This window comes from Castanea sativa, chromosome 1, assembly GCF_040712315.1.
Source record: "Castanea sativa cultivar Marrone di Chiusa Pesio chromosome 1, ASM4071231v1".
NCBI lineage: Eukaryota > Viridiplantae > Streptophyta > Magnoliopsida > Fagales > Fagaceae > Castanea > Castanea sativa.
In genome coordinates, this window is record NC_134013.1 from 8,274,944 (window position 1) to 8,327,760 (window position 52,817).

General features: G+C 34.8%; 4 protein-coding genes and 1 pseudogene across 5 annotated transcripts in view; 1 reads left to right on the top strand and 4 right to left on the bottom strand.

Moving 5' to 3' along the window:
* The window catches only part of LOC142622245 (cytochrome P450 734A1-like), a 3,331-nt gene extending 1,355 nt beyond the window's left edge, over positions 1-1,976 (bottom strand). Inside the window, exons 1-3 of the mRNA XM_075795691.1 lie at positions 1,425-1,976; positions 673-917; positions 1-279 (exon numbers count right to left, since the gene is read on the bottom strand). The exon at positions 1-279 is cut by the window's left edge and continues 85 nt beyond it. Coding sequence (XP_075651806.1) covers positions 1-279; positions 673-917; positions 1,425-1,913 — 1,013 coding nt within the window. The 5' untranslated portion in view covers positions 1,914-1,976. The remainder of the gene's footprint in view (positions 280-672; positions 918-1,424) is intronic.
* Positions 1,977-10,106: 8,130 nt separating this feature from the next.
* Positions 10,107-13,611, bottom strand: LOC142619565 (zinc finger protein GAI-ASSOCIATED FACTOR 1-like). Its single transcript, XM_075792710.1, has 4 exons — positions 12,948-13,611; positions 12,456-12,852; positions 12,053-12,285; positions 10,107-11,331 (listed from the first exon to the last, which is right to left on the bottom strand). The coding sequence occupies exons 1-4, from the start codon at positions 13,084-13,086 to the stop codon at positions 10,538-10,540; spliced, it is 1,563 nt and encodes a 520-aa protein (XP_075648825.1). The 5' UTR covers positions 13,087-13,611; the 3' UTR covers positions 10,107-10,537.
* A 7,025-nt stretch (positions 13,612-20,636) lies between these two features.
* On the bottom strand, positions 20,637-36,084 carry LOC142621676 (uncharacterized). Of its 2 annotated transcripts, none has more exons than XM_075795009.1 (16): positions 35,888-36,084; positions 34,918-35,132; positions 33,391-33,527; positions 33,205-33,315; positions 32,982-33,083; positions 32,282-32,390; positions 31,990-32,190; positions 31,571-31,739; positions 31,340-31,421; positions 31,158-31,248; positions 30,682-30,778; positions 27,429-27,522; positions 26,421-26,493; positions 23,413-23,586; positions 23,207-23,329; positions 20,637-21,408 (listed from the first exon to the last, which is right to left on the bottom strand). In XM_075795009.1, exons 1-16 carry the CDS (start codon positions 35,898-35,900, stop codon positions 21,247-21,249), a joined length of 1,953 nt encoding a protein of 650 aa, XP_075651124.1. In that variant the 5' UTR covers positions 35,901-36,084; the 3' UTR covers positions 20,637-21,246. The 2 variants fall into 2 exon arrangements, with proteins under 2 accessions (XP_075651124.1, XP_075651123.1); XM_075795008.1 differs by having other exon boundaries at positions 31,158-31,251.
* On the bottom strand, positions 28,922-29,979 carry LOC142616077 (ethylene-responsive transcription factor ERF036-like; annotated as a pseudogene).
* Positions 36,085-41,612: 5,528 nt separating the features above from the next.
* LOC142621904 (COP9 signalosome complex subunit 4) lies at positions 41,613-50,226 on the top strand. Its single transcript, XM_075795276.1, has 14 exons — positions 41,613-41,926; positions 42,016-42,167; positions 46,318-46,421; positions 46,575-46,635; positions 47,386-47,478; positions 47,578-47,678; positions 47,996-48,104; positions 48,189-48,233; positions 48,346-48,414; positions 48,516-48,607; positions 48,695-48,737; positions 48,836-48,895; positions 49,641-49,700; positions 50,016-50,226. The coding sequence occupies exons 1-14, from the start codon at positions 41,797-41,799 to the stop codon at positions 50,088-50,090; spliced, it is 1,194 nt and encodes a 397-aa protein (XP_075651391.1). The 5' UTR covers positions 41,613-41,796; the 3' UTR covers positions 50,091-50,226.
* Positions 50,227-52,817: the final 2,591 nt, after the last annotated feature.

Here is a 52,817-nt window from a genome sequence, read left to right on the forward strand (position 1 = left end):
CACTCTTGATGCTGTGCTAGAAGGACGAGTGCCCAAGTCAAAAAATTAGCACTTGTTTCCTTTCCTGCAAAGTAGATGGTCTTACATTCATCTATGATTCCCTCCTCCTCCAATTTTTCTTCTTCACCGTTATGATTCTTATGTGAAGACATTAACAAACCGAGTAAATTTCTTGAATTTTCTCTCACTTTGCTATTGTTTTCAATCACTATCTGAATGGATTTTCGTGTTTCCTTTTCAAGTCTCCACCTCTCTCTATTATTCTTTGTAGGCAAAAACCTGAGAAAGTACAAGGCAAAAAAAAAAATCATTTATTAATGTACATTTTAGGTGGCTGAGAGGGATTTAAATTCAAAATGTCTCTTTTGAAAACACCTAAAGAACATTGGCATGCAAATATTATTCCTATATAGATAGAAAAAGTAATTAACAAGGCAATGAAACACATCTGAAGAAATAGTCAAGTACTTAAAGAACTCTGGATACAAATATGTTTGCCATCAGATTTTTCTTTTAACTTTTAGTTTCTTTGTTTATGTATAGCTTTTAAAGCCTCACTTTGTTTAACTTTCAACAAATAAGCAATTTATAAAAAATTATGTCCAAACACACGTCCGCAATATGAAAGTTAGAATAGCAAGGTAAGAGTATGAGAATCTTGAATATGTTCACCTGAAACCAGGAATATAGACACTTCTTATAGCTTGAGAGACAAGGTGCAATTGCTGCTCTTGTAACATAAAAATTCTCTTCCCCTCCTCAAAACTGCTTCCAAACACAGTTCTAGATATAACGTCTGCCGAAAGGCAATGAAAATCTTTGTGCACATCAACCTCGAATTCATCTCTTCCTCCTCTTTCTTTCTCCCACTCTTGGAGCATCTTCCTGGTACTAGCCACGATTTTTGGAACCCAAGCCTGTGACACCATTTTGACACTTGGGGTGATTGGTCACAGAGCTAATAAATTTTTATTTGAACTTGGCCAAGTGATTCTCAATATTATATGTTTACACCTTTGCCTTTAAATGTGATGAACTAATGCAGAATCAATACATCTTAATTAGTCAATTTACAAATAAAATAATAATAAAAATATAAAATCAATTATAGTCTCATAGTTATGTAAATTTTTTAAGTAAAGCTAGCTTAATGGACATCCTTAGTCAAACTCAAGTAGAACAGACCAATAATTTTTTTATATACATACAAGGGAGTGATGTCTAAATTTTATGGTCAGATTATTTCACTTCCTATCCATTAAAGATATTTTTGAAACTATTACATAGGAGATTAATCTAATTAGAATCCCCGGGTTTATGACACATTCTTCAAGTCTATTGAGTTCTAAGTTCACTGCCCTGGTGTATCCGAAGGGACAAGTAATAATTTCCTACGAGAAGCTTAAAAGGAAGAGATACATTACCTTAACAGTCTCTAACTTAAAAACTTGGTTTAAGATCCTTCGATTGTGTGCCCATCTCTCCCCCTTCAGTGCAAGTGATCCTTGTCCAAAGAAAATCTCAGCCAAAGGGTCGAGCTTCATTCTTTCAAACGACACACCTGTCTTCAAAAGTGCTTCCTTGATCATATCTGGATCGGCTATAGCCAACCTGGGCTTTGTTCCGAACCAACACAGAAACGACTTCCCGTACAGAGCTGACCACTCGTAGTAGAAAGGAACTACACGGTGAAGTATGTCGTGGTCCAAAGACATTGGCTTTGACTGAGCTTCGGCGTACATACGACGAATCTCAGCCGTGTTTCCAAAGATCAAATGGTAACCAGGGCCTCGTATGCCTTGTTTGCGGAAATCGGCTTGGATTTTCCATGGAACCCATAAGATTGAATGTAAGAATTTTAAGAAAAACAAGACGAGGAGGAGAATGAAAGTCACTAGTAGAAGAAACTGCATAGTTTTTTTTTTTTTTGATAAACAAGAAACTGCATAGTTGGAGCATATAACAAAGAACGAGTGTATTTGATAAGAATGGTGGTACTTAAATTATCAGATTTAACACTAAGCAATTATTTAAGTCAGATTCAACACTAAGCAATTATTTAAGAGAGGAAAAGTGTGCTACTTTAGCTTCTAGTGATGTAAAGTACAGAGGAAAATATTTTATATATGATATTGTTCATTGAAATCATTAAAATGTAAAGCATCTCACATGCAGTGATGCAGACCATGCAATCGGTTTTTAATTTTGTGTTTCAGGTTATGACGCACTCAGTGACGTGGATGAAGAAAATACAAAGAAAAATACTATATTGGTTGTCCTAAAAACTAGGGCGGCTTGGCATGGTATTTTAAGAAATATTTTTCAGTTTTTAAACAACATTATATATATTTTTATACATTGTTTCACTCACATGTATTTTTAAAAAATACAAACAACGTTAACAAACGAACTCTTAAGCTATTAGAATATATAGTAAATTTAATAATTTAAGTACATAATATAATATAGATTTTAATACAAAAACTTATAACTAATTCATAAATTAATGTTTGAATTATTCTTTTTGTTTGATGACCGTGAATTTATAAGATTTTTGTTATAATATCTATAGTATTTTTAGTATCACTCAAAAATAAAATAAGATATAAATTTCTTAACTAAATTCAAGAATATAATTTTGTTAATTAATGCAATATAAATAGTGTTCATTTTTGAAGAAGAATGCAGTCAAATATTTGAATTTAGTTAAAAAAAAACTTAAACGATTATATATATTTAAGCTTTGTCTCTTTTTTTCTAATAAGATTAAAACAGTAATTAAAATAGTAATCAAAGTCTGTCCGATACGTAGACTACAAACTACTCCATGAGTCCATCACCTACCGCTTTATATTCTCACATTCCCAGACATTAAATTAATCTAACAAATAGAGATTCCAGTAAGACTATAAATGAACCAAGCTGGTCATGAACAACTCGGGCTCAGCTTAATAAAAAACTTGTTCATGTTTGTTTGTTTATAAATAAGTCAAGCTTGAGCCTTAGTTTTAAGCTCGTTTAATAAACAAGCCGAGCCCAATGAAAAAAATTTGTTCACAAACAAGCATATAAGCTATTAGGCTTGATACACAACAATTCAAGTATAAACTCATTTATAAGTTTATATGTGTTGACTAAATATACTCATTACACATATTTTAATAATGACATGCCCAACATGAGACCACTACCTATATTACCTTAATTTTTTCTTTCCCTCTAAATTAATCAAGAACCACTTTAGACTATAGTTACATTCAAAAATAAATAAATAATTAAGTAGGCCACATATGATCCTTCCCTATCAATCATCTAAAGTAAAGTTAAAAAACATGTTAGTATTTTCTCATTTATAATAGTTACAAACAAATATTTTTCTAGTCCTTCACCATCTAACGTGAATGTAAAAATTGTATTTTGAACAATTGTTGAAATAGTAGACAAGGAATGATGAATAAATGAATTTAATTATGTAAATTATTAATTTGAATAATTGCTAATCATAAGTAAGACTATATGCATGAAAAAATGAGTATACTATTTTCTTTTTCTTTTTCTTTTTTTTCTTAATTTTAGAGATTTAAGCATTTAATAATGTAATTTTCTTAGATCTCAAGCTCAAAAACTTGACCTGAGCCCGAGTTTGAGTTTGATATTAAGCTTGAGTTTGGCTTGATAAATTAATCAAGTCAAACCAAACTCAAGATTTTTGGCTTTCCTACGAGCTCAAGCTCAAACACTATTTTTAGGCTTGTCACAAGCTCAAGCCGAGCTCAAGTTTTTTATTTTTTCTGATGAACCAAGCTTGAATATGCACTACTCGATAAAGCTAGGCTAATTTACGGCCCTAGATTCCAGTTTTGTTTTATATTTTATGATAAGTCAGTTTTGTTTTATATTATCCGATGTCATTCTAGAACATATATACAAACTTCCAAAGGTAGCTAAGGGGGATTCTTCAAGGATGGACGCATGAGACTTGACCAATAGCCCAAGTTGATGCAGCCCATCTTTCAAACGGTCTCATGAAGCAGGCCTGGAAGTTCAGCCCAACAATGATCCATTATATGTGAGAGCATTAACCTTTGTAAGTAAAAACGGCTTGCGTAGAATCTTATATTTATAGGCGGATAAGATGATTATTACACAACTAAGGGCAATATGGTTAAATATATTCTCACAGCTTCTCTCAAACACAAACTCATATTACGTACAAATTACAATTAATTGATCTTGAGAAGTAACAAAGTATAACAATAAGGTACCTATAGTAGGCTGGGTGAACAAAAGGATAGTCAATCACAATGTGTTTAATAAACATCTTCGTGGGCGTTAACTATGTGATAGAGGCTTGTGGGCTTTAGGCCCACTTTACTTATTTTGTTTAGCGCACATATTTGTGCAACACACTTGCCTACCATCTAGAAGTACTTTAAATTCAATGGTTTTTTAAGAATTTAGGTGTGTTCACATGCTTTGCTATTCTGTTTTATTGTGATATTTAAAGTGTCATTTATATTGCTCACAATAATGTATTCCATAAACAAACTAAATTCATTGAGATTGATTGTCATTTTATCCGTCATCATCTTGTCTATAGTGCTCTCAAGTTACTCTCAGTCTTCTCTCAAGATCAACTTGCAAACATCTTCACAAAGTCACATCTTAAAGGACTTTTTTGTACTTTAGTTGACAACTTCAAATTGGTCTCACACCCACCTTGAGTTTGAGAGGGCTATTAACATGTAATGGGCTTGTAGGCTTTAGATCCACTTTACTTTTCTTGCTTAGCATAAATATTTGTACAGCACACTTGCCTACTATATAATGACATTCTTGTATATGTTATTACTTGATAAATACAATACAACTATTTAGTACCTCTAACAGTGGACAATTTGAATCGCACTCTACTTGTCACAGTTAACAAGTACTGCAGTAGGACATGGATGATGGAACACCTATGTCTTGCAAGTTGCAAGAGCAAACGTAGCCATAAAAATTTTGTCGTAGTGTCATCCAATGCTTGATACACAACTTCTATACTAAAGCTGGCAATTAAAATTTGCTTCTTACTACACCAAGATATATATAATCCCAAGAAGAAAACAAGATCCAGTAGTTGAGTGGTGATTAGTAGGATTTCTTGCCTCATTATCATGTATACCCAGAATCTCGAATGTGCTTATAAGGAGAAATGAAGACCATGGAGCAAGGCACCTTTAATATTCCGAATAATTAAAACACATAATGAAAGGAACGTGGTGCTACCATGACTGTGTGCAATGGTTGTTCTAGATGATTCTATCATCTAGCTAAAGCCACTCTTCACCAATCTTTGTATTTTTTTTTTTTTTTTTGGGTACGAAGGAGAAGTTTTATTTATTTAAACATACAATTTAGGAGAGTACATAGTTTGTTACATAGCACTTTCTAAGAATGGCCATTTGACAAACATCTCTGGGATACTTTTCATACACAAAACTCGGACAAGACTCATATACAAAAATTCTATCTATTTGCAAGCTTCCCGTTTTAGCTAGTCCATCAATCACTACATTAGCCGATATATGTGAACAGGAAGGACAATCCACTCGTGAGTAATAAGAAACCTGCAATCATTAATTAAAACATAAAGTTGTTGCGCATAAGCACCATCATGTGTTAGCCATTGCATAACCAAGGTAAAACCTATTTTGTAAATTAATATGTTTAAACCCTAGATTCCAAGCTTGATTTAAACCAAAATAAACAGCTTCTAATTTTGCTATGTTATTGGTAATTGCTCCTAGATGAATAGAAAAACTTTTCTAACGAAAACCCATTAAAATCATGAAAGAACCCCCCTCCCCCCTCCACGAGCTCTACTTGGATCACCAAAAGATGTTTTTTGTAGTATAATTTTTTTTTTTATGTTTTAAATGATATGCAAAGCAAAAGAATTCAATGACTAAATGAGTGGTTTTGTGAATTAGTTGTGGAACAGAGCTACAAGAAGGTTTAAAAACCATCTCAATTTCCGACAACCATAATTGCCAAACACCAATCTTTGTATTTGTTTGGATGGTATTACTCAATTTGATTCACAAATGTCAAATGGTTTAAAGCTGGCAAGATAGAGGTTGAATGACAAGACAACGATATTGCAAAATCCCATAAAATTGAAGATAATTTTCTTTTAGAGTTTAACCTCTAATACCATGGTAGGAAAAAGGAATTTTGTATTTACATATATAAAATGTATAGACATATAAGAATACTATACAAGTTATAAAAGTAGGGTTATGTTAACGGTCACTTTATCCGTTAATAATAATTTCTTTTCAACTTTATTGTAGCTTTTTGCCGACTTTGACAATTTTTTACTTTTTTTAATAATTTTTTTGATAATTTTTTCACTTTTTTTAAATAAAACCCATAAAAGGAAACATTATAAAGCAACGGACTCGTTAACATTTCCCATAAAAGTATTGCACAAATAACTCTAGCTAACCGGCTATAGCCTTTTGGTCAACAGCACTTTTATTTGACAGAATGGCAAACACTGCAGTTACTGTATTGTTCACTGTTACATGTGGTTCATACTTGATAGCATGACCAACGGACCAGGCAGCTCCTTGCACCAAATATAAAAGTATTATTAAATGGGTTGTGTTAACTTTTTTGACTTTTTTTTTTACCCTTTTTTCACAATTTCATATTATTTTTTTAACTTTATAAATATTTTTATATTCTTTTCTTTCAATTATCTCCTTTTTTTTTATTACATAGAACTCACACTAGGAAACCTTATCAAGCACAACGTGGTCTTAACATTTCCCTTATTAAATTTATATTAGATTTACATAATTTATAGTTTCTAACCTTCTATTTCACCTCTCTCTTAATTTATTTTAAATATTACTAAATTTGTTCATTTCTAAATTAACATGTGATTTAAGAATAATGCCTTTGCATGGGAATTTATATTTATAAATTTATTTTTAAAATGATTTCTATTTAATCAAAATGAATTCTGGCTACTTGAAGGATTATTTTACAGCTTTTTCATGCTTATTTATATCGTACTATTTTCTATTAATCTTATAATGTACTATTTTTTATTAATCTTATAATATCATGAAAATTTGTTTCAATTTTATAAAGATATTTTTAACCAATTTTGTTAATATTTACAAATTTAATATTTTTTATTTTAATTAATTACATCTTTTTTTTTTGCTGAATGAAAAAAAAATGAGATCTTCGATGTGGCCTCATCGACCACACGCCATGTGACGACAATAAATAATAACACATGTACCACACAGTTAAAAAACTAACCCAAAAATCCATATTTATAATTGTAACTTATTTTTATTTGTCCACTTTACTTAGAAAATAAGTTGGATAATATTATAATTGTATTTAACAAAGACAGAGGTTATTTTAAATTGACAAGTACATCAGTCTCATATTTACATCAGAAGCATCATATTCAAAGTCGAACTGTCAATTCTAGTGTACTACACAACACTTAAAATATGCTGTCGTTGAAAATATCGAGGGTGTGCATAATTTAGTGAAAAAAATAAATAAAAAAAAAACTAAGAAGAGAGTTTTGAAATTATAGTATGGTTGAAATATGAAAGCGCCAACGATCATTCTCCATGGAAAATGATCGTTTTGGGTAAATGCCGGTGTCCTTTTTGGTGGTGAGTAAGCATAAAGTTTGCAAAAATTTTAAGACCATAATGTTACAATTTGTGTTCACGCAATAAATTAGAAGTGATTATTTAAATTATAAAATTTATATAAAAATAACAGATGCAATAAATTAGAAGTGATTATTTAAATTATAAAATTTATATAAAAATAACAGACAATTAATTATAATTATACAAATTGTAATATTTTATGTAGCAAAAATGGTGGTACTAGAATTGAAGTTTGGAAGGATGGTGGCCTTTTGGTCTATGAAAAATAGGGTACTGTAGTCAAAGGGAAAGAGGATTTGGACACGAGTTTGTGGACCCTGAAAGGTCAGACTGCCCTGGATGCATTAAATGGGTGAGTTGGCAAATACCGTCTAATATTATTGTGCTCTGAGTCGTGGGCCCAACTGTTTTAATGGGGGGTGGGCCTCTTGGCCCAGTTGTTGATGCCAGCCTGCCACCCTGCTGGGCTCTGATTTCTTCTTTTGGAAACACGCAAGTCAAACTGCCACCGGCATTTATAATCATCTTTAGTTACTTATTTTTTGGAATTTTCATTTTTTTTGTAAAATATCTAAGGCTTCATGAATGAATTCATCATGTCAATCTCTATTCTCTAATCATATAAGAGTCCTTCTCAAAGTTCTCTTTCAAAAAACAAAAGCAAAAACACAAAAGCAATGCCTGAAAACATATATATATATATATATATATATATATATATGTCAATCTCTATTCTCTAATCATATAAGAGTCCTTCTCAAAGTTCTCTTTCAAAAAACAAAAGCAAAAACACAAAAGCAATGCCTGAAAACATATATACACACGCGCGCGCGCACAGCGTAGTGGTATTCAAAGATGAAGCCAAAACTTGGAGGGAGAGGAGTGGCTTTATTACTGGTTGTGTGTGATTGCTCCAGCTTCTAGCTCTATTATTTACTTTTTTTATTTTTTATGTGGGTTTACTATTGGGTAAGGTCAAAATTATTTTGTTTAAAATTTTTTAAATTGTTTTTAAGCTATTATTAATAATTTTTATTGTTGAGCTAATTTTTTTGGCTTGTATATTTTGTTTTAGATTTTAGGTTAATAAATTTTTTTAAACCCTTTAAAATAAGAAAATTGTTAGAGTTACAAATGAGCCAAGTAAACCAATAAAAATTTACTACCTCAATCATTTGTAAAAATATTGTAGAAAAATTTGTAGTTATAGTATTACTCTTAAAAGAACTAATAATATAGTTTTATTAAACAAAATTGCCAACATTTATACCTCTCTCTCTCTCTCTCTCTCTCTCTCTCTATCTCTCTCTCTCTCTCTATATATATATATACACTAATATTTTTTTACAAAAAATTAGGGAGGCCATTGCCCGCATGGTCAGTCTCCCTCCATCCATGGTGGTATTTTTGTCTAAAAAACATGTCAAATAGTAATTTATAAATTATAGTTTAAACGATTCACATAACTTGGTAAAAATGTCATAAAATTATCAACGTATATGATTTAAACGATTCACATGACATGGTAACTATGTTATAAAATCATCAATTAGTAAAACTTAAACTATTCACACGACTTAGTGAAAATGTCATGTAAATAAAAATACCCAAAAATGTTATGCAATTAAAAGTACACATAAAATCTTTCTTAGAGCCTACTATATTTTGAAGAATTTTCCTCTAAACCAAATTAAATGTAAACTTAAACTTTTTTTAGGTTACATTATAATTTCTAAACCACTTTCCGCCAAGATAAAATCCTTTCCACTTCAAATGCAAAATTAAAATCGTTTTCACTTGAGATGAGATTAATGCTATATTTAGATGATAGGAGAAGGAAGGGGAGTAGAGTAAGATAGAGGAAGAAAAAGTAATTAAATTATCTTGTTTGGATACTTGTTAAGGAAAGAGTCGAGGGATTTGGAATGTTTTGAAAGGGTTTGAACTCCTTCTAATCCCTCATTTTAATTTTTTCAAATTGAAAAAATTTGGAAGAAGAGAAAAAAAAAAATACTAGACCAAATAAATTATCAAGTCTTTCTTACTATATTAACAAAATTACAAATGAAAATGCTAACTATTCTCTTCCTTTACCTAATTTTAAAAACATCCAAACAAAATAAAAAATTATTATTCCTCTCTACTCTCTTCTCCACTACTATCCTTTCCTCTACTCTCTCTCTCTCTCCCTCAACTTTCTTTCTCAACCTCCAAACATAGCATAAATATTAGTACCAAAAAAGGTGTTAAATGGACTTATTTAAATAAGATAGATAGGATCATGTTACTCTCCACTCACATAATAAATAACAGATCTTAGAAAGGAGCATTGAAGATTTTGTAGCTACACAGACTCGCACACAAGGAGCAGTAGAATAGTGGTATAGTACTACGACAATAGAATTAATAGAACTGAAGCACTTACTACTACTACTTGCATTTCATTTTGTGCTAACCTTTGCCGACATTCAAGTAATAACTACACAAGTTCCTGTACAAACCTTCTCCCATACACATCTCCGAGAATTGAATTGAACTAAATTAAACTACACAAGACCCATAACAAAAACATCTTAACTCTCTACACAATATATAAAATTAACAATAACTCACTAAGCAATATTGTTCAGTACTTCAAATTATATGTACTGGCCTGTCTCAAAAATACCCGGAAATAAAAATCCGATGTCCTATTCTGAGTGTTATATTTTATATCAAACCAATCACAGTCTATTATCTGTATAAATTTTAATATGTAATAAACTATGATTGATGAACCATAAAATGTAAGATGGGACAAAGGTATTTGTACTCGGGTAACGGAGCTGTAAAAGACACAGCTAACTCATTGGATTTTTATCCTTGGGTGCACCATCCCATGTATCATTAGGAGAACCATGGTCACCTCCTACATATGATGCAACATCAAAGCCACCACCAGCAAAGGAATTGAGCAGAGCTGAAAGACCCCCAGTAGGGTTCCCACTATTACCACCACCACCACCATTACCACCACCTATGCCTAGTCCAAGAAGATCGCGCGTCATGGGCTGAGACCCGAACGGCGAAGAGTGACGCATCATCATATCCGAGGGGAGTCCAAGCCCAAGCCCATCTGTGCTCTCTGTCTTGATCACTTGCCCATTCCACTGTGTAGCATTGCCAGTGCCATCGTGAACTGAGGAAGACGATGTTGACAAGCCAAACCCGCGAAGTAATGAGGCGTTTGATGAAGCTGCACCCATCTGAGCCGCTTTTTGAAGCAATGCTGTTGCTGACATGGCTGGGAGTGGGGATACTGGGATAAAATGGCGGTGGTCTTGATTTTGGGGTGGGAAAAGAGAGGAAGTACCATTGTTGGAGAGAAAAAGAGAGGTTGATGAGAGAGAAAGAGAGGTGGGTTCTAGTGTGGAAAGTTGTGGATGAGTAGTAGTAGTAGTAGCAGGGGGACTATCAGAGCTGGACAAAGCGCTCATTACATTAGAGAATGAGGTTGTAGCTGTTGATGGAGCAAAAATGCTTGCAAATACACTAGTGTTTGAATTTGATGAGCTTAATGTTGTAGCTGCTGTGGTGGTTAAGCATGCTGTCGTTGCTGCTGATACTGACAGTCCAATTGGATTTTCAGGCAATTCTGTGATCGAGAAAAAAAAAGAACAATGAAAAAAGGAAAAATGATGATCACATGCCATATAGTGGAACTAGAAAGGCCAAACAGAAAGAGGGCTTTCTTTTTTCTTTTTTTATGTAACTTTTTTAATACTATTAGTCCTAACTGGAAACAAAGTTAAACCAGCTTGAAAGCTTTAATAAGTAAATAACAATTATGGCGTCCTTTCTCTCAATCCTCTCTTTCTGCTTTTCGATCATTGAGCTCCATCACCAACCGTGCGCCACAACCACAAGACAACCAAACCCGTATATGATCACGTTTAACAGTTTGAAAGCTCTAATAAGAAATGAAAGAAACAAACAATTATGCCTTTTTATTTTTCTCTCTCTCAATCTTCTCTCTCATTTTCGATCTTTGAGCTCTTATTTACCCCGTGACTTTAAACTTTATAGCCCCTACACAACTCTCTCTCTCTCTCTCTCCAAAAAAAGAAATTAACTACTACCATTCACATTACCCTAGCTAATATCCAAGGTTCTCCTTAGCCTAGTAGACAAGAACGACATCAATAAGAAGACAAAAAACACATGTACAATTTCAAACAAGAATCTCTCAACAAAATTAAAATATGGGTTTGATTTAAAAAATGAAAATCTCCAAAGCTTTGACCAAAGAAATTAATGATCATGAAGACGATATTGCATAGACCAATTAATATTTATTACCACTATTACGGTATTACCTGAACTCTGAATAGACAAATCTGGGGACACCACAGTCGTAGCCGGAGTAAGAGGTGGTTGTGGCGGCGAAGCCACACCCACACTCACACCCACACCCCCATTAGCATTCACATTCGCATTAGCATTAGCACTAACATTTCCTTCTGAACCAGAAATCACTAGGGTTCGTGCTCTTGCACTCTCTTCCGCCAACGCATCACAAAAAGCTCTGTGAGTTATAAAGCTATCCCTCCTTCAAAAACAAACAAACAAACAAACAAAAAACAACAACAAAGTCAGTAAACTAAACTCGCGCGGTTTCCGAGAGAACAAAAAAAAACAAACAAACAAACAAAGAAAAGGAAATAAGTTTTTTTTTTTTTCTTTCTCGAGAACCAAACAAAAAATAAACTGAGGGGGAACCTAGCAAACATAGTCCCGCAGTCACATTTATACTCTCTGGTTCCACAAGTCTTCATGTGCGCTTTCCAATCGCTCTGTACTGCATACTTCTTCGAACACCGTTCACACTTCCATTTCTTCTCGCCGTGTTTTCTACAAAAGTGTTTCTTTATCCCTGTAAGGTCACCAAGAGCTCTCGATGGGTTGTGGTGCACACAAGAAGGTTCTGGACAAACATAAACTCGCTTGCGAATCTCTTTGCTCGTTCTCTGACGAAGCTTCCATGGCAAGTTATGTCCTCGTCGGTGAAGTTGGAGGTTTTGGTCTCTCTGAAACCCTTTGTTACAGATCTCACATACAAATCGGTTTGTTGCCATTAGAGTCTTTGGTGATAAAGCTATAACCTCGGCATCTGGATCTGCAAAAAAAGAGTACAAAATAATGAAAATTTATTTTTAAAGCTTTGAAAATTTATTGGAAAAGTTTTCCCAAGTTTCGGTTTTGATATCTCACCTGGCATTCCTGGAAGGTTTCGCTTTTTCTTCAGTGGTGGAATAGGCGGGTTTTGAGTTTGACACCCAGCTGATGAAATTCCATCTTCTCCAGAAGCTGTAGAAACTGCCATTGGCGAGGAATTCTCTAGCTCCACCATTCTTCAAGTCCAAATAAAGCTCAAAAGCTAGCTTTTATTCTTGTTCTTGTACTCGTTCTCTTGGTTGGGTCTTCAATTTCTGAGCTCAAAGAGATAATTCACGTCTTGGATTTAAGTTTTCAACTTTTGGGTGAGAAATAATGAAGAAACTTTTGTTGGGTTTTCTATTTTCTGAGCTCAAAACTGTTTCCTTTTGATTGCAAACAACCTCTGAGTACTAAATTCAGAGACACATCACAATTTTTAGGAATATTTAATGAAGGAACTCTTTAAGACACTAAGATTCTGATTGTTCCTCAGAAAATTTGTGACAAGGAAAAAAAAGAAAACACAAAGCGTTCAAGAATTTTCAAGGTGGCAAAATTATGGGACGCGTGTGATAATCTTTCATGTTCAATTAATGGAGAGAAATGCAAAAACCGATTCACCGATTTAGCTCGGTCGGCGAGTCGGAGTCATCGCCTCAGTGAGTCCCTTAAGGCGGCCTAGTTTAGAGAAAGAGAGAGAGAGAGGTTTGAACGAAGTGAGTGAAGTCAATAAATAAATAAATAAATGGTTAAAGCGGCGCGGGTTAACCGTGGTTAAGTTTTTGAACCTGTCCTTTTTAACTAGAGTTTGAAAAAACCCTGGAAACCCAAGTCTCTCATATCTTGGCTTGTAGTCCAATCGACCGTACACGTGTCACAATAACCGGGTTGATGAATATTGTCGGGAAAACTCAGAGCTAGGCGGTGCTTGTCGTTTTGTGAAAAGGTCTTATTTTTATTTTTATTGCTTTCGATAAACAAAGAAAATTAGTTCTCGATCCTAAGATAAAAACACAAATATACCCCTACTAAGCCATCATTTCTCATCTTACTGAAACTGGACACTTTGGGCTTTTCAACTTAGCTGAAACATTATAAATATGTTAAATCGGTTTTTAAGATTTTCTTTTTGGTTGGAGTCCTCAAGTTTTGGTGAACACGTGAGATGTTTGAAACACTATTCATATGCCACAGGTGATAAGTGAGAAATTATTATTTATACGGAGCGAATTGTTGATGTGTATGTATGAGCATTATTCCCGTTGTCTTACGTGATCAATGTAGGTGTAAATTTCTTAATCAATACAAAAAGTAAAAAATATAAATTATCAAATAATGTCATATTTATATAAATAATTGTATTTTATTAGTTAGAAGGTTGGAAAAGACCATACCAACCGTTATCGTAATGGACCTAAAGGATGAGTGTAAAAACAATGCAGACAATGTTTAAGGCTTTTTTTTCTCTTAGTTTTTGTCCAAATGCGAGTGGTTTTCTTACAAAACCTTGTGCACCTTTCAAGCTCTTTTTTTCTTCATAATCCGTACTCTTTTGTCAAAATAACAATTATAGGGTCTGTTTGGATATTATTTATTGTTAAAAATTAAAAAAATTGTGGTAAAATTTTACCACAGTAATTTATAAGACCCTATAAATAGTGCACAAACCCTATAATTAAAAATAATATTACTGTAAATAGTACTATAAGACTCAATTTTTAAATTATTTTTACTAAAATTTGTATTTATAAATCTAATGAATAGTGCACAAAACCTTAAAAAAAAAAAAAAAAAAAGTCCAACGCATGCCAGCGCAGTCCAAACCGTTACATAATGTGTTTTAGCTAGGGCTAAGACTAGACTTCCTAAACTTTTGATACATGGAGATTGTTCTATAAAAAATAAAAAATAAAGAATCCATGAAATTGGTTCGCAGGACACCTACTACCAATCTATGTACTAGGTCTAGGATACGATGGATCTGAATTTCAGATATGATTGTACCCACATCTCATCCCTCCCCCTTTATGCCCTTCAAAGATGTTTATATTGTAAATATGATAATTTTTATTGTTAAATTTAGACACTTATTAATTTTTGAGTAAATTTCATTATTTTTCTCTAAATTCTTTGTTAATGTTAAACAAACATTTTAAAACTAATTAATTTTATTCTTAAGAGAGAAAAGAAATATGACTAACGAACCTAACAATGTTTACTATTTAGGAACTAAATTGATCAATTTTAAAATGTTTTAAACCTTATTGACATTAACCAAACCTCAAGTAAGTTAGCAGAATATATCCTTAATTTTTTTATATAAGAAATTTTTAAATTTCAAATCTTTTCTTCAGCAATAAATAATTTTACTAATTGAAGAGATTGAAACCCAATACGTTATTCAAGTATCAGTTACTTGCTAATAATTAGGTGTTACTATAATTTCTACGTTGGACAAGATTTCTAAGGATAAAGCAATCAAGCACTCATTTCTATTTTTGAATAAAATAAGACAAGGTAGGTGATGGCAAACTTGTCAATACCATCGTTCTTTGCAGCTATAATTGAATTCTGCTTGGTCTATGTTGACACTATTTACACTATTCTGCTTGGTCTATGTACTAGGTGATGCCAAATGTCATTGAAGTCCTCATGAGCTGCTTACGTACACGTGCTTTGAGGTTGAGGGCTTTAATTTCGTATCTGACAAAGCTATTGTGGTCTTGTGGATAATGGTTAAGGTTATGGTGCTGTATTTTTTTTTTTTAAGTTTTTTTTTTTGTTTTGTTTTTCTCAACGCATTAGGTATATATAGAAAAGGTTAGGAGTATATAATAATCAAAAAAATTCTTTTTCTAATGCATGTTGGCTAAGAAGGCTGATGCATTTTTAAGATGCTGATTTGGATGTATGATCCATAATACCATATAATAAGTTTCTTACTTAAAAAGGTAAAGAAAATTTTGTCTTTTGTTATATGCTCCTATATCCGGATATGGACATAGCTACACAAAGGCCACCTTCGTTTTCAATTTTCAAAGGCTTTTATGATGACAAAAGTTCAGGGGTATTTTCGACTTTTGGGTTTTTTTTTTTTTTTTTTTTTTTGGGTTGTTGGTTGTGATAATCAAATTCAAGCCCCACTACCAGTAGACTCCACCACCCTTTACCACTCAGTCAAGTCCACGGGACCATCAACTGGTTGGTCACGCTGCTGACATGGACGCCTCGTATGCATTATGGCCTCATTGCTTACAATTATTTGGAAGGTGGTGCTCGCTATTCTTATTTTTATGAGAAATTTTATTATAGATGTGAGAGAAATGAACAACACATCATTATACTTGTGAGTACTTAAAAAAATGTTTTGAGTATTTTATGCGTTATGCATATATGCTCATAAGTTACAAATTATTAGAACTAATTAATTAATTGATAACTAATAAAACTTTTTGTCGTTTAGTCCCTACTTACACTATAAAGTATAAATTAATTAGTGTCTTAATTAGATGATAAATAATTATTATTATTATAGAATAGACGCCATAAATGAAATTTCTATCATATCTATCAAATAAAATAAATTAATTCGAAACACATTCTTCTACTTCCATAATTTGTGTGCTATAACTTTTAGAGTAATATATATTAGATATACAAACTATTTTACAAAAAAAAAATTACAAACTGCTAATATGATAAGTAATTACTGATAAATAAAAATGTGATATTAATGGGGTGGTTAGATGAAAAAAAAAAAAGTTAGTCATAACATCAGTTTGTAAAAATATTATAAAATAATTTATGTCCATAGCATTACTCTAATTTTTATCATACTTATTGATCTAATCGATAATGAGTGAATTAACAAACAATTTTACATAAATTCACCAATTTTTTTCTACCACACACATTGCAAAGGTAACAGATGTTGTGGTAAAAAAATTGTGTCCACTGTCTAGCGTAAAAACAAGCTGCATGTGCATTGTGCAAGTAGGAACGTAGATTCCTTTATGCTTACCTAATTACTATTAGTCAAAATACAATTAATATGTCTAGCAAAAAAAGAAAGTTAATTTTAATTCATGAAATGTTTTTCTGGTTTGTTTTTTCTTGGAGCCCAAGCCCCAAAGAAAGCCCCTAACAACCCCCACCCCCAAGCATATTTTGTTCTTGAAAATTGGACTACATGGCTGGCCTTGTACAAAAGTAAATTGGCGTCAAACTGAAAAGTCAAAGATATCCTGTGTCGTATTTTGATTCTTCTGCAAGTTCCATAGTTTTGAACTTTGACCTTAGCAGCGAATCCTGATAATCTGATATCATGTTATATGTTGTTTGAAACCTTATCCTCTAGAACCTCTCTCATTTATGGGGTTCGTTTTTGGATTAGTTTTTTTCTGAAAATTTTCTCATTTAGCTGCTGAAGGTTTTTTTTTTTTTTCTTTTAATACAAGATAAAATTTTTATTCTAATTTAATTTAAGTATATAGGCGTGTGAAACTCTCTCTTGGATAACTTCGACCATTGCTCCCACAGTCTACAAGCATTTATACTTATGGGAGTAACCACCACACTAAAAATACGCAATAGTGAAAATTGTTAAAAAGTATAATAATACCAAGGAAAGAAAATAAGTCTTCAAAACCAGTACATTAATAAATTAATTAATAAACCAATAGAAAGTTAGAAACAAGTTAATCCAAACCCATACTGATGAAAAGAGGTGACGGCCAAAAAGGGAAAATCACAGTAGATAGAAAGTGAGAGACACAGAGAATAATGGAGTAAAGGGTTGTGGTGATTCTTCAAAGTTGGATCACCATGATTGAGCGAAGTGTTGCTTTGCAATAATGGACGAATCAAGAGCCACTTAAATTTGGGAGTGCTTGGGAAATTGACTAAAAACCAAACAAAACATATATATATACAAAACATATATTGTGAATACGAAAGGGAATTTCAAGGCTTAACCAGTGAGGATAATACAAAATTATTGGAAGAACTTTTCATGTCCTATAAAGTCATTAAGAATACCGCTTAATTTGGATATGCTAAAGGGATTCCTCGTCGGTTCTGTCACTAATAAATTGCAGATGTGGAACCATCATGGATTGGATTAAAATCTTTGCTTTCGTCACTTGTTTTTTTTCAGATAATAGAAAGACCAATTCTTCCCAATAATTGAGACAAAAGCTTAAGAGGAATAAAGCAGTACGCAATATTTCTAGACCAATATTTGGTAGCGCTCACCACTCACCACTCACCACTCACCACTCACAAACGTGTTGAAAGTTTAAAACACATGGATTTTGGTTGCTAGTAGTTAGAAAATCTATTGGCTCAAGTAGATAAAAAGCACAATTTGGCTAGCCATCCCACACTCCCACTTGCTAAAACTTAAAGCAATGTATTTGACTAGCTCTAGCTTAAAGAAAACTGGGCAATGGGCATCTATGGTGATATTTGATATTTCACACTCATTTATCTCAATATTGAGTAGTAAAATTTGAAAAAAATATACAGCTGGTGGCAAGAGTTGCAAAATGTCAAAAAGGGAAAATAAAAAAGATACAGACTCATTAGTAATCATCACAAATTTGATTATCTTCTAGTTGCTTTTACACCCTTTTGCCTTTTCTGATTCCAATATGCTGCAAAAGGTCCACCTTGAATCTTGATAGTTACATGCCCACTTCTACCTCTTTTGCCTTTACAAAAGGGTACCTAGATATATATAAGAACCAACCTCGCAATGATATATATAATATAGATGCCTAGTAAATGCATGGGTCAATGAATACTTATTCATTCATAAGGGGAAAGAAGAAAAAAGAGGTTGGGATGAAGGGTCAGAGAGAGAGAAGCGAGCTTTTGATTTCTTTATACTTCTATTTGACAGCACTACTGGTACAAGAATCTCATTTGTCTTCATAGTTTTTTCTTTTTAGATTTTCATTAGAAATCATATAAATTTAACCCAGATTTCCATTTTTGAAAAGAATGGCAAAATACTACTAGGTTGTACGTTATTATTAGTTTTGTTAGGATTGAAAGCTTCCTCGCAGTTTGCCAAAGAGGGGGTGTTTGGTATATTATCTCAAACAACAATTTTTAATTTTTAAATAACATTACACGTTTTTTTACACATTTTTTCACCCACACGTATTTTCACACATATTTTTAAACAAAAATTTTCAATTTTTAAGTACATGTACTAAACACCCCAGAATACCCCAAGAATGGCTTTATGGTTAAGTGGTTAACACAGGAAAGGTTTATGAAAATTAGTCACATTTGTCCTATGCAAAATAACGGGTTCTGCACCAATTGATGAGCTTTAAGCTCAAATGAAGTTAAAATTCTTTCCAAATTACTTTCTAGGCCCTTTTGGTTTTTTTCCCAATGTAAAAATCACTTTAGTTTTTTCTTTTTTCGGAGAGAAACTTCCTAAGCTTATTTCTAAATGAGCTTGTCCTATTTCAGAATTGTCATACATTTCAAGACGATATGGTCCCATATAGTCCACACAAGATCGTCGATTCGTGAGTTTTCCCAACGTTTTAGGACCTCTATTGACTTTTGAGTATAATTTTTCGGGGTAAACACTAACTTTTTCAAATAAATCCTAAAATTAAACGTAACAATCACATCCTTCAAATTCTTAAAATTATTCAATTCAATTATTAAAGTTCTCATTTTCAAATTTAGTCCTTTGAGTTTCAGAAGTTTGTTAAAAGATTACCATTTTTTTTTTCATTATAAGAACTTGAATTTCCTCAATATTTTCTCATCAACCAAACATGAAATACAGAACTATTCCAGCAAATTCAATTCAAATTCAGAAAGTGTCTTTTTTTTCTTTTAAAAAAAAATATTTCAAGTCAATAACATATTTCCATGTGATATCAGTGGTGAATAACTGAATATATTAAATAATGGTTATGTTTTTCTCGACTTGAATGACTAGTATGTACCCTTTTTTTATGGCTAGTAGTATGTAATTTTAAGGTTACATTAATGTTCAAATTAGCGTGCCAACCAAATTAGATAATTTTACAAACTACGTATATAATTGCTATTTTTAAAACCCTCAGGACCAAATTGAAAAATAAGGCAAACTTTATGCGCAAAAAATGGTGTCTGCCCTTTAAAATAATGCTGAGCAGACAACACCTTTCACAAGTTCATTTATAAATACTTTTTGAACCAAATATTTTTCATAAATATTAACATGATCTATTGTGGTTGAGGTAACATCACTTTCAAACAAATTCACCACTAACACCATTTTTATTATATACCAATCACAACAAACATATCATTGATGTCAATCATACTAAAAAAGAAATTGTAGTTTATAGATTTAATATTGTTGCTGTTTGGGGGGAAAAGGAGCACTGTTACAGGAATCAAAATAGAAAAATAAAATACCCCTTTCCTTTCCCAAAGGCCATCTTCACACAAGGCCAAGGAGCTCGTCTAATGCTGTTAATACAATCCATCTCGCTCTCTTCTTTACAAATTTACTCTCACAATTGCCTAATGCCTTTTTTAAGGATTAGGACAAATACTCTCTCACCATTGATTTTCATAACCTAAGCCAACTTAGGCCTTCCTCGCTTTATATGGAAGGCTAACACAAATTTATCCTACGGTTCAGCATCTAAAACTGGAAAAGGACAAAACCAAAAATTCTGACTGATTCGGGTATCATCAAAAAGAGAATAATTCAACACAATATAATAGAACAGGGTCTTAAACTTCCAATAAAAAATATCAAGATTCAAGTGGTCCAGTAATTAAGGCAAGTCCAGACCAGGCCAAAAAGAGAGCCTAATCATTTACAAACTAGATTAAACCAGGGGCTGAAATTCCTGTACAATAAAAAGGCAATTTAAACTAGCACCTATACCAGTAAACAGCACTGAACAACCAGGGACATAACACAAGACCTAAGAAGTCAGCTCGTGGAGTCAAGGACATTGTATCATGCCAGACAACTAAGTGCTGAAATGAACCTTGGAAAAATCCATCACTGTCTCATACAAAATTACACTTGCCTATGTGCAACTAAACCCCTATGTGCATGTGCTAGTATGTGGGTTCACAGCGTCACTGTCGCACAAAGGTTCCCGAGCTTGTCTTCACTAATTTATCTAGGAAAGGGTAACAATGAATGTAGAAAACTACAATAAAAATCAGACAGTGAACTCAGTAAGAAACTGATATCTATATCTGTCCATGTTGAAGATCTAACTGCATATCTTCTAGTGTGTGATTCATGTGTCTTTTCCAAAAGAGAAATCTTTCATTTCTGCCAGATGTTGTGAAGTGTGCGTAAAGCTTTCTTTCATGACCGACATGTGTTGAAGATCTCACCCCGCATTACATCAACAGGCATGTGCTCAAGTGTGTAACGCTCAGGACCAAGGTATACCCCTGTCTTCTCCAAAAGAGCAAGACCTTCATCCCTACCATATCTTGAAGCATACAGCTTCAGGTACTCGATGTCCTAATAAAGCACCCAAAAAAAATATTAAACAAACATGCATACAAACTTTTGCAAACTAAAGATTAGAATAGTACTCAACACCACCCACAGCAAAAAAAATTGTTAAGACTCAAACTTAGAAACAAAAGGAAAATATTTGTGAAATGTTATGTATAATCAATGATTCAATGGTATAAGCAAGAAGGGATAAATTAATGAAATAGCATGAAGATAATGAAGAATATTTGAAGGAAAAACGAATGTCATTAAAAGTAGGAGCAACCATTGTGATTATGACAATTATCATAGATTAGAGCGTTCTCATCAGCTCTTTCAAAAAAAATGTCATTTTGACACACCAAAAGCCTACATTATTGTTTTACCACATCATTTTACAATATGTCATTTATCACATGTTCTATTCTTCAATTCTATATATTAAAATAATATATACAACATATTAAAATAATATTTAAAACTCATCAATTACAATCAACAGCCACCACATAGCTGCCAACAACCAACAGCCACCACCACACATCCACCACATCCTCCACAACCCAAAACACAATTCAAAACAAACCCATAGCTCACCAACACCAAATCGGAAGCCCCACCACCACCAACACCTCAACCACAAACCCCAACAAAATTGAGCTTTCGGCCATGGCCATGGGTTAAAGACAAGAACCAAAAAAAAAAAAAAAAAGAGGAAAAAATATATAGAACAGAGAGATGGCAAACCTCACCACCTCCACCACCGCTAACCTCAAAACCCATGTTCTTTCCCAATTGCCACACCGCCACTAACCACCAATCCAAACCATTCAAAGCCAACACAAGCCAACTGCAAACTCATCCACACCTAAACCCACCACAAAATCTAGCAACCCACACCCACGATCCACCCAAGGAGGGGAGGCACAGCAGCGATCTACTCAATTCCTCGGCCTCAAAACCACCGGCAACTCTGGCCTCCTCAAAGAGTCCGACTTTGGCTCCGACCTCGTCATCACCGTCATCATCACCGTCTAAACCCACCCATCAAACCACAGCCAAAAAAAAAAAAACATTGCTAGAGAGAGATCGGCGTGGAAGTGATCGTCAACGTCACATCGGCGTCGGCGTGGAAGAGCAGTGAGGGTGAGAGAAGAAAAGATGAGAGGTTGAGAGAGAGGAGAGGATTGGGGTTTGAGAAAAAAAGAGAGGAAGAGACTAACAGAGAGATCAAAGATGAGAGAGAAAAGGAATAAAAATATAATAAACACATATAGCATTTCTATCCATACTGTGCCAAAGTTGAGACGGTACTGCAGCATGTCTCAAAATTTTGATACATTTAACACACCTCATGATGCTTTGTTTTTGGTGTTTGGTGTGCCAAATGCCAAATATTTGGCATTTGGCACACCTAATGAGAATGCTCTTATTATGGGATCTTAAATATTGCTAGACATTTTCAAAGGGTTCAAAATTGTTAGATATATTATATTACTTCCACCTCAGATTCTTCTAAACAGTTGGAAGTTGTCAAATCAAAACAGTTCTTACAGCATAACCCCACCCCAACACCCCCCACACCAAAAAAAAAAAACAAATAGAGAGAACTCCTCTCTCCTAAAATAAGGGGGAAAAGAGAGGCATTTATTGATATTCAAAAGTTTTGAGGGTGACGGAAAGAATGGATTCAAAGTTTGGCCAGTGAGCAGTGGCTCAAGTGACACTTCCTGGGTGGAGGGCGAGGTCACAGGTCAAAACTCATTGGGGTGCATTAGTGCATGTGTAACTTACCAATAAAAAATGAAAAAGTTTGTCTCACCTGCAAACCACTGAGAATGCGTTCTAGTCTAACTGAAGCAACTGGTTCATGTGAAGAGGAGAACACTTCACCAGGGTAGAACAAAACTCCATCTCCAGGAGGAAGGCCACGCCTAAATCTAATCTGCTCAGAAGCATACATAATATTTCAGCACACATAGAAATAGTGTTTTTAAATGATAAACGACCATGAGGCCAGGCACATACCTCAGCGCTGGGAACCAATGCTTTCTCATAGCAGTTGGCACCCCAATATAAGAACCCCGTGCCACCTTCTTTCCATACCCGCCAAAAAACAGCACGGTGTTGTGTGCCTCGCATCCCAAGGTGCCAATTGGGATGGGGGTCAGATGGTCCCATGCACACATATGTCCACCACTCCTACATGTAAGACAAAGTTACCTCCTTTCAGCAAGTAATAGACTTAATGCTCTATAATAGGTATTATGCAATCCAAAACTTTAGAATGTTAAGTAGATTACAGCATATTCAGCTATTAGAAATAGAATACATCAGCATACAAGATAAAACATTTTCACCCCTAAATAAATAAATGAGAAAGCCACAAGTTTCAGATGCCAATATCGGAGAGCTCATAGTTAAACTTCACACTCATAAGGCATTATCCAAAGAAAGCTAGAAACTTGCTAACATTTTGATTACAAAAATGTAAACACCATTCAACATTCAAGAAGAGCTAGCTTTCAATGAGCAAGCAAACAAAGCACATTGTTCATTACAAAACTGCAAAGTAGAAGCAATGCACTTAAGATGACAATCTACAACCCCAGTGTGCAAAAGGAGCCTGAACTTTCCATCACTGACATTACATATATAATAGCCTAGCTGCATGGCAATATTTATGGTCAAATTTGTTCAAAAATGCATTAGCGGTCATCAACCAAAAAATACATAAATAGATGCAGATAACATGTACAAGATCAGTGATACATCTACTGGATCATGTCTATGGAAATATCCTGCCGGCAAGGTATTGTAGCAGTAAAACAAAAAAAATTGTCGGTGCTTCACTTTAACATGACAGGCTGAGGAGGTAAACTCTATGTCAAATGTGACATATAGCCAAAGCAACTTACCACACACATGCCATGCTTTCTAAGTAAGAGAGGATACTGTAACTATAATAAGGTTTGAGCTCGAGCCCATTACTCTCTGCTTAGAAAACTATCAAATCGTAACCCATACCACTTTTCTTTTGCCAGTGAAACTTTCATTCTTGCTTTTAGGTTCAGATTCAACTTGCACAAATTTATAGCTACAAACATTGTTTTGAGAAAAAAAAAGGTTACAATCAGCGTGCTACATCACAATTCCTCGATGTTATCAAGATGCAGATCCAACAACCCATGAGCAATTGTTTTACATAAGCAATAATTTATGGCAATGAATTTGCTTTGATAATTCTTGGGCACTTTTTTAACCAAGCATGAGAAAATATGAACTACAACCAACCAAGGATCTCAAGCACGACAGTAAAGAACGTAAGTAGAACCTTTATTGCAGGCCTTCTTTTAGGAGTAAATGCCAAATTTTATTACCATAAGGTGATTCTGAACATCCCACAAATAACACCACATCTAAACAAATGTGATGAAATTTCAATAATTGGTGAAAAAAGTTTATATTCAGGTCCTGTCTTCTTGTTTCCAAGCCAAACTCACAACAGTAAAGGCTATAAGAATTGTGTTCTAATACTCAAATGTGCGCTTAGTTTCATCCCCTTCAGTTTCTGCCTGACATCATGATGTAATATATGATATATTCATGTTTCCTTCTTACCAAAGAAAAAGATATTAAAAAAATCTTCCAGCTGCCACCTAAAAATCCATATCTTCAAGTGGATTTATTATAATTTTACGGAAATTAGCCATGTCTCAGAGCACACAATTTAAGTAGTCATGGTCATGATGTTCTCCCTACCTCGGATGGCATGTACAGACCACCTCTTAAAGTCTTATCTAAGGTAACTGAGCTACAACTGGCTGCTAAAACCACACAATTTCAACCATCACCTAAACTCAATTGGTACATCTTTGCATTGACTGCTGGTTGTTAGTTGTTAATTTAAACATGGAATTTAAGCTCCAAAGGCTTTATAATGCAGGAGCATAACCAAAAGTTATTTCAATATTTCATTTTAGATTTTCAATGGATAATTTCAGATTGTAACCCAGTTATTTGTTTAGTTTGGATTGGTATCTGAGTTTGGTTAGGATTCGTTGTTCATCATTATCCTTTGTTTACGATTATCAGATTAGTATTTAAAATTGTTTAGGATTATCAAATTAGTATTTGAAATTGTTTAGGATTTGTTTAGGAAAGTTCATCCTTATCTTTGTGATTCCTAGAACCTGCATATAAAGCTCTGGATGATTTCTTTTGTTTTCACACATTATGATTATTATTATTATTATTATTGAGATTATTTGCAAAGATTGCATTGTGTTTGTTTGGTGGTGAATCCAAACACCTTAGGTGGGAAGCCTAAGGTCTACGGTAGGGCTAATCTAGGTGTGAAGCCTAGGTTGTCCTACATCACTTTACCCTGGGTCAGTAATTCAACTCTTCATAGCTTTTACTAACTGAGCAGTCGGCATCTCCAGTAACCTGCTCATACCCACCAAGGCCATTAGGAACTACGTAGGCTTAGACATGCTTGCAAACTAAAACCCAGACACAGAAACACTTACCCCAAAGGAATATTTATATCTCTCAACAGAAAAATTGGAATAAGATTTCAGGACCAGAGAAATCTGGTTGTCATGTCTGACAAACCACCCCCATGGTTACTGGTAGTTATTATATTTATTATAATTTTAACTAGAAAAAAAAAATAAAACAAAAAAAGGGAAATTAACCATATAATCTAAGTGCTGGTTAGATCCTAACATGTCAAATCAACAGTGTCAGTGTGCATTAGTCAGTCCTGTAAATGCAACTAAATTTTTGGAAAAACTATAAACAGGAAAAGCTGCAAAGATGAAATGAGAAAACATATCTTTCTGGAATCTTGCAACTAAATTTTTGGAGAAACTATAAACAGGAAAAGCTGCAAAGATGAAATGAGAAAACATATCTTTCTGGAATCTTTTGTCATGAATGAAAAATAAATAAATGACCACATTATATGTAACATATTAAATTCAAGAAAAGTAAATTTCACAGCCAAGGGAACAGATCTAGTTGAACATTACTTCACCACTCTCTGTTTGTAGTTCACCAATAATATCCTTGACCAAATCCTCTCGATTGCCAAGCACCCACTCACTGCAATAAATAAAGTTTAAATCTTTTCAGGTGACAAAGTACCTTTGACTAATTGTCTGCTGTATCATATGATTTCAGTGATATGCACTCATATACCTATCAAAAAGAGTTGAGGGAGAACCCTCTTAATACTAAATGTAAGATATGAGTCATCAGAGAAAATGAAGTTCAACATGGCAGTTCTGCACACTTCATATATCAAGGCCAGTGGGTCTTTACCTTCAAATCTTTAACCACAAATGACCAGACCTAAGATCAAGTTTGATAACATGCATATGATAAGAGTGAAGACTGCTTGAGTTCTGAAGCAAACATAATGGTGATGTTTGAGAAAGATATTTAGTGAAAGGTGCTCGTCATGCAGGGTACAGTCAGTTCAAGCACAATGGCATAAAACAAGTCACCAGGATAGCCCAAACCCAATCTCAACCAGATATTCAATAATAATGAGCATGACATATTTTGGACTTCAAATTTAAGGTCATGACCACTTCCCAGAGACAAATTTGAAGTCATTGGGACTATAACATGAACTCAAGGCATACCATCCACTTAAAAATTTCATGACATAGGAAACACATACAGAGGGTCATGCACATCAAAATATTTTCCTATTCTGAGCAACTTTCTGCTTCGAAGTGAGATGAGCAACCCAATCCATTTAGTCAAGGCAAATAACCAATGTTAATAATGTATTTATTTAGATAAAATCATTGTTCCTAAAAACTCAGCTTGATACATGAACTGGAAACCATCATTCTTCCAGTATAAACTAGAATCATTTGCAAGTTACATGTGGATTACAAATTCATCTGCCAGTCCTCTCCTTGCTCAAACAAGCAGGCTTAATAAAGAAATTCAAGTACCAAAAAGTGCATATTCTAAAACTGAGTGAAAAAATCTTGGCATTTAGAAAGCCCAATTGAAAACAATACCTTGTACAATAAATTTGAGTATGAGGCCGCAGGAAGTTTGGAACTTTTACAAAAGCCTCAAAAGCAGTAGGTGCAAGAGGTGCATCACTTGGCCCTACAGAAAAGATAAAAAATAAGGTTAGAAATATATTAAAATGTAAACCGAGGTTCAAATTAACTGAGCACGTTGCATACACATAAAGTGTAAATCAAACAAGGATACCATACTAGCCCCTATATAACTCTATGATTATCACCCAACAGAGAAAATTAAGTCCCAACTGTAGGCTGACAGAGGAGATAACATTCTGATATATTAACAATATCAAACATGAATAGAGAAAATAAAGATAAATACTTTTTAATGAAAAAGAACCACACACCCATATGCATCATTAGTAAAAAAATTCAAAATAAATAAATTTCAGTAATAAAAATCATTCTCAAATAAGTTCCCAGAAAAACTACAAGCTATTATATTGCATTAGGGAGGAACTAGGTCACAGAATAAATCTTTTCACACTAAAACAACTCTGATTCAACATCTACAGAAAAATGCACATCAGCATGAACAATTTAGACAGCCTAAGTTTATAGTTCTGTTTACATGATGTTTCCCCCAAAAATTTAAAAGCTTGGCCTTGTGCATGGAATGACAAAACAAAGAAAGAACTCAAAAGTTCAATTCTAATTGCCACCAAAAGAAAACTTCTTGATCTTTAACTTCTACTCAGTCTGTTATTCATAAATTCTCATAGATAGGTGCCAAGGTACTTTTCCTTCTTAATGTAAATAGCAGACCTTGAACTATTCCTATTTTCATCTTTCTGGCCCACTTCTATATCTCATAAACCATTCTTCACTTAAATTTCTAACACTGGTAACTAGCTAATTTCTCAATTCCCCAGCGCAATCATTAAAATGATATTCACCTACAAATATTATATATAATCCCCCTCCAACTATCCTTAAACCTCATCTTCCTATATCAGAACTCTTAGATCCTCTAAGAGAGAGATCGTAGACCAGCGCTTTAACCCAAAGGGATGATCTACGGGTGTTTAGGAGGTAACCCTCATGTTGGGAAGCACGGACACGGAAAAATTGCCAACATACTGGTGTCTGTCGCGTATCCAACATGGACAAGTATCTGACACGGACACAAATGTGTCAAGCACGCGCTCAGGAAGAAAAATCATTTTTTAATTCGGTTGTTCTATTTTGAAGTTAAATGTTGTTTATTTGAACTCTTTTTATGGGTGTTTAGTTTATTTTAACTCTTTTGTTTGTACTTTAAACAATATTTATTGTCTTTAAATTAATTTTAGATATATTTCCAAACATTTCATTATTGTTACATACTTTTTAAATCCAAAATAAACATCAACTTATTTCAAATATAAAATATATATACCTAAAAATAAATATAATTAATTAATTAATTTTCATATCCTCGACGAATCATATCCTAGTTTTTCAAGAAATGTCGTGTCATCGTACTACACATCGTGTCCATATCCATGCTACATTGCCCTCATGTAACCGATCTTTTTGCACCTCCTTCCTCAACTATTGCAATGTTTGCATCATCTTTCCCTATATTTATACCTAATAAAATTAATAGGGATAATTATAGTAAACCCACCTGTGGTATAGCCATTTTCACTTTGCCTACCCGTGGTTCAATCATTTACACTTTGCCCACCTGAACTCCAATCCATTACCCATCCATTACCCACCTTTGTTAAAATCCGGGGTAAAAAAATATTTATCGTCACTTTTATGTCTCTCTCCTTTACAAACAAAAAATAACCAAAAAAAACTCAAATAAACAAGATCAGAGAGGGGGGGTTTTGTAGAGAAACAAGATGTGTATCGATGAAATGAGAGAGGCTGCATCCCACAATATAAAGCCTTGAAGCTACTCAGAATCATAGTCTCAATTATTTGATCCCTAAAATACCCACCGCATTCATCAATGCTGCTGCTTTGGCTGTGGCTGTGGTACCACGGTGGAGGCCTGGAGGGTACACCCATCCATCCACTGAGTCAATAAACACGAAATTGTTACTCGGCTTGTAACTTGTCCCTAGGCTTGGCAACTCTACTATCTCGCTCCTCTTCTCATTGATGACGTGGATGATGACGACGGCGATGACAATGACGACGACGACGACGACGACGACGACAACATTTTCGTTTTGGGAATGTCGAAGTTGACCATAGAAGCTGCTTTGGAAGCAGTGGCCTGGACATCTCTGGGCTAGTTGGAAGCGGGTCGGGGCAGTGACCCGGCTAGTTCGGGGAAGTTAAGGATGGCCGAGTTTCCCTTGATGCTCAGCGCTGCAACATCGTGGGCCCGGGCTGCCATTTCTGGGGTCGAGAATGTTCCAAGCCAGATCCGATTTTTCTTCCTGGTGATGGTGGGATCTAGGTTTGATTTTGGGTATGATTGTGTTGGTCTGGGTTTGATCTGGGTTTGTTGTGATTGGTTTCTTGATCTGGGTTTGATCTGAGTTGGTTTGTTTACTAGGTTTATGGGTATGATTTGCTGAGAATTTGGTGTTGATTGTGTTAGAATTTGGAGAAGAACATGAAGAATTCAAAGAACCAATTGTAAAATGAAGAACAAGTTGAAGAACATTAAGAAATGTTTTTTAATTATAAAATTTTAATTAAATTAGATTTAATGCTCTTCAACTTGTTTTAGATTAGATCATTTCCATTGTAAAGAAAACAAAACACCAGTGATGTTCATACCTTTCTAATGTTCATACCTTTTTTTTTGTAAAAATTGGAAACCTTAGTTTTTTGATTTGTTTTATGTTTGTTTTCGTCTAAAAATGTGTTTGTTTAACGGCAAATGGAGAGGTAGGTAACGGATTCTTAATAGAGCAAATCTCAAGTGGGCAAAGTGTAAATGATTGAACCACGGGTAGGCAAAGTGAAAACGGGCCTAACCACAGGTGGGTTTACTGTAATTATCCCAAATTAATATTATCATCTGCCATTTATGAAGTGTCATAACACCATGAGTGCACACACACATGAGAAAAAAGAAGAGGGGGGGAACAAGAGAAAGGAAAAAAAATAAAATAAGGACTGTGGCACTCAGCTGGAAGATCTCCTTACTGAAAACAGAAGGCCATGAGATCATGAAAATCTCCAGAATCATACAAAAAAAGCTGTGAAGAAAGAACAGAAGAGAGAAACAAACAACTAACATGAAAGCCAAAAAAATGAGTAATTAAAACAGAAGGAAGGGAATTCATACCACAGTAGTAAGTAGTTAAAACACGTGCATCAGGAGCATAAGCATGAATCTCACTAGCCATTTTGCGAATGGAATCATATTGTTCCAAGTTTAGCGGCTGTCAAAAATTAATGCATGCACATCAGCTCATCAAGCAAATCATAGAGAAAGGCATTGCTTCAGGAACCATCATAATTATTGAGATTAAGCAATAACACAAGTCAAAGCAATACAAAAAGAAAAAAATGATAGTATTTCATTGTGCATTCTGTCAAAGTGCAATGGAAGTGTGAAAATAATCTCTACACCACTGTTTTGTAAATCCATTTTTTTAATTGAACAGCTGTAGAGTGAAAACAAATAACCCGTTAGAGACGTGTCATCTAAGGAATTGTTTATCTTTTGGTCAAAAATAAAAATTAAACCAAGGCATGTGCTCTCATTATCATAACAACCAACAGTACCCTTTTGCTGTCATTTTGCAACAGTGGTCGTACCTCATCCCACAAGTAAAAATAAGCCTTCTTCCAGTGATTCTTTGTCCTCAATATCTCGATTTCTTTCTGCAAGTAATCCTTCGCTGCGTCACTTCTGTTGCATATGAACAAGTGGGTGGAAACTCATCAGTTTTCATCGAAAATATACTGACAGAAGCGAACATGGACAACTGACTGTATACCCGAAGACAGCTTTACTATATGGTACGGCATATGCCGCTAGTTGCGGGTCTGAAAAATATTCATCTGATTTTGGATGGTCGGCTAGAATAACAAAAACGAAAATTACAAAAGATTCAGCACATCTATTTTCTAAAACTATTCTGATTACAACAAAGACAGGACAGGTTTTGCATAAGAAATACTGTTAATAATGACTTAAGGGAATTTTTTGCCTTGATTCAGTAAATTACCTGGATATGGGCAGGTGTATGTCAAGACACGCATACTATCACCCCATCTGCAAAAATATGGGCTGATTCTAAATTGCAGAAGCCATTTGAAATGTTGGTCCAATGCCTCATACCACTCTTGAGTCCCATGTTCAACACCAAAACGATCCTCAATTACAGTATCAGATATCTAAAATATAGCTAAAGGACACAAGCAAACACTTCAACTAAATCTTTTGTCTTCATAAAGACATGTCCATTATTTACAAGCTTCTAATGGACTAGTGTCTTATTTTGGCTTGAACTCTGCCTTGTATATAACTTGACTGATTGGTTTGCTTAGAGCTCCATTATTAACTGGACTTGTGTGTGACTTGAATACAATGCGTAACAAGCAAAGTTTAATTTCCCAAATACTTAATTTAAAACATATAGGATACACCAAACACTGCAGGAAGAGATGGAGTAACAGGCAGAATGAAGTCCCAAACTGTCAAATGTAACTTCACACGTACTGAAAGGTTTGAAATAGCATCTTCATCCATTATATCAACTGGCCCATTATCTGAAAAGAATTCAGAAAAGGATGGAGACAGAAGAACTCTTCTTAAAGATGTACTGGCAGATTTCACTCTTTCTACCTAAAAAACAAATGCTCATATGAACAGCTTATATATTGCCAAGATGAACAGAAAAATTAAATTATATGCAAAAATAGATTCAGAAACCCACCACTTCTTCCAGTGGTTTTCCATCAATGGGCTCCACAATGTCAAGACAGCTCCTAAGTTCACTGTAAAGTTGATGCTTCTCAGCTTTGCCCATGTATTGTGATGGAGATCTGCAAAAGTCAGAATAGATAACGCAGATAACTTCATGTCCATATTTTGAAAACAAAAATCACCCATGTGGTATACTCTGAAAAAATGAAGCTACCGTGTGCTTTATTTTGTGACACTCACTCCCCTGTGGTTTGCTCTACGAGGCATTTCTGCTAAATTAAAAGAAATTTGATGCAATGGAATATGTTAACATGACCTACTGAGAAAGAATTTAAGAAAAATATCATTCCTATACTCACATTTTCGGTTTTCTATCTATCTTTCTTTTTCAATCCTCATTTGTGTTTGTGGCTGTTCACAAGGCATAAGCTTTAGAGTAGAATTGTTTTAATTCTTTCCAAATAGGTGATGTTGGCACTTGCCACATCATCAAATTCCATTGAAGTTAGCAGAAATGCCTCATAGAGCAAACCACAGGGGAAGTGGGTGTCACAAAATAAAACACATGGTAGCTCTATATTTTAAGGGCATACAACAGGGATGGTCTTTGTAATTTGCCCTATTTTAATAGGATCCTAATCAACCATATGAAACAAATGCAAAAGTTGTCAACATAATAGAAGTAATTAGGTTAAGAAAAATATACTCACTCTGCATCTGTCTTTACAGCAGTAATGATGACCTCCCCCTCATATTGACCTGGGGCTTGCATGCTTGGAACGTCAATGGAAACCCATACTGCGGTGGTCTCTCTGCAGCAGGGCGAAAAGCAAAAAAACTCAGTTTGGACATCATTAGCCTTACAGCAGTTGTATTTTTTTATATTAAAAACAAAAATAAAAAGCGCCATAAAATAATTAGTGTGGTCAGTACCCTGGAAGTAGGTTTAATTGACCGACTGGAAGATCAAGGGGCACAAGAGCATCTGGAACACCTAATATGGGCACAACATGCCGCAACCTTACTGATTGTCCAACAACCAACCTGCCACAGCCAACATCAGCTGATTACGAAGGGGATATAGCTATACCCAGTAGAATGTGTATTAAAGAAACTAACCGGTCACCAGATGTTGAACATAAGTCACTACACTGAACCTGCACAACCCCTGCCACACCTGAACCACCCCAAGAAACTTTTGGACGTAGAGCAACTTGAACACTTTCTCTCTCATTTCTAGCTGCCAGGAGATTTATCTTCAAGATAAACCAAATTTTAGAAGCAAGTCACTATGTTAACAGAATAAGTGTTTGACTTAAGCTTACCAACGCGACAAGACAGGATAAAACTAAAGAAAGAAAAATTCAATTCTACACATGAAAGAAATAAAAAAATAATCTAGAATCACTAACAAGAAAGGGGATCAAATATGCCCAAAATAGTTAAAATTTTCTAGAGTCACAGGCCCCTTAACACTCTGCAGCATCCCCAACCAAAAAAAAAGTTACCAGTTGCAGTCAAGATTGTGAACCAAATCTTTTTTTCAATTTTTTTTATAGGTAAATATTTATTTTATTGCAAAGAGACTTCTCCATTTACAAGGGACACAGAGGATTGAATTCAAATTTATGCGCACAAAAATGAAAACAAATCCAAAATGTCAATGATACTTTGTCTGCCTGATGCCAGACAAAAAAGCCTATATTAAAGTCTCCACCTCTGGTCTCTACTCCCATCCGATTCCCAATGCATGTGGCGAATGCTGATTGAAGCCTCCGAATGGCGGTTGTAGTGTGTAGTGCCGCTTTTTTTATCATTTGGGATGTGATGGGGAGAGAAGAGAAATCTATCCTGTAGATTTTATAAATCAGAAATGACACAGCAAACTATCGTCCAACAGGGGAGGAATTAAATGTCAAAACTCCGCCTCCTTTTTTTTGTTTTTGACAATCTGGATAATACTTCAACAATTCAGTAGTAATAATATCATGTTTTATATCTTATTGAAAAGAAAATGGTGTAGTATATCGAACGCAAGGTTCATGCTAAAAATAGAATGAAAATGCTATTCAGTAGAACACAATGTTTGTTGAAAGCACCGGGAATCAACCTCTCCAAAAAAAAAAAATTGGGGATAAGGCTACCTACCAATCACCTCTCCTTGGCCCCACAAAAGAAGTAATTTCATGACAAAAGCAAGAAATTCTATGCATTATTTTGGGCAAACCAACAAGAATAAATGTGAGCATATTGATTAAGGTATATTACATAAGCAATTCCTCGTTACACGCATACGTCTAGGAGCGTAAAGGACCCACATTCATTTTGCACAAGATTGTTATACAACAATGGGCCACAGCCCACCTATGCATGATCTCAAGAGAACTAATAAGAATGCATATGTATGTACATTAACTAATCTACATTACCTGAATAGTTAATAATCAATATATACAAGTGTGTGCCTCTTAGGATGTAAAGGGCTCTACATAAACTCAAACATGCATCTTATGCCCGGTCACAGAAAAACTGGTGTATGCATGTTAACAGAAAATTAGAACTCTAGATCCCCTACCATGAAATGTAGCACATAATGAACGGTTTCAAGCATTAAGCACTGGTGAGAAATAACATAATCATGCTTACAGGCTCCAAATGTCTGGGCATTTCTTGCGGTCCAACATTCATTGTGCTTGGCATGAACCACACATGCACTAAATCTGCGGTCTGAACCTCTGTGGGGTCAATTGATCCCTTTAGTGGATTCGACCCATGTAAACCACCATCATCGCTCCATCCATAGGCCGTTCCTCCTCCAGCAACACCCTCGACTGGTGGCACTACAATATCCTGAGAATTCTCTGCCAGGTGCATCAACATTTGTCGAAAAAACTCAATTAATTCCATTATTTACATTCTCAATAAAGGCAAAGACAACATAAAAAATATATATATATATATATAAAAAATAAAAAAAGATACCACCAAAAGATTGATCTCATATTCCAAAACTCATTTTGATTTCCTAGATAACAAAATAACCGAACATGACAACAATTCAAATGAATAAGACTGAACTCAATTTAAGTCCACGAATTTGCTTCCCTTGGCACATTCACATCTAATATATCAAATCAAATCCAACGCTATTTACAATAATCCGAAATCGAATCAAACTCATGGAAACCCCAATATCACTTAAAAACAAAATACTAATGCATTGCCCATCATGTAACACATTATTTTCACCATATTAGCCTCCAAAACCACCATAAAACCCCAATCAAACTATCATCAAAACTCTAAAACACACAATTACAATAACAAATTAGCCCTAGACTCATTGAAGCTTCAACAAATAAAATCAAAATCAGAGGCAAACGAATCCGTTTCAGTTGCATAGAAAAATATTATAGTAACTGAAACAAAAAGAAAAGAACTCAGAATCTAACCACTCAGAAGGATTGAAATGTTCATTTTCAAACGAAACAAACACGTTTTAGATAACTGTACGATTATCAAAGAACCGCCACACAACAACAACAACAACAACAACAACAAAAAGGCAACGTTGATAAAAGGGAATAAGAAAGAAAAAACAAGAGCTGAGACTAACCGGTGCTATCCATTTGGGTGCGGTGGATGTGATTTTTTTTTTTAATTTATAAATTTAAATATGAGTCGGTGACTGTGATTAGAGAGAGATCGTGAGGAATGGTTTGGAGCTCGGTGTCTGAGGTTATGGAAAAGTGTGGGAGAGATATTATGATAGTGGCTATTCTTCTCTTGTGAGTGGAGAGAAACTGTGTTGCCAATTATAGGATGGGAAGTCCGAACCTATATATATGAAGTTCACTCCTTAATGTTTCATTTCGTTTGACAACGACTAGCTATTTTTTAGATATATATAATAAAAATATATATAAAAATACTTTTTAAAAACTGAATAAACACAGTAAGTATCTTATTTTCCGTTTTCGCTCACACATGACACAGTTGGTTCTGTCACACATGAAACAACAATATTGCGACAACGTTTGGCTCGCACTAGTGGACAAGAAAAGTGTGTGTGTGTGTATATATATATATATATAATATATTTTTTATAATTGGATATTTGAGAAAGATTAAATATTTAAATGGTGGATATTTCTGTTGAATGGAACTATAATTCTTAATTTAGTTACAAAACTATTTTATTTTTGATAAAAGTTACAAGACTTTTGAAAACATTTATGAGACAGTTTTATGTTATCCAGGTTTGCCTTATGTCTACTAGTGCTTTGAATATAATATGAACGCTAATACGTGTTTAGAAATGACCATGTGTTAGTGCCGTCTGATTGCATGGGAAGGGTCAGATCAAAGGGGTCCCATTTTGTCTTTTAGGAGAGCAAAAAGTGTGGCAGATCAAGTTCAAGATAAGTTGGGAAGCATTTTATCATTCCTGATAAGGTGGCTCCAACACCAATAAAATAGAAATGAAATATAAATGGGGAAGACAATTGTAAGAGTGCTAAATGAAATAGAAGACAGTTGTTTTGATTATGATGTTCAAATATGTAATCCACATCATGGTTTTGTTGGGTGAGATCGCGTATTTGTGATTTAAGGTGCGTTTAGATACTATTTATTTTGTTAAAAACTGAAAACTAAAAATAATAAAAAAATAATTTTCGGTTACTGTTCACACACACAAAACACTGTTTGATGGGACTGACGAAGTCAAACACAGACGAGATCGCCTCCACATACGAACCTGACCTAGTATCCTCATCACTGACGAGGATGTTAAGATCATTCAATACTGCCAATAATGTCTCGGATGGTTACGAAACCAGCTGGACAAGCCGTTGGAAGCGTATTGAATCCCATTACTCAGTTGAAGACGTTATCAAGAAAAACATTAACACCACGTTACCATCCACAACGGCTAGAATCCAAAGGGATATATAAAGCCCTCACAACGCCAATACAAGGTACACACATAGTCACAAGGAATACTGAGTTATTCTATTTTATTATTATAAATCTTCCTTTGCACTGACTTTGGCATCGGAGACGTTGTGGCAGGCACCACACCGGTGACCATTTTAGTGAGCTCTTACTTCCATCGTGACGTAGGAGTGTGACCGATCATATCTTGACGAACTTATAACGACTGACAAATTTTTGCTTCATCACTGTTCATTTGCCTTAATGCACTATTCATGTCCCATGAACAGTACAAGAGGCACTGGTAAAAAAAAAAACCACTGAAATGCAGACGCATTGCATTTCAATTGTACCCAAAGGGGTACTTAGTCTTAATAGGTGGATCCAAAAGACTCTACTTTGGTGAGGTTCCACATCACCAAATATATATATATATATATATATATATAGAGAGAGAGAGAGAGAGAGAGAGAGAGAGAGAGAGAGAGAGAGAGAGAGAGAGAGAGAGAGAGAGAGAGAGCTTGGGTTCAAGTTACACTTAGTGTAACTCTAAGCAATGTTACATCATTCAATATTTTTTAATTGGATGCGAATATTGACAAATCTACCGTTAGATTACATTATCTTTGTATATTCTTCATACTTGAAAATTTTCGAGACAATCAAAGATTGATAGTAATGTCATCAATCAATTGTTAAAATTCAAATTTTTGTAGTTTAAAATAAAGCATAAAAGATGAATTTATAGATAAAATGGTAAATAGCATCCGATTGATATGAAAATTGGCATGCATGTTAAGAATATATAGAACATGTAATTCAACGGTTGGATTTTCAAAATATTAATTCAAAAACAAGTTATTTGGTTGTGTAACATTACTTAGAGTTACACCAAGTGTTATATGAACTCAACCCATATATATATATATATATATATATATATATATATATATATATATATATATATATATATATATATATATATATATATATATATATTAGTACATACTATATCCCTATTGTTAACTCAAATGGATTTTTTCCCATAAAACCAAATTAAAGATAAAAAAATGTACTTTAATTTTGACTAAGAAACAAATTGAAATTAAATAAAAAGACAAAAAGTAAATTAGAAAACCCTAGATATATAACTCAGTATCCTATATTTTATGCATAGTATATCTATTAATTTGGCTTGTAGTGTAACTCCTTTTTTTTTAAGAAAGTTTTAACTTATGACGTCCGCTCTTAATAATAACTCTTTTATTATCAGAGCAAGACACCAATCAGTTTTTGGTGTAGGCGATGATTAAACCTCAGATCTCTTATTCAACCATCAGATTTTACCAATTGAGCTAATTGGAACCTGATGATGCGAGGAAAATCAGTAGGCTAGATGCTTCGGATTTGAAATAACGATTGACTGTCTTTATGGCTTGAAAAAGAAAGAAAAGTGATCAAAGGTGACCAGAGTCGCCGGCCAAGAACCCTCTGATGCTAAAGTTAGTTTTTCTCTCTTAATTTTGGAGTTCCAACTTTTTAGGAAATGTCATAACGTACCTTTGTCTGGTGTGAATAGGCTTTTATATAGTGCACCCTTAAAACGGTTATTAGACTTGTGACCTCCCCTATATTTGAGGAGGTTTGATGGTTTAAGGATAACTTCCACAACTGTTTAGGAGTTAACATTTTTCACATAACTGTCACTGGAAGTTATGCTTGCGATAAGAAATTGTAGTACCATATCAGGAATTTTCCCAAGTGTCAAGGGTTCGTCCAAGGTTCTTCCTGGCGTGCTTCCGAGAAAGTCATTCCTCTATGGACAACCTTCTCACGGACGAGGTTGATGGTTCCCTTGGACGAGATGAAACAGTTCCGTCAAACCTGAGCATGTGAAGCTTGTCCAAGCATATTCCTGCATGGACGAGCTCTTTACAGACGAGGTTTTTACAATCCTTGCTTTCCCGGCCTTGTCCTAAACGACCTCCATGGACGATATTGGAATTGTATTTTATCATACCCCATCAGAACTCACTTGTAGTATAACTATTAATTGTTTTAAGATGGTACATACTGAGTTTTATTTTAGGTAGCTCACAGATTCTCCCCTAATTTTTGAAACAAAAATATTTTTCTATTTATGTTTTAAAAATGAGCAAATGCCCTTAATCTGTTACCATTGCAATTAATTCCAACAAAATTACAATGATTACAAATAAAATCCAAGAAAACAATAATGCAATTCTTAACTTTTTATCTTCTTTGTAGTGTATGACCAATAACTCCTTCAAAAGATTCCAATAAATTTTGATGATGCAAGAAAAATTAGTAGGCTAGATGCTCCGGATTTGAAAGGACCACTCGCTCCCTAATGGCCTGAAAAACAAAGGGAAACGATCAAAGGCGACCGGGATCGCCGGCCAAGAACCCTCCGATGGTAAAGTTAGTTTTCTCTCTATATCTTTTAAGTTCCAATTTATTGGGAAAATGTTCAACGTACCTTCTATGGGTCTGAATGGCTGTTTATATAGTGTCCTGGGGGCAGTTATTGAAATTGTAACCTCCCCCGGACTTCAGGAGGTCCGGAGTTCTTGGATAACTCCCATAACCACCTGATCGTTGCATTTTCTCACACAACGGTCATTGGAGTTTATGCGTGTATTACAGAATGGTAAAATGTGCTTAATAGTTCCAAGTGTAAAAGCCTCGTCCATGAGTCTTTACGTGGACGAGTCCTCTCGGGGTGGGCTGCGCGCATCCTTTGGACGAGGGATGTAGCTTTGCTATCACCCAAGGACGGCCTTGCGCGTTAACCATCTTGATGCTAACTCCTGGACGGCTGTCGAGGTGCAAACCGTCCAAGGACGGTCTGAGTGCCTTCATCCCTCATCAAATTTAATTGAGGAAGTAACGAATTTAGGGTATTTCCTCATTCTCTAACATACAAGGAAAAATGTCCCCCCACCCTCGGCCACTCCCCTTTATAAAGAATATAGTGAGTGATAAACAATATTTTTTTACTTGAAAGTTGAAACCTGCAATAACATTAATTTTATTAACATTATTTATAATTTGTCACGTGATAATTTGTGAAAGGAATTAAAAAAAAAAATTGATATCAAGGCAAAAATATTAAGAATAATTAAATATCAATAAATCCAGGGACTCAATTTTACATGTTAAAGTGGTCAATTTTGAGTGGTGGAGATTTTTTTTTATATGGATCCACACTTTTTATTTTCCATTAATATCTTTTTATTGGAGGTAGATTTTGACAAATCCACCATTGAATTACATTTTCTTCTTATATCTTCTATGTTTGCAAAATTTTTAAAAAAATAAAAATCAATAGAAATGTTATCAATAAATTGTTTAAATTGCAATTTTTTGTAATTTAAAATTATGCATAAAATATAAGATTATAAATCATAAAGTAAATAATTTCCTATTGACACAAAGTTTGACATATATATTAAGTGTGTAAAGAACATGCAATTCAACAATTAAATTTTCAAAATATATAATTGTAGGGACCCAATTTGCACCTAAGCCCAAAAGAAGAAGGGAATAGGCCCAAAGAGTCCAATACAATGAATTTGTAGAGAGTGAGTTTGAAATCTATATTCTAATGAGTTTGTACATCAATTGTAGTGGGCCAAGATAACCATAGAATAAAGATGAAATAGTTTTATATAAGGAAAATCGTCATTAGACTCAATCCGAGGAGGTTGGTTCTTCTATATATCTCACTTAATAACAACTTACAAATATTATTCTTCAATTTATAGTGTTTTTCTCTCATTCTTCTCCGATCTCCCATCCTGAGGGTCTCCTATCCCTTTTATACCATCATTCTTCCTCTCTCTACCCTCCACGTATAGATCAGATTGTTGGTCTGGTTACTTGTCCCATTAGCACATTCCTAAAGTTTTTGGAAATAGCTGTAAGGCTGAACACTACTCGTCAGATATCACTTCCTCATTAATGCGGCCAAAGAGTTAGCTGCAGAGCATTCAATGCGGTGGTAGCAGCTTTCTCTTAGATATTTTATAGCATTTCCTTGTCTTGTGCTCTCACGATGTATATCCTTACCTACAGGATCTCCTAGAATGTTGCTACTGGATGGCAGACCGCACCTTCCAACCTTGGCTTTGCTTAGCCGAGGAAGTATTCCTCTTTGGACCACCTTCTTGAATGATCATGATTTGACTTTATCTCTTTACCTTTTTACTTACCGACATGGATTCTTAGAAAGATATATACCCGTTCTCGGACTACTTAATGTCCTCAGATTAGGCTTCTGGCCTAATATATACATAGATATGTACTCTCTTGGACCTATCACCCCACAATAATAATTTTTATTTTATTGGATAAGATTATAATTTTAGACTATAATAAATTTTGTAGCTAATTGTAGGGAGTGACAGTAGCAAGTACAAGACGAGGTCTCCCTTGGTATTTTCCAGCAAAGAGACGCTAGGCTGAGCACTACCAGGGAAGGAGCCAACACAAACACAACACAACTTTCAGGGTTTAGGGTTTCAGACTTGCGTTGTGTGTGACAGAATCTGAGAAGAGAAGTCAGCCATGGAGAGTGCTTTCGCTAGCGCCTCTGCGATCACAGACCAAAGGCAAAAGATCGAGCAGTACAAGCACATTCTCGCCACTGTTATTTCCTCCAACGACGTCGTTCGTGCCAAGAAATTCATCGATCACGGTTCGTTTGCTTTTCCCTCTTTTTCCTTTTTGGTTTATTCTGTAACTATTTCGATAATGCTTGAATTATCGGCTATGGCATAATCGCAGTGTTATCCGACGACGTTCCATTGGTGGTGTCGCGGCAGCTTCTGCAGACCTTTGCGCAAGAGTTAGGGAAATTGGAACCCGAGGCACAAAAGGAGATTGCGCATTATGCACTTGCTCAGATTCAGCCTCGTGTCGTTTCGTTTGAAGAACAGGTTCGTTTTGATTTTGTTGAGAGCTAGTGAGAAGTATTTATTGCAACATTAAAAGATGATAGAGCAAAAATAGTATATGAAGTATAGGGCAACACAACCTCATAGCAACAGTCACACAGAGCAATCTAAATTAACAGGAATAGGGGGTGAATGCCCCTGGCTTACCAGGCAACTCCATTTGACGGGTGGGGTTAGTTGCCGGTAGGTTTTACTGGCTGGAGGTGAATCCAAAGGTTACCTATGTTATCAGGCAAGAACTGAAAAGTAGGTTAATATTTCATGTACAACATCAATTCTATTAAAAATTGAATCACTCTTGTTGCTTTGTGGTATTGCTTGGTCTCCCTTACAAGGAAGAGAACCAGGGTTTGAATCCCGTCTCCCCCACTTGTTGTAACAATAATAAGGAAAAAAAAACCAATCAACTAAATTCATTCCAACTAGTTGGCATCTGAAACCATACATAGATCCACAATACCTTTTGATATATGGTCCGTTTGGATTGAGGGGAGTAGAGTATAATTGACCCAAAATTAGCCTATTTTTAGCCAACTTTACTCTACTCCCCTCCACTCTCCCTCCCTTCACCCTCAATCCAAACAGGCCCATAGTTTTTGTGGAAGAACAAGTGATCCCTATATTCTATGAAGGCATTACATAAGATGCGATTTATGTATCTGTTATATCCCCATTGAATTGTTCTCTCTTTGGTCGGGAATTTATTCACAGCTAACCATCCAATAAAGGGAATGTGCAAGGGATAGATTGAGATCAAGCCATAGCTGCTTCAACCAATATACTATCAACCCCTTTTCCCTAATTTCCTCCCATGTATTGGTACAACTGTATCTATTAGATGAAACCCATAATGTTCTTTCTCTTCCACCTGGACTAAACTTTTTTTTTTATAAGTAACGTAAAAATATTATTAATAATAGAAAAAGTTCCAAACCGAGTACGTTGGGGATGTACTATGGGGGCACAGATCAGGAACCAAAAGTGCAACGATAAAAAAAAAAAAAAAGGAAAAGAAGAACAAGGAAAATGAGAAAAGACTACACTCCATTCGAAGAGAGTGTGCAAGAAAAAAGACTTTTTTTTTTTTGATAAGTAAAAATTGGAATAATAAAGACTTAATCTCTAGCAAAGAACGTTCACAACCCCCAAAACTTCTAGCATTCATTTCACGCCAAATGCACCAGATAAAGAAATAAGACACTAATCTCCAAACATCTATATTACGATGCCACACAAACTTTCCTTGCCAAGCCTGAAACAACTCAAGAACAGTATGAGGCATAACCTAGTGAATACCAAACAAACAAAAAACTAAAGACCACAATTCCCAAGCTATGGGGCAATGAAGCAGAAGATGATTCATAGACTCCCCACATCTCTTACACATGTAGCACCAATCAAGCATTGGCACTTTACGAAGGTTGTCTGCAGTTAAGATCTTACCTAAGGAAGTAGACCAAGCGAAGAAAGCTACTCTTGGAGGAACCTTCGATTGCCATATCATTCTCCAAGGGAAGGATACAAGAGTAGGAGGGTAGAAGGAGCTATAATATCCTCTAACCTCAAAACCTCTGCTCCTTGTTGGCTTCCAACAAACTTTATTTGGGCCAAACCCCCGCACAGTCGAAGAATGAACCAACCTCATAAACCAATCAAAGGCTTCTTGTTCCCAATCTTGTGGTGGACGATGAAATTGCACATTCCAGTGAAATCTCCTAGCAGACCAACCCATAACTTCAGCCACCGAGGAATCCTTTGACCAACTAAGACATTAAAGCTCCGAAAAGGCCTCTTGGAAGGTACAATCCCCGCACCACACATGCTTCCAAAATTTCATTCTAGCACCATCCCCCACATTATACACAAGGAGTTTAGAAAAATTCAACCAACCACTTCTAATGAATCTCCTGAATCTCCACAGGTTGACCCCATAAGGACTCGTCACCTTTTTCATACACCAACCACCCCAGATATTCCCATATTCTGTAGTGGGGCTTCTAGCATGTTGGCAAGGTAGTTTTGGCCGTCATCTTAATAGGTATATATGGCATATGGTTCCCCATTGCTTATTGTGGTGCCTTTGGAGGGAGAGAAATAGTCGGTGCTTTGAAGATAAGGAGAGATCCATATCAAATTTGAAGCTATTTTTCTTTAGTACTTTAATGGATTGGTTGGCTGTCTTGCAGAACCAATATTTTTCATCCTTTCTTGATTTCTTAGATTCTTATAATTTTTGTTCTTGATTGTTTGACCCCTTGTACACTCCCTGTGTTCTAGGATGTTCCACCTTTTTTTGATATCAATAAATTTTTTACTTATATATATAAAAAAAAGATATTCCCATATTTTGCCTTTATAACCCTCCTCCATAAAGCATTAGTCTTCATGCCATACCTCCACAACCTTTTTCCTAGCAAGGCAGAATTAAAGCTCCCCAAACTTCTTATTCCTAACCCCCCAACCTACAAAGGCTTATAGACCTTGGCCCATTTAACTAGATGTAATTTAGGTTCGCCACCAATTCCACTCCATAGAAAGTCTCTTTGTAATTTCTCCATACACTTTTCCACCTTACCTGGTAAAAGAAGAAGGGAAAGGAAGTATGTAGGTAAAGCCGAGACTGTGCTTTAAATGAGTGTCACCTTACCCCATTTAGATAAATATAGTCTCTTCCAACCTGTTAATCTCCTCTCCATTCTCTCTAAGATAGGATTCCAAACAAATAAATCCTTAAACTTAGCACCTAATGGAAGACCCAAATATTTCAAGGGCACAGAAGATTGCCCACACCCCAACAGACCCACTAGAGCCTCCAAATTGTGCACCACACCAACAGGTACCAACTTATATTTTCCCAAATTAATACGTACCCCTGAGGCCTTCTCAAATCTAGCAAGAATCGCCCTTAAATTAGCAATCTGAGAAGGTTCAATATCACAAAAAATAAAAGTGTCATTTGCAAATAAAAGATGAGACACCATCAATGATGAATCAGCCATACTACCCACAGAAAAACCTGAGAATTGCCCAGCGGAGGCAGCCACATCCAATATGCGACCCAAGGCCTCCATAACAATATCAAACAGCAATGGAGAAAATGGGTCCCCTTGCCGAAATCCCCTAGAACTTCCAAAGAAATCAGATGGACCACCATTGATCAGAATGGAAAATTTTACAGCTGAAATGCAATACATTATCCATTTTCTCCATTTATTTGAGAAGCTTAGTTTAGTCCAGCTTTCAACTGGACTAAACTTAGCCTACTTTGAATATTCACAAGTTGCTCAGATCTATCGGCCTTCTAGATCGATTGCATCATCTTTAGGACATATTCAACTTTTGCTCTAAAGCGGTTGGCTGCATCATAAATGACCCTCTGCCTATATCTTTGAAACAATATGCCATCTGGATGCCGCGTATAATGCCACAGGAAAATCCTTGTCCCATATTTTTCCTTAAAGCTCAAGAATTTCCTAGCTTCTTGCCTCAGTTTAAGTAATCATCTCCATAAACCACTATATTTTTTAAAAAATTGTTGCACCCAAGCAACTCATAAGGAACCAGCTTGGGTATAAATGAGCTTCATTGTTGAAGCTTTGTTCAATCCGCAACCCTTTTCAAATTTTGGCCACCCTATTGTTTGAGTAAGCACACTTTATCCAATGCCGTTCTAACACCTCCTCTACCTGCACATCTGCCTTTCCAAAGAAATTTGTTGAAGCACTGCTCAATAGTAGCAATCGCTTTCTCAGGTAGGATGAATATGCTGCACCAAAACCTCTGAATGTTGCATAGGACTGATTGGAGAAGCTATAACCTGCCTGCAAATGATAAATTCCTAACTGACCAGGCATTGATTCTATCTACAATCTTAGCTTTGTATCTTAGGCTTGAGTTAATGAGACTGCTGGAGATCAATGCATGCATCTAGGGTTTTATTTTTTATTTTTAGAGAATCTATATTACATGCTAAGCTGGTTTTTCTGGTTATTATGTTTTATCTTATTCATTTGTAATAGGAAAGTATGGTAATTTTTTCCTGGTCATCTACAAAACAATATTTTTTGGTTATATTTGTGAGTTGAGTTGATTTTGTTTTAAGAATCTTGTTATCTGTCTGCATGGGGTGCAGGTGTTAATTATCAGGGAGAAACTTGCTGAATTATATGAGTCTGAGCAGCAATGGTCCAAAGCAGCTCAGATGCTCAGTGGCATTGATCTAGATTCTGGAATGAGGTCTGAGAGTAAGATCTAATTATGTTTTTTTTTCCATTATTATTTTTAAAAATTGCTCATTAAATGCAGGTATGTTTATGATTATTTTTTTCAACATGAATCATCTCTGTAATATTTCTTCCTTTTTTTTTTTTTTTTTGATGCCTCCATCAGAGTGATCGACGATGCATTCAGGTTGACAAAATGTGTCCAAATTGCTCGCCTCTATCTGGAGGTATTGACGTTCTTCTGCAAGTATAATCTTTAGATTAATTAGAATTTAATTTTTTCATTGGTAAATATTAAAATGAGTATTGCACGCTGGGCATTACTGGACATACTAATCATTGGAAATGGCCACATCAGGGTGGATTATAGGGGGTTGTGTGTGTATGTCTTGGAGGTCAAAGAAAGGTTTCACCTGTGGAGCATAGAGGTTGGGCAGAATAGCATTGATAACTATTTCTTTGGCATTCATCTTAAAGAACAATAGCCATAATTTGAATACCAACTTGTTAAAAAAGATACTAGAGTACTATAATTTTTCGTTTGAGGGTTCTTGTTCTTCTATTGATATTCAAAGTAAACTGACTCAGACACCTTTGTAAGTGCGGATATAGGAGTAAAAAAACATTGGGATATGCGTCATTTTAACAAGTGGTTGACATATGACCCATTCACAGGATATAATTAATTAATAGATTTGTGATTGCTATATGGATTTTTTTTGGACTCCATGTGTTCATTCAGAAAGAAAGCCTCTGTACAGTTTCATGTCAAACTCTAGATGGCTAGGTAGCATTTATGTTGTTCTTGCCTATAACTTGGTGGTGTTTTTAGTTGGGGACTTTGGTTCCTTATGCAGCATCTCATTCCAGTGACCCACTGTCTTAATGATCATAATGCTTGAGTCAATATTTTAGTCTTAGAATATGTTAATATGTATCCCTACGGTTATTGACTATGTTGCATGCTTATTTGGCAGGATGATGATGCTGTTAATGCAGAAGCTTTTATCAATAAGGCTTCATTTTTGGTTAGCAACAGTCAGCAGGAAGTCTTGAATTTACAGTATAAGGTTTGACATTATTGGCATGTCAATTAAGATGATTGTGTTAAAGGCTACATCTTTCAGCATTTAATTAAATTGTTTTCCTTCTCTTTTCCTAATTGTCAGGTTTGTTATGCAAGAATTTTAGATTTGAAGAGGAAGTTCTTGGAAGCAGCATTACGTTATTATGACATATCACAAATTGAAAAACGGCAAATAGGAGATGAGTATGTTTTTGTTTTTTTGTTTTTGTATTTTACCTATGCTTATCCAACTTTTTCATAAGGTTGTGATTGTTGTGTTGTCTTTGTTCTCTAGTTTCACATGGTTGTTAAGTATGACCCTGCTTTATCGATTGATTTCCAATAAACAGAATCCTTGTGTTTTACACGTTTCCTTTTCATGTCTCCAAATTATTGCATGCCATCATGTTTTCAAACTTAACCAAAGTTCCTTCAAATAATCCAAATGCCACAATGTCACCGTTTTCACCTTTTTTAACACTCAAATTGAAGATCTTAAAGGCTCATTATTCTTTTTGCAGGGAGATTGATGAAGAAGCATTGGAGCAAGCTCTTTCTGCTGCTGTGACATGTACAATTTTGGCTGCTGCAGGTCCTCAACGATCTCGTGTTCTTGCAACTTTATACAAAGTAAACACACTCTCTTGATGAATAGTAGTTACATTTTGAGAAATCCTTTGCTTTGTTTAGCTGATGTGTTGTGGTTTGGTTCAGGATGAACGATGCTCAAAGTTGAAAATTTATCCTATACTGCAAAAGGTAATGCCCCCCCCCCCCTCCCCCACTTGAAGAATTCAGCACACATTTTGCTTCATTTCTTGTTGCTCTATTTATTTAAAATTTTGATGTCATTTTAACCTGTTTATACCAGGTGTATTTGGAGCGAATTTTGAGAAAACCTGAAATTGACGCGTTTGCCGAAGAATTAAAAGCACATCAGGTTATATAAGTTTGCTTCTTTTTATTCAGGTGTCACGCTTACAGCATTTGCTTTTGTTGCAAGCCATAATTTGTTTGTCTCAACTTCTATTTTTTCCACAGAAAGCACTTCTGCCAGACAATTTTACCGTTCTGGATCGTGCTATGATTGAGCATAATCTTTTGAGTGCAAGCAAGCTCTATACAAATATAAGGTTCAAAATATGCTGCTGTTAGTTGTTATTTTCCTTTTATGTTAGTGCTGGATGACTCCATAATAATTTGTCATTTCTCTGCCATAGCTTTGATGAGTTGGGCACTTTGCTGGGTATTGATCCTCATAAGGTACGTTCCTTTATATATCTGTATTACTATTTTTAAAATCCCTGCTTCTAGCACTTTGATACTGTGTGTAGGCCCTAAAAGAATTATTTGACTTGCAGGCTGAGAAGATAGCATCGAGAATGATTTATGAAGATAGAATGAGGGGATCAATTGATCAGGTATCAATAACTGCTTATGGCTCGGATTTTTTTTTTCTTTCCAGCCATTAAGTGCTTGTATCAATCATATCCTAACAAACTGAGAAATATCATAGGTTTGTAGAATTTTAGGTGTGTTTGATTGCAAAAAAATTTCCTCATTTTTGTTTCCTGCCAAGAATTGAAAGTTCTTTTTGTTGTAATCACTTTATGCCGTATGGAATCTTGTTCTCATGCCGACACCTACCCATCCACCCACCCCAGCACAGTCATTTTAAATGAATTACCTGAATTTGGACAAGAATGATTTTACTGCAATTACAACAACAACAAGGCCTTTGGGGTTGGTTATGGATCCTCAACTTCAACAGACTAGTCGGGGTTGGCCACATGTATTATCTCCCCATTCTATCATATCCAAAATCATACTCCCTGTCACTTTCTTCATCTTCTTCTTCTTCTTCCTTTTTAAAATTTTGAGAATCTGTCACCTACTTAATTAACATGTCCTTTTTTTTACTACTATTGTGAAAATACCTTCTTACTGCATTTGACTCACCAAATTTCAATTAATTTAGTTTTGAGAGTATCCTTTTCTTACCCTAATTCTTTCCAAAGGCTAATTTCAGATTAGTTCTCTTGATTATATGTTGACTAAACCTAAGGTTCTTTTAATGACTGGAGGGGGTGGGCAAAGGAAGGAAAAGAACAGCTGCATATTTATATTTATCATGTTGTGTGATATATCTGAATTATTTCATATCAGGTTGAGGCTGTCATACATTTTGAAGATGACACTGAAGAGCTGCAACAGTGGGATCAACAGGTGATTCTCAGATTTGATTGCTATTCTATCGTACTACTGGACCTAAAAGATGAACGAACTCTGTTGTCTAACAAAGATGCTTATAGAATTCAAATATAGCTATTGCCTGCATAAGTAATTGCAAATCTCTGCATGTTTTTTTAACCCTTGCTTCTCCCAAATTGCTAATCCTCCAAATAAATGAAGTAAAATTTTCTGCTTGTTTGCCAACCTACAGTGGCTAGGTCCTGAAATACTATATTGGCTGATAAGTAGCTCTCATAGCTGAGTTTCCCTTTCAGCAGCTCTTAGTTTTATTTTTATGGTTTATTGCAGATAGTTGGCCTGTGTCAGGCTCTCAATGATGTCTTGGATAGCATGGCAAAGAAGGGCTTGGCAATTCCTGTCTGATCGATATATTAGTGAATGCTTAGAAGACGATGTTACATTTTTTTGGCATATTTATCTGCTTCAAAAGGTGGCTGTACATTATTAGTCCAGTTTGATGAACGTTACTGATTATGCAATATTATTTTTTGTTTATCTAGTTTCTGTTTAGCACAGGTTCATATTCCCTGCTCTTGGGTGATTGTTTGTGTGCTTTGCCGAAAGTTGTTGATCTGTGTAGATTTAATTGTGGTCTATTAAATCTGAGGAAAAAAAGGTGGTCCTTGAAGTTAATTGATTGAGCTTTGAAGTTGCTAGAGCTCGATTGGGAAATGGTTACCACAACCAAGTCAAGTACTTTTTCTGGTGTAATTTTCATGGAGATGTCTCTCACCCTCATTTATATGGAAATGCAGTACAATCTAAACAGTAGAGCTTCCGTTCAAATAATTTCCAAACCATAGAGAAAATAAAATTGCACACCTTGTTTTTTAAGCTATTTTATTAATTATTAGTTGATTACACTGATTTTACGTTTGAATCGCATTGCCATGGTTGTGGTCATCATGTAATTTTCCTGCTAAGATTTGGCCCCTTCTGAATCAAAGATTTTAGTCCCCAGGATGGGTGCTTTGTGAAGAGTTGGCTTGTGTAGATTTGGTCGTTTGCCCTACTTACTGTCCAGAATTTCATATGCTTTGGTCCCATGCCTAGATGGCTGTTCTTTATGCTTCTTGGTCTCATTAAACCCTTGAAAATGGCTGTTTATGCTGTGGAAGATGTGATCAGTATTGATTGTCCCATTTAACCTGTGGTTTCATATATCATATTTATTCTTTGAAGCAACTCACCTGTGTGTTTGGATTAAGCTTGTTTTGAGGGGCTTATGTTTTGCCTTAAAAATAATCTGGATAAAAATACGTCACCAATTTATTTTTTGAAACTCTAAGAAGCAATACCATAAATTCTGCTTATTGTAATAAAATTCCATTTTGTTGCAAACAAATTTGTTTAACGCATAATCTGCGGGATTTGATAGCTCCAATTTAGATTGCAATTATAGATTTGTAGGTAAGATAATTTTCTCATTATGACTACCGCATACTTTTGATGCGATGGTTACTTCACAAGTATAAATACTTGTGGGGGTGTGGGGGGCAAGAGTCATACATTTAGATTAAACTAAAGTAGAATTTTTATATTATATATATATATATATATATATCATTGTGGTTGCATTGTCAAACGTTTAAGTGTGCTTTTGTTAGTTCAATAGCAGCACAGACCTAGCAACGGGTCTGCCTTTAATTATTATAATGGTAAGTTGGTAATAGACGAAATTCATTACTTAAAAATCAAATCCTAAACCAGAGTCTGCAACAGTTCTTACAGATTGAGTAAAAACATTGACAAGTCTGAGGCTAACAATAAAGCAACAGCAAGACTGCGAGAAGAACATTGTGCACTTAAAAATCAAATCCTAAACCCGAGTTTGCAACAACTCTTACGGTTCGAGTAAAAACATTAGACAAGTCTGAGGCTACCAATAAAGCAATAGCGAGAGGAACATTGTGCACTGGATCCCATTTGTTCCACTTTGGTTCATTTAGTTCATTTTGTTCCATTTCGGTCTCTTAGGCCACTTTGGCCCGATTCAATCCCCTTCTACCCATTTGGTCCACTTTGAACCTATTCGGTCCAATTTGGTCTTATTCGGTTCCCTTTGGTCCTATTCAAGCTACATCATCCACTTTGATCCTATTTGGTCTACTTCAGTTCATTCGGTCCACTTCGGCCCCCTTCTGTCCCTTTGGTCCAATTTGATCTAATTCAGTCCTATTCAGTCTACTTTGGTTCATTCAGTCATTCAGTCCCTTTGGTTCATTCGGTCCCCTTTAATTTCATGTAGTCCATTTTGGTCTTCTTAGGTTACTTTGGTTGCATTCCGTCCATTTTGGTTCCCTTGTCCATTCAATCCATTTTGGACTAATGAGACCTTAAATTGATTCTTTTTGTAGGCTACATTTTTAGTTTTTGGCTCAATTTATTTGTTTTTTTGCATAATTTTTGGGTTGAAAAGTATAAAATTTTATTCTATTCGACCAAAACTCTTTAGTTTTGGGCTAAAAAATACATACAAAATAAGTACTAGGAATTAGAAATAGGATCCTAAAAATGCAAATATTTAAAAGATTACTTTAAAATTAAATTTTCAATAATATAGACATTATACTTATATTTGGAAAGAAAAAAAAATCCTACAATTTTAAACTAATATTATAATTTAAATTTAATGTACATGTTACACTTATTTCATAAAATGTGTACATTTTTTTTAATGTTCTTGAATATGTTCAAATTAGTCAACTAATTATGGTAAATTTAAAACGTCATTTAATTACTCACCTCTTCTATATTTATATATAAAAAATATTATAATTATATAATTTAAATATTTTATTTAAATTATGTATTTCATATATATATATATATATATATATATGAACTTTCAAATATCCCATGCACTAAAAACCTAAAAATTTAGGTTATATTCTTATAAAATAATTATATTATATTTTCTTGTTGTGTGAGTTTGCAACTAGTTCATTTAACTTAAGAATGCTAGGCTCAATTAATGTCATTTGTCCCGTTAAAAAGAAAAACCAATAGTATGATCCCACAATGTTGAGGAGTAGGCAACTTATAATCCAACTCTTAAATTTCTTCCGTCAGATTTACTTTCATATGCCA

Bases quoted from the DNA above. Each gene is read 5' to 3' on its own strand.
- LOC142621676 (XM_075795008.1), bottom strand. The intron at 31,252-31,339 runs GTATACAGTCAG...CATATGCAACAG, and splicing joins TATAGTAAAGCTGTCTTCGG to AAGTGACGCAGCGAAGGATT. The intron at 23,330-23,412 runs GTATGTGCCTGG...GCTTCTGAGCAG, and splicing joins CATTGGTTCCCAGCGCTGAG to ATTAGATTTAGGCGTGGCCT.
- LOC142619565 (XM_075792710.1), bottom strand. From the start codon at position 13,086: ATGGTGGAGCTAGAGAATTCCTCGCCAATGGCAGTTTCTACAGCTTCT. The intron at 12,853-12,947 runs GTGAGATATCAA...CTTTTTTTGCAG, and splicing joins AAACCTTCCAGGAATGCCAG to ATCCAGATGCCGAGGTTATA. The intron at 11,332-12,052 runs GTAATACCGTAA...TCTCGATCACAG, and splicing joins TTTGTCTATTCAGAGTTCAG to AATTGCCTGAAAATCCAATT.
- LOC142621904 (XM_075795276.1), top strand. From the start codon at position 41,797: ATGGAGAGTGCTTTCGCTAGCGCCTCTGCGATCACAGACCAAAGGCAA. The intron at 47,479-47,577 runs GTTTGACATTAT...CCTAATTGTCAG, and splicing joins TCTTGAATTTACAGTATAAG to GTTTGTTATGCAAGAATTTT. The intron at 48,608-48,694 runs GTTCAAAATATG...TCTCTGCCATAG, and splicing joins AAGCTCTATACAAATATAAG to CTTTGATGAGTTGGGCACTT.